This window comes from Oryza sativa, chromosome 8 (genome assembly GCF_034140825.1).
Source record: "Oryza sativa Japonica Group chromosome 8, ASM3414082v1".
Taxonomy (NCBI): Eukaryota; Viridiplantae; Streptophyta; class Magnoliopsida; order Poales; family Poaceae; genus Oryza; species Oryza sativa.
Window position 1 is genome coordinate 10,022,206 of NC_089042.1, and position 72,089 is coordinate 10,094,294.

Here is a 72,089-nt window from a genome sequence, read left to right on the forward strand (position 1 = left end):
AGTTGGCGATCAAATTGGTTTCTGTTATATGAAATTTTGTTTTTTTCTCTATTTCTGTATTTAGCAAAGTGTGGTGTACGTGTTCGCCATTTACTTATGGTTTTCCTGGTGCTATGTCTATTTGTGACAGGAGTGAGGCGATGGATCATGCGCATGCGCTCCAGAAATATGGCAGTAAATTTGATTTTTTTTATGAGCAAAGTCCTCCTCCCATGAATAACGTCGTAAAGAGTTCATTCTATTTCGTTGAGAGGCAAGATTAATTATGTTCTGCTGGCTGCGCAGTACCTAGCTGTGATGCACCCGGCACGGTAGAAAAGCTTGTGCCGATATGCCAGGAAGAACATATAGATTCCAAGCAAATGAATGAATATGTACCCAAATAATAAAATCTTGCAATTGTTCCAACGTATGCAGCAGGGTCTTTTTTATTTTGTCATTCAGGGTGTACGGGAGTATGATCAGTGGAGTATTTAATTTGTAACAGCTGCTTGTTGCATGATCAGTATAATAAAATCGAGTTGATTTCCTTGCTAGTGTAATCTTTGGGTTGCTTGATGGATCATGCTGTTATATTAATTATTATCGAAAGTTTGAAATTAAGAACTTTTTTTTACAGAGCACATCACTACTAGGAAAAGCATTATCACAAGCGGCCGAAAAGGGTCTTCACAGGCGGGGCGGCCGTCCGCCTGTAAGCCAACGACTGTAAAGATCGCCGATCTTCGCAGGCGGGGCGGCCGTCCGCCTGTGAAGATAATTTGCGCAGGCGGACGTTGGCTAGTCAGGTCCGCGTGCGAAAATAGGAATTGGCCGCCTGCCAAAAAAAAAAACTTCCGTCTGCGAAGATAGGTAGAAAATATTAAAATTTAATAATAATTTTCCCGTAAATTACTTTTAAATTATTTAATAGAAATTCTTGCAGGTAGATTATTATGTACATATATTGGAAGATTATCAAGCATTTGGTACTGATAAATGTACATATATTACATTACTCAAAAGTGTTGCCAAAATATATATATATTACAATATTTTTTTACATTGTCACTTCAAATACGCCATCTAGTTAATACATTATGGCATAGCAATGTTCCACTCCCGAAGATCCTTGAATTCGTCACTTGTGGCTAGGGCACCCTCTGGGTCAAAGAAATCTCCTTTCACATGACAGCACTCATTGTAGATAAAGTGACACAGATCACGCTGGACATTTTTGATGTCTGTATCGTCAAAGCTTGTTCGACATTCTAATCTTGGCAACTACATGCATTGAAGATAAACAATATATTAGTATCATAAATATATGAAGTTGTCTAACCCATAGTATAGAGACTTACATTCTCCGCGTTAGTCCTGTACCTCCCATTAACTCTAAGGAATTCGCAAGCGTAATACCCGCAAAGAACCATTCCTCGCGGTTGCTTGTGACACTTCAGGACATATCATAAAAGATAGTTAAAATTTGCAATTAGTGAAACAATTGGTATACATTAAGTGAGTGGAGTATTACCGGCCAATAGGTACGTACTAGCAGCTTCTCCCTTGTTCGGGTCTGTTCTCCACCCTTGAACTTGTAGTACTGGTACGCACTGTATGGATGTCATACCGTTTCACATTAAGGAGGAGATTTAATTATAATACATTCATAGTATACATGCAAGTGTCAGAATCACTTACTGTAAGATTGTTAGAAATTCTTTGTATGACTGGTGACGGTAATCGAGAGGGTCCAAGACTACCACGGTTCCGTCTTTAGGGTGGATGAGTAAACAGATATAATGATTGCTACATATTAACAACAGCATAGTTAGTTAGTACCAGCTAAAATAAGACATATGTGCAGAAGATAAATGTACCCGACTTACTTAAAATTATAAGCGGCCATGACGACTCTCTTATTTTGAAAGTGCAAGAAGGCTCGTCCGATGTACTATGCGACAATAATCAATTTCTCCTTGTGCAAGCCCTTCTTGTATTCAGCTATCTCTTTTGGAGTCTTGCCCTTCAGCTGGTCTGACCCTGGTGCTAGCCTCACGATATGTTGTGTTTGGCAGATCCGAGTTGGATCCAAGAAGCAGATAGATTCTTTTGTCTTCTTAGCATCCATGTATTGCATCCTATAGAAGAAGTTTGTTAGTAACAATCACATGGATTTGTATTATACATATTTTTCATATAATTAATTAAAACTCATACTCACATGCACCAAACACCGACGTAGTTGACGTCCATCTTATCCCGACGATATATGGCGTGGAGATCTGAGAAATCTAGCCATACGTTACCTTCTTCGCCGAAACAATCAGCCGGTGATCGAGCTGTTATATTGCCCAAACCTTTCTTGCTGGCCTCCATGTAGAAGGTATGTAACCTTTTCATCTCCCATGGTCCTTCGTTCAGTGCCTATTCCGGCAAGAGTGCTTTCCCATGTTCGTACTTTTCCGGGCAATCATCGGTTGAGAAGTATGTTGGCCCGGCTAGTTCAACGGCCTTTTGGGGGTCATCATCTCTGAGCTTGGCACGTTCCTTACCCCCTCTGAAGACGGTTACCATGAACTTCTCTTTGTTCTCATCTTTGGACTTGGAGTCGTGGCTCCTAAGCACTCTAGGCACCTCAGAATTGGTAGTGGCCTTCTCAGGGACCGTGGTCTCTTGCACATCGGGGTCTTTTGCAGGAGAAGGGTCTTCAAATATTTTTGGCTCTGTACCGTCCCATTCCAATCCTGGTACTTCTTCTATTTCTGACCCGACTGATGCCGCAAATTGCACCTCTAGTTCTGCCACTGTAATCTCTATGGGCACTTCTGGCACTGGAGTCTCCAGGGCTGCCTCCGGCACTGCAATCTCCGGTGGCACTTCCGGCACTGGATTTTCCTTTTGCATCTCGGGTTCCTCCGCCTTATCAGTCACCTTCCTCTTAGGAGGTCTCGGAGGTTTTCCCAACCCCGGTTTTGGCACCACAGGTTTTTGCTTGGCGTCAGTGCCCAATCCAAAGGATATGTCATTCTTGTGCCAGAGAATTACAAGATCGACCGCATCCCCAAGTACGGATACACCATCTACAGTCGGGAAGTCAATGTCGTAGGACTCAAACCCTTCGTGGACCACTTGCGGCTGCACCTGGGCATACGCATTGGGTATGAACTCTTCGTTGTATGTTCTCCCAGGGATAGCAATGGCTGTAGCGGCCTCAAGAGTTTTCCCGGAGCGTCCAATGGGAACGTGCAATCTGCAGGGTGTATTCTCCTTGAGGTCATCGAAGGGGTAATCTGGCTCAGGTTCTTTGGTTTCGAGGGGAGGCAAAATCATGTGCTTGACGCAGAAATCCATCATTTGCCTCTCAAACTCCGCAACCCCTTCGTCTCTAAGTTTATCCTTGTACGCTTCAAGCTTCTTGTGGGGGTCATGTTTGAACCCTTCCTTCCAACTCATCTTGCTCGACACACCTCAAACCCTTCCCCCATGCTCAGGAGTACCCAGCGCCGTACTTAGCACATCTTTCTCCCTATTAGGCTTGAAAAATCCTTTCTTCTGTGAACTGGATAAATTCTCTATTTTATCGGCAACGCTCTGCAGCTCCGGATCTTTAAACGATACTTTTCATTCATCCGTGATCTTAGGAGTTCTAGCTCTTACCCAGTTCCTTGATCTGTATGTCCATTCCTCCATTGGTACTGGTTGACCCTTCTTCCTCATTTCCTCCTCCTCTTTTGTCCATTGCTCCACCTTTGGTGTGTATCCCGCGGAGCCTAAGCGATGAGGAAATTTGTTCTTCTGGGCCAACTCTGCATACTTTTGGCTCCTTTGAATGTCCTCCGGGGAGTTCTTCAACGTCAGAAAGTCGTCCCACTGATTTGGGGTTATGTTGGCATATGTCGAAAACGGTGTGCGTCCCTTCTTCACAAATTTCGTGTGCAAGGTGGTTTTCCAACCACGCCAAGACTTGGCCATTGTTTGCAGTGCGCAATTCCTCACAGCTGCCTCCGATCCATCCGGGAACTGGAAGATTTTCATCAACTCTTTCCATAGGACTTCCTTATCCCCATTCGATACATGATCCTAGTCCTTGACCGTGATGGGGATCTTTTCCCTTACTATTGTGCCACACTGTGAACTGAATTTCGCACGTGCCATCTTAGGGGCGAGCGGCTCTCCTTTTGGCGAAACATGGGTAACAACATGGAACCTTTCATCCTTTCTATTCATGCTTCTCTCGCCCTTCCTTTTCTTCGCCTTAGCTGACCGTTCGCTTTTCTTTGAGCCGGTTGTGTTAGCTGGTACCTCGTCAATTTGCGACGGAACTTTTTTCTTCGGCTGCCGTTTTGATCGCCGTGGCACCGTTTCCTATGAGAAGGTATTAATGAAAGTTTCGAATTAGCACGGGCCAATAGTTATCACGGTGAACAGTTTACATATTAAGTTTCCTTACCCCTTCTTTAGGGGGAATGTAGTCTTTGTCGCCTTCTTCACTGTCGCCCTTTTTCCTTCTCTTCGGGCTTGGGCTTGGACAAGGATCGCTTGGCGACGAGTATTCATTGTCTTCCTGAGCTACGTCGCTGCTGGAACTATCTTCTAGTGGGACCATTGGTTACGGAGCAACCACAACAGCAAGGGACTGCTCTTGCTCCCCTAAACCCTTCTCTTCAGTCCATTTAGTACTATCGGCCATTGTTTCAAACCTCTAACATAAAAGAAAAAGTTATCCTCCACATTTAATTAGTACAAACAAAATTAAATTGCGAAATGTAATTAATTATACTTACTATTATGCTAAATTAATTAGTACAAACAAATTTAAATTGCGAAATGTTATTAATTAGTAGTAAATTAATTACTACAAACAAAATTAAATTGCGAAATGTATTTAATTATACTTACTATTATGCTAAATTAATTAGTACAAACAAATTTAAATTGCGAAATGTTATTAATTAGTACTTACTATTGTGCTAAATTAATTAGTACAAACAAAATTAAATTGCGAAAGGTATTTAATTATACTTACTATTATGCTAAATTAATTAGTACAAACAAATTTAAATTGCGAAATGTTATTAATTAGTACTTACTATTATGCTAAATTAATTAGTACAAACAAATTTAAATTGCGAAATTAATTACTACTTACTATTATGCTAAATTAATTAGTACAAACAAAATTAAATTGCGAAATGTTATATATTAGTACTTACTATTATGCTAAATTAATAATGCTAAATTAGTACTTCTAAATTTAAACATATCCTCCACAATTTTTTTAAAAAAAATGTTAACATACCCTCCTTACATGTTATTTAAAAAATTTGACAAATTCACATATCTTGCAAAATTGAACATACCCTCCCAATTTCATTCACATATCACCCACATTCCCAAATTCATATTCACAATCACATATAACCCCTCATTCACATATCACCCACCCCTCATTCCTATTCACACCCACATGCACACACATATATATAACCTCACACCCACAAGCACACACATATAAAAAGGAACACCCACATGCACACACGTCCGTGTAGGACGAACGGCCGACGACAAGCTTCGGTCGTGGACGACGAAAGAAGGGCCGACGACAAGGTTCGGCCGTGGACGACGAACCGGCCGACGAAGCCGTTCGGCCGAGTACGTCTTCACCCGTGGACGACGAAAGGCCGTTGACGAAGCCGCTTGTGGATGACTGCGAGAGAGAGAGAGATGGCGGCGGCGGCTGTGGAGCGGCCGGTGGCGGTGGAGAGGTAGGCAGCGTGGTGGAGGAGCCGGGGGGGGAAGCGGCCGGTGGCGGCGGAGCGCTAGCACGCGAGCTTGCGCGCGCACAGTGGACAGCGGCGGCGGCGGCGGAGCGGTGGAGCGGCGGTCGAGCGGTGCAGCTGTGGCAGAAGCGCAGTCGGTGGAACTCGCCGGTGGAGCGGCCGGCAGCGGCGGGAGCGGCCGGGCGGTGGTGGAGCTGGATCGACGGCCGGCGGCGCGGTGGAGCGCGAGGCCGGCGCGAGCTCAAAGGCTGGCGGCGCGCGGAGGACGATGATCGGCAGCGGCGGAGGACGACGGTCGGAGGGTGAAGGTCACAGGCGGGCGGCGGCAGAGGACGGCGGAGGCGTGCGGCGGCAAAAAATTTTGGCAACCTGATGGCGCCAAAATTTCTAGGGTTCCCGCCTGGACTTAGAAATTTTGGCGCCGCGGGCTTACCCTTATATAGGGTAACGATCTTCGTAGGCGGGCGGTCAGCCTGCGAAGATAGTAAACCCTACTCGGCATAATAATCTTCGCAGGCGGACCGCCTGCCTGCGAAGATTTTTGCAGGACTAACTCTTTCTATTTCAGAATTATTTTGAAATCATTTTTGTGATTTGAAAATGTCGACTTTTCATACATAAATATTACTTAAATGTTTCAAACATTAATATTACTTATATGTGCACTTACCATTGTTCTAAAACTTTTTAAAATAAGTTTTCAAACAATGGTAAGTGAACATAACAATACGCTACTAAATTTTTAAACCTCTTTTAGAAAAACTTTTAAAAAATAAGAAACTGTAAATGTTACCCTACAAATGGTAATTGCACATAAAATTAGTACAAACTAATATGCAAAATGTTGCGTGCAATTATTCGTCAATTTGTGATATGATCACACATCACCTTACATACCACCATTACATAACTACTAACTTCTTAGATGCTTACATGCGACTCAACAATCATTACCCTTTAACATTTTTTCCCACACCGCCCGTGCGCATGTAAGGCTTCACGATCTTCTGAGTAGATGTCTCGACATTCTTAATCTTCTATACAAACTGACTATAAAGTGGCATACTATCGAATTGATTGTAATCTTCGACATCTTCAACCCCATCCACTCCCAATATCTTTTGTTTCCCGGATAGCACTATATCTTTCTTCAAATTTGATGGGTCTTTCACGTAAAACACTTGTGCCACACGATTGGCGAGTACCCAAGGGTCATCCTTGTGACCCACACTCGCCAGGTCAACAACAGTAAGACCGAACTTATCAACATTGACCCCGTTCGGGTATTTTACCCACTAGCACTTAAATATGGGGAATTGCATTGTGTGGCCATAGTCGATTTCCCATATTTCTTCAATAAACCTGAAGTATGATTGTTTTTCCCCGGTTTCATCAATTGCCTCCACACGGACACCGCTGTTTTGCGTACAGGTCTTATTATCACGGGCTCTTGTACTAAACGAGTATCCATTAATGTCATATCCCTGCCAAGAATTTACTGTAGTTGATGGACCACAAGCCAACCGCTTCATAGTTATTTCATCGGTAGTTTGTCCCTCAGGTAAGTCTAGGTCTCGCAACCAATCTATCAAGAGACACTTGTGTTCTTTCATTATCCACTCGATGATGTGACCCTTATTGTTAGCTCGTATTAGTTCGATATGTTGATCGATGTACGGCTCAACGATAGCAAACTATTGAAGCACGCTGAAGTGAGCTTCTTGGAATGATTTGTGATCATGGGTGATGAATCTCTTCTTTCCTATCATTCCCCTGCCACTCAATCTGCCCTCGTGTCGGGCCACAGGTACTCTAATTGCATATCCATCTTTGAGGTAATCGATACAGCACTCGACAACCTCTTCAGTACTATAACCCTCAACCATTGATCCCTCTGGATGTGCACGATTTCGGACGTAACTCTTCAAAACCGCCATGTAATGCTCGTATGAGCACATTTGATGGAGGTACAATAGGCCAAGCGCAACCATCTGCGGCACTATGTGAACAATGAGGTGCTCCATCATATCAAAAAATGACGGAGGGAAACACATCTCAAGTTGGCACTGTGTCTCATGTGCGAATGTACGGAGATTTTCTAACTCTTCGAGACTAATGACCTTCTATGACACTGCGTTGAAAAAGTAGCACAACCTTGTGATAGCAAACTTTAAATGCTCCGGTTTGATGGCTCTTATTGCAATTGCAAGAAACACGGTGAGCAAGACATGACAGTCGTGTGAATTATAACAAGATACCGACAAATCTTTCATTGAAACTAGTCGACTGATGTTTGATGAGAAACCTATGGGCACTCTGAGATCACGGAGTGAGTTGCAAAATGACTTCTTCTCCTCAGGTGTTAGTGTGAAACAGGCTGGTGGAAGATATATTTTGCCATTCTTTTCTCCTTCTTGAGGGTGTAACTCTTCCCTGATTCCCATCTCGAGTAGGTCCATCCTTGATTGCAGACCATCTTTAGTCTTCTTCAGCATGTCCAACAATGTTCCAACTATGTTGTCAAACACATTCTTCTCTTGATGCATGACGTCTATGGCATACCGAACCTCCAGATCTTTCCAGTACGGGAGGTACTTAAAAAATATGGGATGCTTCTTGAATGGAGGAGGGAGTTTATCATCTGGCTTCGAACTATCATCTTGCTTCTTACTATCCCCTTGTTTCGTATTCTTCTTGGGTTTCTTGCGCTTTGTCCCCTTTGATGGTTTCTTAGTCACTTTTCCAAACTCGCAAACAATTTTCTCTGTCATTGCACACACCTTTTCTCCCGAGGTTGGTTTGGGTGCAGGATCAGTCTCTTCAGTGCCATCGAACTCCGCCTTCATCTTGCGGTACTTGTGATTTGTGCGTAGGAACTGCCGGTGCCGCATGTACACAAGCTTGTTGGAACCTGGGAGATACCTATAGTACGTTCCATTCAAGTAGATCACACATCTTGTTTTACCTTTAATTTGACCTGAAACTGAAAACATTGCTGGATAATTGTTAATGGTCACGAAGATGATGGCCTTCACTGTGAAGTATTCCCTTAAGTACTCGTCCCACACTTTCAATCCCTCTTTCCATAAATCAGCCATATCTTCCAACAATGGTTCAAGAAATACGTCAATATCAATACCAGGCTAACGGGGTCCCTGTATGAGGATACAGAGTAGTACGTATTTTCGCTTTTGACAAAACCAGGTAGGAAAATTATACATGGTGAGAAGCACTGGCCAAGTACTATGTGAGCTGCTCATGTCTCCAAAAGGATTAACTCCATCAGTACTCAGGGCAAATCTAATGTTCCGTGGGTCTTTAGCAAACTTTCTGTACTGAGCATCAAAGTTTATCCATTGACGAGCATCTGTCGGGTGTCGAATCATCCCATCCTTCTTGCGCCCTTCTTCATGCCAGCGCATTAGTTCCGCATCTCGTGGGTTTGAGTATATCCGTTTAATGCGGTCTTTGACAGGAAGGTACCACATCACAAGCTGCGGGATTTTTCTCTGCCATCCCTCAGTTGTGTCAGACGGTTCTAGGCCAGTATTGCTATTCGATTTGTACCGGCTAGCACCACATGTTGGACATTCATCTAAAGAAGCATACTCTTTCCTGTACAGTACGCAGTGATTTACGCACGCATGAATATTTTCCACACCAAGTGAAAGGGGGTATATGAGTTTCTTTGCTTGATATGTGCTGAATGGTAGTGAGTTAGGCCTTGGGAGCATTTTCTGCAGAAGTTCTAACAAACTATCGAAACTGGTATTAGACCATCCATGTCTCGCCTTTAACCTCATAAGTTCAAGAACTGACCGTAGTGTTGTAAACTCACTGTCACAGTCCTTCGACTCATCGTACAAAACTTCCTTTCCTGCCTTCTGTAAAGCTTCAAAGTTATTTAACCCTCTAGCCGACCCCATCAGCACCTCGGGTTCTGCATGACGTAACATTTCCTCTAGGTCGTTTTTGTCCTCAACAGAACCATCGTCATGCACCATGTCTTCAACTTGTGTCGGAACTACATTTTTAGGCCCGTCCACTTGTTCTTCGCCATGACGTGTCCATATTTCGTACTCGTCCATAAATCCACGAGTTACTAAGTGCTCCTTCACTTTAAAAGCATCGTCGTAGTCCCAGGCTATTTCATTCTTACAGTCAGCATATGGACAAATTATCTTCTTCATATTGTTCTTCTCAGCGTGTACCTTGGCAATACTAATAAATTTAGACACTTCGTTTCTATATGGAGACAAAAACCTCGGCCAATGATATATCCATTCCCGACATTCCATATCTCTAAAAAAATACACATAAAATATTTGCACAATTAATACCAAATTTGTAGGGTTTATTGATAAGTTAATACCAAATTTGTAGGGTTTATTGAAAAAACTTATCGCTATTCAAAACTAATTAACTAAAGGTTAAGTGTAAATTAATTAAAAATTAAAGTTTATTTCAATTTTTTTACACAGACATGCCAAATTAGTACATTAGGAAAATCTAACAAAATCATATCATTGGCATATTACAAAATACTATAACTATTTTTTGATTGTACCAAATAAATAGACATTAAAAATTTTATTCTCTCTCTATATATGACAAGATATAGATCTAGATCTAGAACTAGGAGATGGATGTGATAGCAAAAATAAAAAAAGAATGAGAATTTATGTTACCACGTTAAACCACTATAACAAGAGGCATCAAGTATTACACATACATCTAACATCAACATATCAAAAGAAATAAAATTTAAAAACATGGAGCTCTTCCTTCACAATTTTGCATGCATAAATCTATCACAAATTAAGGTCTAAAAGCTTAAAAAATTACATACCTAGTGTGGAAATGAGTAGATCTAAGCACCGTAGAAAAATCCACCGTAGAAAAATTCAAATTTGAATTCAAATATTTTCTATATATAGTATTTCTATACATCTAAAAGTTTATACACTAAAGTTGATAGACCCAAAGTTTATAAATCAAAAGTTTACATACCCGATTCAAATTTAAATTTGAATTCAAATTTTTTATATATAGTATTTCTATACATAAATTTTTCTAACTTTTGTTTTTTTTTAAAAATTTATGTGGTGTACTGTAATAGGAAAAAAAGAAGGGGAGGAGGAAGGAGGGAGAATAGGGAGGAGTATAGGGGGAGGGGGGCGAACTGATCGCCCAACGTGATCTCTGGCGATCGATCGCCCATTAGAAGGGCCCACCCCCACCCTCCCTCACGCCACGTTTTTCTCTTTTTTTTCCCATCCGTCCGTACACCCTCTGCGTTTTTTTTCTTTTCTTTTTCCAACTTTTTTTCCCCAACCGTCCGTACACCCTCCGCTCCTTTTTTTTTTGTTTTTTTCTTTTCTTTTTCCAACCGTATGTACTCCCTCCGCTCTCCTTTTTTCTTTTTTTTCCTTATGAACATATGCTATTTTCCTTCCCTCACGGAACCATTAGTAAAAAAAATTACTAACATATTACTTTACCCAACCAACCTTTATTTAGTAAATAAATTATTGGCTTTTAGCCACGTTGGATCCTCTGTCAGTACATCAGTTACTCGCGAATATATCATTAGATTAATTCCTTACTATTAGTAGATTAGTTCCTTACTATTAGTAATGATATTAGTAGATTAGTTCCTTATTATTATTAATGATTTTACTATGTAGTTAAATAAACCCTCCTACTGTCACCGTTAATAATATCTTTACTTTTTAGTTATTTTCAGTAGCTCGGTGCCTTATCTGTGGTAGTAGTATTTTTACTGCCAAGTGTTTTTGTATTTTTAATGCTATGTACCGATCTATTAGTATTTTTTTACAAACATTTATTAGCGCATAGTAAATGTTTTACTTGATGGCAATATACGAGAAGAGTATTTTTTTTCAAATTATATATCCTACACAGCATGAATACAATATTAGGCTGGTTCGAGACCAATAAAAATTACAGATGGGAAATAGACATACACATATTCATCTTGATAAAAAAAACAAGAAAATTGCAACCAATGACTACTCCCTCCGTCGCCATATGTTGCACCCTAGGATCAGATTAGATCAATCCTAAAACTACGAATATAGAGGAGGTTGCGACATATTGAGATGAAGGGGGTACATCCCAACTCGCGTAATACCACCACCAGCGCCGGTGCCGAAGACTCACGGTCGACGTCAAAATCCCACTGCCAGCTACATCCATGGCGGAGTTGGTCGCATTGGCCTGCTCCACCGAGGATCCAACCTTCTCCACCCTGGAACCCGCCAACATATGAGAGAACCTGATGATGATAATTCAGATGGTAGCAGATTTCTAAGAATACTGCACACACAAATCTGCAAATGACATATTTCTAATTGACATTTAGAACATGATTTGTCTATGAACCCTATAATTTTCATAACATTTCAGATCTTTTGACACAACTGTAAGTATCAAAATGTCCAGCCGACCAAACTAAAAATTTATGAGAAGGGCATGCACTTGCAAACTGAGAGAACATGACACTCAGAGCTATGAATATAATTTCTCCGAACGAAAATCCTCTCCATGTTTCATTCAGCAATAACCACTACAAATCAACATGTGAGTTGAGAGCAGCCACTGGACAGATTAAAAAATTATCACTTCTGCGCATCTCTGTGTGAACCAAAAAAATTCAGAGAACTATTAGCCTATCAAGTAGTACTCTTCCTAGCTAGGAAATTTCAGAAGCTAATAGCCTAATAAAATATCAAGTAGAAAAATCTAAGAATCTACTAGCACATCAAATAGAAAATTTCAGAAACTATTGGCTTATCAATTAAATGTTGTCCGAAGACTGATGAGCCCATAGCCCAAAAGCCAAGCACTAGTCATATTCCCCATACCAGTCATGCCAGAATCAAATCTGTAAACTAGGAAACGCTGAAATTGTTTGTACTGCTAGAACAAGTATGCCAGCTGGAGGTTTCATGAAGCAACTCTTTGGTGCTGTTCTTTGGAACTAGAGCAAAAGGCATGCTTCAAATTAGTGCTTTATTAGTAGCTATTGTGTTGGTGGGGACTAAACCAACATATTTTTATGGTGGAGATCAATGCATAGCCATCTGGTAAAATATGAGCATCTTAAAATTGACAGATAATCTTAAAATATAGTTCACCATCAATATGAGTTGTTGAGAGGATTGATTTCATCCTAAACTACAGTTCACCTTTAATATGAGTTGTTGAGAGGATTGATTTCATCCTAAAATACAGTTCACCTTCAATATGAGTTGTTGAGAGGATTGATGTCATCATTAATCTGAGCAGCATCTTTGAAATTAACAGGAGCTGGACTGCTAGGCTACTACTTACTGAGTTACTGTGAACTACCGTCATTTGCAAAACCACTGGTATTAGCATTTAATTTGATGAAGAGAGGAGCTCTGCTAATTACCTTAAATGCTATATGAGACTTGCTGATGTTCTTGATCTTGACAGCACTCCGGACTTGCTTCCCAGGCTCATCTGTACCAATCAGTAGAAGGCAAAGCCAGAGACAAGCAAGGAGTATGTACTGTATCCATCAACTGCGTTGATTCGATCTATTCCGTTTGCGAGCAACATACTAATCATAGGCAATTCTTGTTTCCAGTTTTGCAGGTTTTTGAGAAAGCCAATTTTCTTCGTGGAGATAGAAGAACAAGTGCACAAAGCGGAGACCATTCTTAACCAGGAATCAGTATGCGAAGAGCAACAAGGACAGCGCCTTGGACTATTATGAGCCAAACAAATCAATCAAGAACAATTGCAATCGCGCAGCAAAGCGAACTCCAATTAATCCAACCAAAACTGAAAAGGATTTCAAAGGAGGAGTAATCTCTAGACAGAGCAACCGCCATGAGAGGAGAAAAACCAGAGCAAGAAGAGAGGAAAGCAGCAGCAGCAACAGCAGGCGGGGGAGCAGGGACCGGATCACCGCAGGCGCCGCCGCCGGACGACGTGCCAGCCCCATCCCCTCCTGTTCCTCATCCACCGGCGCGGGGAGGCAGAGAAGATGGCCCCGCCACCGCCATCCCGACTCGCCGCCTGGCTCTCACGGCGAGAAGATGAAGGCCGTTGGGGAGGACGACCACCAGCGCTGGAAGAAGCTGAGGTGGCTCTCCTCGACGCCCGCACCGGTGAAGTCCGCTGCTGCCGGTCCCGACCACGATCTGTGGCCATGGAACCTCCCAGGTGTTGATCCGCGGCGACGGCGTAGGGGGACGGTGGATCTATTGTGGAAGAAGCAGCAGATGAGGATGACCGGCGTGGGAGGCGGCGCCATGGCTGGAGCCGTGTGCTCCTGGTCCACCTACCGCCGACCCTGACGAAAATGGTGGGGATGAGGTCGGCCGACGGCGCAAAGGACGACGGCCATCAGCGAGCGCCGCGCACGGAGGACGGCCCGGGCGTCTCACCTCGCAGCCTGGATGCATCGCCCGCCTCCCGGATGTGTAGTCGACGTTGGGGGAGGAATGACGGCAACGACCCCACCGTCATCCTCACGACAAATCCAGCGGGCGCCACCGCCGCCGACGAGAATCGATTCAGGACGCTACTCTCCTCCCCCCGCCGCCGGTGGATCCGTGCGGGGCCAGGCGAGGGACGCTCGCCGCCGGTGGATCCGTGAGGGGCCAGGCGAGGGACGCCCGCCGCCAATGGATCCGGGCGGAGGACGACCGTCATCGCCGGATTCGAGCGGGGGACAGCCCCGCCGAGACCGTCGCCGCATCCATCCCCGAGCACGAGCCACAGCCGCCGCCGCCCGCCGCCCGCCGCTCTCCTCCCGCCGTCGCTGCCACCCACAAACCGCCGCCGTACCCCCGAGGTTCGCCGATCCGAAAAAAGAGGGATTAGAGATAATGATACAGTTGCTACAGGCTATATATATAAAATATGTGTTGCAGTAAATAGGGGTGGGTTTAGTTAGTACGTACAGGAGGGCATGTTTGGCACAGCTCTAGCTCCCAACTCCAACTTACTTAGAGCTGGAGCTGTGTGAAACTGCCACGGACCTATACCCCCAACCCACCTCCTCACCTCCCTCCCGTAAACCTCCCATCGAGCCAGGTGGTGGCGGCGGGCGAACAGGCGCTCCGGCGGCGGCTCGACGGCGCGCGCAGGCAGCAAACCGGCGGCTGCGCGGCGGGGAAGCAGGGCCCGACGGCGGCTCGGTGGCGCGTGCAGGAAGTAGGCTGGCGACTGCTCGCGGCGGGGCAGCAGGGCCCGACGGCGGCTCGGCGGCGCGCGACCGGGCAGCAGGATGATGGCGGCTCTGCGGCGCGCGGCTGGGCAGCAGACTGCGGTGCTCCGGCGGCGCGTGCGGGCAGCATACCGGCGGCTACGCGGCAGCGTGCGGCGGGGCAGCATGGCCCGACAGCAGCTCGGCGGCGCGTGGCTGAGCAACTGGCTCCGGCGCTCCGACGGCGGCTTGGCGGCGCGCACGGGCAGCAGGCCGGCGGCGGGGTGGCTAGACGGCGCACGGCAGGCGTCGAGGAGCCAATCCCCTCGATTCTTTTTACTTTTTTTTTCAACTAGGAAGGTAGCCCGCGCATACGCGCGGGCATGCACCGTACGTAGGATAAATTTGAGAAATTTATAAAGGCGGTATACCAGCGAATTAATATCTGCAATGTTTTAAAATTATGTTTTTTTCCCATGAATTTTCTTCGTTAGAATTGCATGACGAATTTAATTGTTATTTATAAAATTATCTATTGGAGATTAGGATTGGTATCTTACGGTATAAAAAATGGTACCTAAGACATATGACTCTTGAGGTTCCACAGGGAAAGAGAGAAAACTTAAGTTATAAAAGACATTACATATACAACCATATATAATTAATGGCTCTACCCATTTTTTAGAAAAAAATGATAATTAATTTATTATTTGACGGCAAACATTGATTGGTCATAGCTATGGATAATTCCTCATAGGAAATTGTGATTCCATAGTGAAAGAGAAAAAACTTAAGTTATAAAAGACATTACATACACAAACCATATATAATTAATGGCTCTACTGATTTATATAGAAAAATTGGTAATTAATTTATTAAACATAATATATGACCCTCGAGTTTAGACCATTATTTGTAACCATTGGATATGTAGAAGATCTAACATATTGTGTGGAGTCCAACTAAGCAAATTATTCGTCTTCCCTCACCATGGATGGTAGACATGTTAATTCGTGTCTCCGGCAGCATGCTCACATCATCATACTTAGAAGAAAAAAAAGTGCCCTTCATGTATATACATGTAACTACCTCATGCCCCTCTTTTCATTAAAGAAAAAAAGTTCTATACCCATGCATGCACACCGGGATGCACCGGTTAGCCCTCCAATTTGTTCACTCCATGGACGGTATGTTCCTTTGTTCTAGTGATTAGATAATTTAATAAGTACAAATAAGTATTTGAAATCAATTTTTATTAGTAAAATATCCATAAGGACTGATCTGTAGACACCCTCTGTTCTTCTTCTTTTCTTGGTGTATTAGTTGGATTTAAGCAACGTGATATAGGTATTTTGGGATATAAGTTAATGTCCAACTTCCAAAGGATTAAGGTTTCCCAACCCTCAGCACCGAACACAGCATAAGATCGTACATTTATCCTTAAAAGAAGATCATATATTTTATCAGGACATTGGAATTAAGTAAATAGCATCCACATATATGTCGAGAGATATAATTAAGTTGGTTGTGAGTCAATAGGTCCATTGATGCTATAATTAAGGTTAAGGTTAGCGGTTTATAAGTTATTTTGATTTTATTAAAAAACTAAGTTGGATATTTTGATTTGTAATGAGAACTTTTAGAATTTTTTGCGTATGGATGTGGGTCCAAAATATAATAATTTTATTAGCAATTAAATATGGTTGGTATAGATATTAAACTATTGATTTAATTAAAAAAACACAATGGAATTAAATATGGTTGGTATAGATATTAAACTATTGATTTAATTAAAAAAAACACAATGGTTCAAACAGATCATAAATTGAATATATAATTTAAAATTTACAGCTATTGAAGATTCTTTATTTATTTATAAAACATACCAAGATCAATATGTATGAGATATATTATCTATACCTATATTTGCAAGTGTATGCAATCTTTGAAAGTATGATAAAATTAACTTACTAATATAGAAGATATTATATACCCTTAAGCCTTAACTTAATTACCATCGAAAAAAGGGAGGCGAGCAAGGAAAAAATCACACAGACTCTTATCATGCGTATGGATGGAAGCATGTATATGTGTTGGGCGGACTCGTACCGCCAGATTGATCTTAAGTTTTTTACTAAAGATAAATCTAATGGTATCTGATGGTAAAAAAAATATTAGGTCCATCAGATTAAATAAAACCAATGGTTAGATCTTCTCCTTTTTCCATAGATTTTCTAGGAATTAATTAGAGCGTTAGGTGTCATCTTTGCACTGTTTCTTGGAATCTCACGTGGCAGTTTAGGAGCTTTTTAGGATGTTTAATGGACTTTTATATAATAGATAGATATATCTACGTGGGTTTGTGAAATTTACTCCATAATATATATTTCCATTTTTAATATTTTGTTTTTATTTGGTTGCATTGCAAAGAAAAATAGTATATATTCAAAGTTAGGAAAGCGTTTTTCTTATATATAGATTTGATAGGTTCACCGGTTTAAACCATCTATATACCTAAATCTAATGGTTTTAATGTTTGTTTATATTTGGTTTTCATGCAAAGCACAATGTTCTATGGTAAAATTTAGGGAAGTGTTTCTTTTATATATAGATTAATGGGTTCACCGGTTTAAATAATCGTTAAAATATTTTTTTAGGGACAATGGTTAAAATAGTTGGTTCACCGATCGATTTAAGTGAAAAGCAAAGGTTAGATGTTTTATTATAATATTTTTTCATGTTAAAATTTTCATCTAGAAATAGGAAGAGAAGGATTGGAAGAGGGGAGAAAGCATGGCATTGTATTACGTACATACATACGTACTGAGGAGAGAAGGGGTGGGTTGTGGGATATTTTTTTTATAAAGATAAATATAATAGTTGAAAATAGTGAGTCTAGCAATTTATTAAACAAATAGCGGATCCACCGATTTATTAGAACGCCACGTAGCGGTTTAGAAACGTTTTGTAGGATGCCACATGGTAATTTAGGAGCGTTCGTAGGAAGTTTAATGAACTTTTAGTATATAATAGAAGATTTTTCTTTCTAACTAATAAAGCGTAAAAAATATGAGAAGGAAGAGTTAATCTAGGAAGAGGGTGGTGTAATAATAATAATAATACATGAGGTATATTATTATTATTTTCATATATAGTAGGTAGTTGTATATATATGAGATATAAGTACGTACGCTGGGTGGGGTTAGGTTTGGGTGGTTAACTTTTTCTATAAGATAAATTTAATGGTTGTAAATAATGGGTCCATCAAATATAATGAAATCAACGGTTATATATTGGAGTGGCATGTGGCGGCTTAAGAGCGTTTCTAGGATGCCACGTGGCGACTTAGGAGTGTTCATAGAAAGTTTTATGGACTTTTAGTTAATATACAGATCTAATAACGACGTAAAATAATGTGTCCATCGATTCTAGTGAAAACCAATGGTTGGACGTTTCTCTAATTTAAGAGTGGCACACAACGGTTAGAAACATTTATATGATATTTAATGGATTTTAACGCGTTTGATGTCTATTTGTGGGGGTATTCTTTTCTATAAAGATAGGTTCAATTTTAATTAGGATTGGAAAAAGAAAAGAAAGGAACAAACGAAAAAAAAAGTACTAAACAGATGGAGCAGTACGTGCGTACTGCACAGAGGTGGTGGGGCCGGTGGGAGGTTTTTGGTTTTTAAAATAGATCTAACGATGTAAAATAATGGGTCCACCGATTTAAATGAAAATCGATGGTCAGATTTCTCTATTATATTAGAGTGCCACGTGGCAATATGAGAGCGTTTTGAGGGAGCCACGTGGCAGCTTGAGAGCGTTTATAGGGAGTTTAATGGATTTTTAGTATATAATAGATAGATAGATAGATAGATAGATGACTGTCCTCACACCACCCAACCACCCACCATTTGTATGGATAATATTTTTACTCCTCTACCAACTCTCCCACCCACGTACATCCTGCCCATCTTTGTATAAGTAATTTTTTTACTGATGCATGTCTATTTATATTAGTTGCTAGTGCTGATCCACAATTCCCAATTCTCTCTCTCATTCCTCATCCTAATTTTTCGGATCTAGCAATTCGCATCCACAGCAGCGGTGAGAGGAGCAACACCAGTGACATCGACGGTCTCCGGTGAGCAGGCAACGACGGCCGACGGAAGCCTCCAATACACAAGCGGCGGGATCCAGGCACTAGGCGAGGACTTGCTGGCGTGGAGCAGGTAGTGCCCACGGGATCTGATCGGCGGTGGCCTCCGGCTACTTCGCTTTCCGCCTAAACCGCCGGTGCCCAATGTCTAGGGTGGCGGCGCTCCAAGCTCACGGCCAGAGAGGAGCCTTGCTTTGTCCGGGGCCAACATGCAGGAGCACTGTCGTCGGTGAACCCCTCCGACCGGGATCAATCCATCGTCGCCGACGCTACCCCCCACCAGGAGCCTTGATCCTGCTTGGGTGTTTCTATGCCACCAACTACTGGCGGCCAGGATGGGAATATGGAATTGGGGCTGCGGCTGAATTTGTCTCGAGTACCTCGCAGGCCCTTCTGCTGCCCTCTCTGCATCCTCTTTGCATGTCAAGATGGTAGGGAAGCAGATCTTGCTCGATGCAGGGAAGGAGCAATTCGGCATGGATCCAGTGGTCAGAGACGAGGATTGAGGAGGTCATCGCTAGCTTCTTACTGGTTTAGATGCAGAATGTTGCTGGGGAGAAGCATAGAGGAGGATGTCTCCTCCACGCTCCATGACCACCATGACCTCGGCAACTCCGCGCACCGGGTGCCTGGGTCCTGTGTTGTGTATTGTGTTTATCCATGATTATTCTTTTTACTCTACCATGGTCCCAAGTCTCATTTGCAACTTTTTTACTCCGGGTGTTCAATTTATATATGTATGCATTAAGTGAGTAAAATATATTATCCACCGATCAATGAAAAATAATGGGGAGTGAAATTTCTTTCTAATCTTTATTGAGTCCCTAACTTGTAGGGAGTAAATTTTTAACTACGTGTACATAGAGGGGAGTAAAATTTTTATTACGTGAGTAAAATTTTAACTACGTGTACATATAGGGAAGTAAAAATTTTTATTACGTGAGTGAAATTTTAATTACGTGTACATATAGGGGAGTAAAATTTTTATCACCTGAGTAAAATTTTAACTAGTGTAGATATATATATATATGGTGCACTCATGCACACACACAATCAGGTCCCTCCAATCTAGATCCAAAGCCTAGCATTCAGCTGAGGTAATTTTGCCAAAAAGCGCCCACCTCTTCCCTGAAATTTTGCAAAAAAACCCCTGACGATTGGGTTTCCAGCCTCCTCATCTAACAGATCGTGTATCCTCCTCCGAGCGCACTAAGCTGCGACTCTTGCGATTCCCTCTGTTGAACTTGTTCGTTCTCCTGTGTTTCCTCTTGCCATAGGTGAAAACGTTGCTTGGGAGGGAGCTTCATGTCCTTCCTCTGAGCTAATCCTTGAACAAGACCTTATGTCTTCTCCTACATGATTTTTCGTGCAAACCTACACGTGTACGGGATACTGGATATTGTGTTAGCTGCCAATGTCATTTTTGAAACCTATTTTAATTAGTTTAAAATTAACCCGTTTATTGGACTATGGATGGGATACTAACATTTCTTTTCTTAGATATGGAATTAGTAAATAGTTTGGGAACAGATGACATGGATGCCCACTCAGATGATGAGATAGCTATCCCTTTAAGTGATGACGATGAAAGGTTTAATACACCAAAAAAGAAACCAAGCATTCCTCTCAATGTAAGTTTGATTTGTGTCTATCAATCTAGCCTAAATTTTAATGTGCTTATTGCATACACCTGGTTTTTCAGTGTTCCTCATTTACTCCTGATTGTGATGAGGAGATAACGCCTGCAGTTGGGATGAAATTTGAAGACATCGAAGCTGTTGAGAAATTCTACAAATCCTATGTGCATACAGTAGGTTTTTCAGTTCGTATTGGGCAGCAAAAGAAGTTGAATGAGGTGGTTCAGTGCAAGTGTTTCATGTGTTCAAGGCAAGGATGGAAGTCCAAGAAAGGAAATGAAATTTCTGATCCTTCCAAAAAAAGACGTAAGTTAAAGGAAACTAGATGTGGATGTGATGCACATATTTTTGTTAAGTTGTGTAGTGATAACAAGTACCATATAGCTTCATTGGTTGAGCACCATAGCCATGGACTTGTGTCACCTGACAAGCTGCACTTGATGCGATCAAACCGTGAAGTTAGTGAGAGGGCAAAGAATACACTTTTCACATCCCATAGAGCAAGTGTAGGAACCTCCCAGGCATATAGGCTCCTTCATGTGAGTGATGGCGGGTTTGAGAATGTTGGATGCACGAAGAGAGATTTACAAAATTACTACCGTGATCTAAGGACAAAAATGAAAAATGCGGATGCTGAAATGTTGTGGCCCAGTTGTGTAGACAAAAGGAGATCAATTCTGCATTTTTCTATGATTTTGAAGTGGATGAAAGCGGTAGGTTGGTTCGTGTATTTTGGGCAGATGCTACAAGTAGGAAGAACTACAATCACTTTGGTGATATCGTATCCTTTGATTCTACATACACCACTAACCAATATGATATATTTTTGCACCATTTACTGGAGTTAACCATCATATGTTGTGTTCTATGGTGCTGCATTTTTAGCAAATGAGAAGATTGAGTCATACATTTGGTTGTTTAAGACGTTTTTGCATGCAATGGGAGGGAAAGCACCTACACTCATCATAACTGATGAAGATGCTAGCATGAAAGCTGCTATTAATCAAGTCCTTCGAAACACGGTTCACAGGCTGTGTATGTGGCATATCATGAAAAAAATATCAGATAAGATTGGGCCTCTATGGAGAGAAAATAGTAAGTTAAGAGCAAGAATGAAGTCATGTGTTTGGCAGTCGGAAACAGCTATGGAGTTTGAATCATAATGGCATTCTATAATTTCCAAATTTAATTTAGAGGGTAATGAGTGGTTGTCAAAAAGCTATGATATCCGTGAATCATGGATACCGGCCTACTTCATGGACATATCTCTAGCGGGCATTCTGAGATCCACTTCAAGATCAAAGAGTTTAAATTCATTTTTTAACCGTTTCATTCATCGTAAGCTTGCCTTTGTACAGTTTTGGCTTAGATTTGTTACATCTTTAGAATGCCAACGCCAAGAAGAGTTGAAGGCAGATAACATAATTATCCGCACAACATACAAACCTGTAACACCTTAGGCAATAGAGAAACAAACTAGCATTTTATTCACACATGAAGTTTTTGAGAAACTCCGAGAAAAGATTGTAGCAGCTAGAGACATTGTTGTGTTAAAGACATGGTACAATATGAGGGGATAAAAACAATAACCATAAGTGATGGCTCTCAAAAGCTTAGGGTGGTGCAATGTGACACATCGACAATGATAGCGAACTATTCATGCAAGCTATTTGAGTCCGATGGAATTCCATGCTGTCATATTATTCAAGTGTTGAGAGGTGAAGGTCAAAATGAGCTACCAAATGCCTACATATGAAGAGATGGGAGAAAAGATTCAAAAGGTAGCTATATAAATAATATTCAATGTTTTCTTTTCTTATTTCAATTGTCTAACTACCTTTTTATTGCAGGGAGAATGTTTACAATGATTATGGCAACCTTCTGGAAGAAATAGCTATTGACTCCTCAGAAATGGCCGTGAGAAAGAAAATTTCAGCTGCATGCAACAAGTTTGAAGATCTCATTCAAAAGGCTAAGCACTCAGCTGAAGCCATAGATTTCTTAACATCAAGTGTGTTAAGCCTTGAGGCACCTTTGGACCAAATGGTCGCTGGTGGCAGGCAAACTAGACAGGAAGAATTTGAGTCATTTCTTGGTTGCAACATTCCTACTGAAGTTGACATACTTCCAACGACCGATACTCATTCAAGAGGAAGAATCAAGAGAATAAGAAGTAAGGAAAATAAAAATCAAGGAAGTAACACAAGTAAGTACCAAGGTGGCAAGGAACGAATACCACGCTTGTGCAAGATTTGCAAGGAAATGGTTTTTCATGACAGCCGCAATTGTCCAAATAAAACTAGTATCAGGTATTGATATTATTATATTCTTCTTATTCAAGGGAATGGTAGGAGCTATGCAATGTTCTTGGCTTCCATGGCCTAACTTGATTTACTATTTCTTTTAGAGATACTACTTGGTCAGGTGCTGAAGAATAGTTGAATGAAGATGGTAGCAAGAGAATATGGGAGGCATCTGCAGTAGCAGGAAAACGATTTAGTTGATCAGGACAACTTGCTTGATTTTAATGTAGCTCCTTATATATGTACAAGTGTATTTCTCATTACTGACATGCTTTAGCAAGCACTGAAAATTTTCACTATGCATGTTCACATAATTAAACCTGGTATTGATAATTTTCACTTAGAGACTTCGATGGAAAAACCAGCAACAATTTTTACATTCATGCCAGCAGGCCATCATAACCTTTTACATTCAGATTACAAGGATTTGAGAGATATTACATTCAATTTAATCTAGATGAACATTTCTACCATGTAAGAAGAAAGAAAAATGTGCAGTCTGCTCAAAATTCAGAATGGCAAACATTCTGAATTTTTCTGAAAATATGTGCAAATCAGATGTGCGTCCGATTTGTTGTTATTGCTTGGTACTGCCAATTGTTGCTTGGTAACACCACTAAGCAGTAGCAATCATTCTCATCAGAATTATTCTTCTTGCTTCCTCACACCACCTAACAGTAGCAATGCTTCCTCAAATTGATAGCTTTCAGAATGGTTAGGAACAGGGGCATCGCCACATACTGCAATCACTCAACACCGGAGAGAAAGCTAGTGCGCGTGTGTGCACTAGGATGGGTACTGTAACCAAGAGCAAGTACGGAGTTGCTTCCATATCCGCTGTTGATGCCACCTTCAGTACTAGTGAGAGGGAGAGGGGGCATTAAATATTAGGGTTTACAGAGAACTTGAACAAGAGAAAAATGGAATATGGGAATGTGAGAGAGCAAACCTGCAGCTTAGTTCCTCAATAATGTAGCCCAGATGATCGTTTTGAATCAGTCTTCAAGCTTTGCTTCGTCACCGCCATCGCCGAGGAGCTTCGCGTCGTCGCTGCCGCCGTAACAGGGATGAAGATTCGAGGGTGGAGATTGAGGGTTTCTTTTGGCACCTGTACACGCCCCTCGCAACGTCCTTAGTATGCAGTTAAAATTTAACTCACCGACGACCAATATCGATCCCATCCTTGCGCCCCCTCCCCCTACTCTCATAGTCCAAGTAAATTTTTTACTTGATGTTATCCAACTTCTTAGTAGTTCTTTATATAGTTAAAATATAACTCTGTATGCATATTGAGTTATTTTTTAACTCTGTACGCAATGAATTATTAATTATGAGCCCTCAGTAATTTTTTTACTGCTATAAGAACCCTGCTCCCACCAACCCTCAGCTGTACCTAGGTAGTAATATTTTTACTTGATTTAAGTGTGAGTATTTATACCGTAGGAAATCCTATCCAACCATTCCTTCCACCATCAATTACTCCATTTTTTTCGGATCTACGATCGCCTCAATCATGATTACAGCAATGGCGACCGACTACGAGAGGAAAGGACGACGACCTATTCACCGCCCGATTTGTGGCGGCCACCAACGGCGACGAAGACGCTGAGGAGATGCAGAGGTACAGGATTGCAAGGATGGCAACGAAGGAAGCCGAAGGGGCAGCGGGCGGTGTTGCTACCATGGTCCAGCCATGGGTGACGGGCTGCGGCGTGGTTTTCGGGCCATCGCCGCGGCCACCATGCACATCCGCCTCCTCCTCATTAACCTGCAAAGGAACCTAGACGACGGCGAATGCGTCGTGAGGAAGGACCCATCCATCGGCTGTGACGGGTGGTGGCGGCCTCCGGCGAGTAGTGGCGTGACGGATGTGAGATCCTGCTCCCTCACTTTTTTTACTTGGATTACCCTGTGTTTTTTATGCTAGATGAGATATGTTGACGATGGCGATGCAGTTTTCCTGAGATTGTAAGATTGTGTACATACAACTGATTAATGATTCTTCTCTGCCAACAGAAGAGCATAGCAGGCTGCCAAGATTAACTTGCGACTCCAGTCCGGCAATCCCGACCCAGTTATGAAGTTAATTATATACATAAGGTACATATCAAATCCATTTGATGCTCTGCCCTGATCTTGGATTCATGCCTTTGCATTCTAATTGTTTGATCAACTGAAGTGTATTATGTAAGCATTCAGTGAGTAGATTAGACATATCGTACCTAGAATAATACAAATCACGAGTTGTTATTAGCTCGTTGGCTATTCACATTTGTGATGCACGTCGTTTCATCGGTGCTATGTGTGACCACCTGGCTATTCTCATTTGTGATGCACGTCGTTTCATCGGTGCTATGTGTGATCACCTGGCTATTCACATTTGTGATGCACGTCGTTTCATCGGTGCTATGTGTGACCACCTGGCTATTCTCATTTGTGATGCACGCGGAGTGTTGGTAATTCTTACGGTTACGGATAAAATCCACAAGCGCACATATATACTGATGTAGCACTTTCCTTACAGAGTATTCCAAAGGGTATCGAATCCAAGGGAACATGTGCGGTCAGATCTTCCTCCGGTTCATCCAAGGACACCAAGCAAAGGATAGGCCAGGATAGAGAGGATTTACTATTGAGAAACAATGTCTAGGAAAAACTTAAGTTTAATCCTAATGCAATACTTCAGACACTGGCAACCCGTTGTTCCCAGATGTCGCTCTACTACATACCTGGACAGGGAGGACATAAGTGATCTCGAGGGCTGTCACCACCTCTACGCCTACCTCAAACGTAATGTGGGATATGCAGCAATTACTGGATAACAATTACCTAAACACCACGTTTAAGCAATTATTATCTACTTTAGTAACTGGGACTTGGGTGAAATCACCAGGAGAATGGATACCCTTGATATGCAGACGGGAGAGATCCAATACAACCTCGAGGAACACATAGCACATATGCAAGAATGGCAATAGACTGCTGATGCTCAGTTCACCAACATCAACAACCTAATACAGCAATAGCACGCAACCTTCAAGCTGTTGATGCGAAAACACAAGACCTGGGAGATCTGCTTAACTCCAGTGCAGGTCCAAAAGCTTGCCTTTAGATTCGTGAGCGTGCCAGTTGATTTGATCCTGCAATCAACAAGAAATAAAGACAAAGAAACGCGGTTAAATCCATAAATGATAGCCGATCGGCTAATTGCCGATGACATATCATTTATCTTTGAGCCGATGCAATATATGTATCGATCAGCTGTTATAAACATGCAAGAAAGAACTAAATCTCTACTCGATCGGCTGTAGATATTAACGATATACAATCCTTATGTCGATATATACTTAAATCAAGTGATTGGGATAGATCGGTCACCATGCCGAGACAGTATAAATCACTTAAATCGAAATATATATACTAACAACAAGATTATATATGTTCATAGCATAGTCGATCAGATAGATCCAGCATGTATCGGCTAATATTCCAATACAACTCTATATTATGATATTAAAATAGGCAAAATATACCAAACATAAAACTTAATATATCTGAAAGCAATAGCATCTTAACATAAAGGACAGATCTAGCGCATCGATTAAGCACATGAAATATAAAGCTAAATCAGGTAAGATCAGCTGAAACCCAATATTACCCTAATCGACAACCAAAAACAGGCTAGAGACTATCGTTCTAATCACGACTTAATAGATCAAACTCAAATGATGCAGCATTAAGTATGAAAAGAAGAACAGTATCTAGACAATCAAGCCGTTGGATGCTTCATAGAGTGGTAGATACCCTATATAATCCAGGTCAACATTGGTATTTAACCTGATCGGTTGCCTCCTAGTGGTAGATGTTAGCCGATTGGAGGTTAGATAATAATGTTGTCGGAGATTATATAGGATATACAATAACTCGACGAATTACATAAACAAGATTAGAGTATCATAAAGATGGAAGCACTAATCCTGAGAACGCAAGCCGCCATAACAAGTTTTACCTCTAGTTGAAGATCGAAACCGATGTAGCTCAACCCGAAAGCAAGAACTCGTCGAAATAAAACGAAAGTAAAAGGGTGGTGATACGCCGAGATTGTATTGAACGTCTGTTGTTGATTTACATGGGGTTCAGGGTCTATTTATACCCGAGATTACAAAATATGTCCATGTCGGACATGACTCTTATCTCTAACAAACTCTAAGATACCATAAGTCTTTACGACAGACTTTTGCCCAAACCTATCTCTAAGGAAATTACATAAAATATCCTAATTAATAGATACAATTGCCTTTCCAGGACTTAATCCGTGTGTGGCAATCCATATGAAGCACATTAACCCAACCCAACAATGTGTACCGAGTCGTATTGTCGGAATCGGCTCAATCGGCTAACCTTGTCCGACTCGAACTCTGCCGGTTAAGGTTGCAGCCGATTCAGACTTAGCCGATTATTGCTCTGTTTCTGAAACGATCTTGATCTTAGATTCTGCTTCGATCTAATCTTCATCTCCGATACTCAGATTATCAAATTTGGTCGTTAACACAAGCATACCTCCGCTTTCAGAGGTTTAATCCTTATCTAGGACCCTGAGCGAGTTTCCAATTGCATGTTTGCTTTCACATTGCATATTTCCCTTTCCAATTGCATGTTTGCTTTCCAATTGCATTCTATAAATCTGAAAACGTCATAAAAATTTACAAAATAGAAAATACCAAAAAGATAGGTTAGATTTTGTCATACTAGGTAAGACAAACTAGTTCTCTGTTGAAATGATGAATAGTTGCTCTGTTTTATATCTCTCATATATTGGTTCATAGGTAAGTGCTCTCTCGAAAATTAAATATGAGTATCCAACAATTATCTGGGAACCTGAGGTAAATTAGCTGCATTTGCTAATCTAAGTCTAAGCTGTTGCGAGGTATGAGATAGTAAATAAGAGTTGTTATGATCCTAGTCTTAGTTTTATTTAAATTCCGGATGCTTTGTTTTTCAAAATGATAAACTTGGATGTTCCTCATTTGATATAAATTCCTACCAGAGCCACAAAAAAAGTGCCATCATGATTGAACCATATACATTTTGGTTACGTGCCATTCCATTGAACTTTATCAAATCCTTGTGACTTGTGTAGATACTTCTCATGCTCTATGATCAAGATCATACACCCACATATATGCACATGCTAAACTCCATATTACCACCAAAATAAATTATCCATACTTTTATGTGCTTTCTTCTCCTTAAAAGAAAATCCTTTCTAAAAAAAAAGAGGAGGAGGGAAAGGCATGGTTATGAAATAATAATAATAATAATAATAATAATAATAATAATAATAATAATAATAATAATAATAATAATAATAATAATAATAAAGAAGTTATGCTCCCTCAAGCATGAGCATGATATTATAAAAAAGAGAGAGAGAGAGAAAAATAGCCATGCCCTCCCCTTATTGATAAAAGAAGGATTTTCGGGAGAAGGAAGTAAGCACAAAGGAGAAGCGTTTTCTTTATTTCTCTTCACATTTCATTTCCACCATATATCACACACACTTTGCACGATCTTGATCTTGAGTATGATTAGTCATCTATTTTAGTCTGAGTTTTTGATTTAGTAATAAATGTGAATGCAAGTATGCCATGTTTTGATCCCTACCAAGCTCCACATATCAAACCTTAGAGTAGGAATCAAAAAGGAAATTTAGTGAGGAATTCATATTGATACACTTAGAGAGACTGAGTGAGTCATTTGAGAAACTTGCCTTTTTTTGCAAAATCATTTGAAAACTTTCGGAATAAAAGTTGAATAAAGATTCACCCAAGGCAAGTAGAAGCAGTGTCTCGTAGGAATCAGGGATAAGGATAGGCCATCGTGCCAAAGATTATTTAATTTGAGTGAGAGTACATATACCTTGCACCTATACCTTTGAGATATACAGCATAGTAGCAACTCCTGATCAACAACCAAGTCTTTATTTCCTTTTGTCCTTTACTCGGGACAAGCAAAGGTTCAAGCTTGGGGGGTTTTGTTGACGGTCGTTAGTGATCAGTTTCGACCATCCATATTACCAAAATAGAGGAGAACTAGTTATGCTTGCAATGCATATTCATGTTAGAATAATAATATTCCACTAGTATTTGGTTCACTAACCTTTTGCAGAGAATAACTATAAAGTGGAGGAGAATCAACATCAAATCATACGATAAATCAATCGGACGATGTCAAAAATCAGACTTATCAATGAATGGGCCAAGAACTCAGAAGTAACATGACTAATTGGGCAAAAGTTCAAAAGTCTGCGGAGAGGAGAAGTCCAGGAGGCCACCAGCCAAATTATAGGTTGGTTGGGCCAGCCCCTGGTTCGGCAGGGGTGTGTGTTGAAATGGAGAAAGTGAGGGGTTTATATAGCCTCATCGCGGTTGGATGCAGGGTTTCTTCTGGACGGTGTAGATTGGCTCCAAATGACGGTTGGAGGGTATTTCCAACCATTCCAACTGTCACAACTGTCATTGGGAGGCTATATAAACCCCTCACTTTCTCCATTTCAACACACACTCCAAGCAAAGCTCTCTCATATTCTCTCAAGTTTAGTTTAGTGTTCTTAAGCTAGTGGAGTAGGAATAGAATAGGAATCGGAGTCTGGAAGTCTTCAGAATAGTACGGGTATGTCTCTAGTAGCTTTCCTTTCCTATTTTGTAAGCTTTGTACTTTATTTAGAATACACTTCTTTATACATTTCTAGTATTGAAATACTTTCCGAGTATATGAATACATTTAGTAATTATATTTTTCAATTATTTCCCATTAGTTACTCTTAGAAATTGTTCGCCTTGTAAAATCGAAAGAAAATATGTATTCCCTCGAACAATTCCATATATCTGATAAGGACCTTCCTAAATAGGTGATCACTTACTTAGCCCTCTAGATCTAGTACATAACAAGAAAATCATCTTCCACACTAAGTCTCTAACTTGAAACGATTTTGCTTTCACTCTCTTATTGTAGGCTTTAGGTACTCTCCGTTATCTTTCTCTATCTGCTCTAGAACCTTTAATATTTATTGCTCACATTATCGAGATTATCTCGTATTAATGTCTTATACTCTTGGATCGATAAATCATCTTGCTTGATGTATCTAAGAGAGAGCCAAGATTTCCTTAACCGGTAAAATGATTTCTTGTCCATAGACTAAGTCAAAAGGAGTCACTTTAGTAGCACCATGTTTAGATCTCCTATGAGCCCATAATGTCTCGGAGAGCATCTCATGCCATCTCTTTGGGTGTTTCTCAATCTTTTTCTTAACTAATTTTCCCCGTCCTCCCTGACCTCGACAGCCTTTGGTGGCTGGCGACAGCGAGAGATGGAGAGAGAGGATAGGGAGAGGTAGAGAGAAAGGATAGGGAGAGATGTAACTGTGGGTCCCACTGTTTTTGTTTCTAAAAAAATATTGACGGGACTGCCACGCGTGTGCAACATAGGACCAAAACCACTCTGGATTAAGTCGGGGAGTTATTTATCATGTTTCAATAGTTGAAGGTGTAGAATGACTGGTTTCGAGTTTAGAGGTGTAATTCAATCGACTGCGTTAGTTGGGGGTGATAATTCTTTTTTTTGTTATTATTAATAGTAAATTTATATGGTTTGGTTGCATAACAAGGCAGTAGGAAGGGGAGTTTTCGTGCAATATATACTTTCATAGTACAACATTTTTTGCGGTACTATAATAACAACATAAGACCTTTTAGATAAATACTAAATAACACAAGTGGGAAACAAAAAGGACGATGGACCATTTGCATATATTGCAACCTACCTACCAGATGCGCTATATACGTAGGGGGTTCCTTGCGCGCGTGTAACCGCCAGCAGTTTAGCTGGCGCGCACGCAAGCTTGGCCTCTTCCCGGCACCTTTTTTTTACTTTTTTCACATTTTTTTCTCCTCCAACGCGCTTTTCTTTTTTCTTTTTTTTGTTTCTTTCTGATTCTTTTTCAAACTTTCACATACCTTTTTACAAATGTAGATTTGAAAGTTCTTAATTTTGACTTGAAAGTTTTCAAATTTTAGTTGAAGTTATCAAATTTTGAGTTGAAAATTTTTAAATTTGACTTGAAAGTTTTCAAATTTGGTTTGAAAGTTTTAAATTTAAGTTGAAAGTTTTTAAAATTTGACTTCAAAAAATTAAAATTTTGAGTTGAAAGTTTTTAAATTTTGTACTGTAAGTTTTCAAATTTGAGTTGAAAATTTTTAAATTTTGAGCTGAAAGTTTTCAAATCTAGGTTGAAAGTTTTCAATTCTGGGTTGAAAACTTTTAAAAATAACTTACAAATTTTAAATTTTAAATTCAAAGTTTTTAAATTTAAATTGAAAGTTTTAAATAAGAGTTAAAAGTTTTTAAATTTGAGTAGAAAGTTTTCAAACTCTAACCGAAATAATAATTACGGTCTAGCTACTCGCCCTAGCTACTCGGAAAAAAAAATCAGCGCGCTAATCGCCCTACTCGCCATGCTCTGCGAGCGATGTGGATCGCGCGCGTCCGCGTGGGCCTGGTGGGCCGGAGTGCGCGCCGCGGGCGCGTACGCGCGAATTAGCAAATCCGATGTACGTACGTACCTACAGTGGATGCAAACACAAAAATTAGTGGCATATGTCAATTTCTGATGAATGATCTGTGTTTGCGTCCACTGTGTGTGTTATTTAGTCTTTATCAGAAATTGACATATGCCACTTTCTTTTTTCTGTTTGAACCTCCATCGATTTCGAGAGCATCATCACCAACCCATACGGTACGTACGTACGTACGTACACACACATACATACATACAGACACACATATATATATATATATATACATATATATATATATATATATACATATACATATACATATACATATACATATACATATACACTATATGGCATCTTAAGGTGCTACCTATTAAACAACACCTGACAAAATGATCAGACCCACCAACCGCGTAGACCCCCAACCCCCATCCTGAACCCACCCACGTTGACCTAATAGTTAATTGTTGACTACTGCATGTCCGCCTAATTGCTAACTATATGTGCTGACAATTTTCAATAGTAATTATTTAACTCAGTTTAACATTTTTAGTCCAACCAGAGTATTTTTTTTCAATACGTGTCAGACGACATCTTTTTTTGTACTCTACATGGTGTTAGTTTACTAGGTATGTTTTAACTCAAGTTAGCATAACCATCCGCTGACTATTACGTGCCACAGATTTTATAATTTTATTTGTTTGTTTATGTCATAAAAATATTTTTTCTTATTATATTTTTGTTCTCACTATCCAAAGTAATTTTATCACTATCGCAAACCGCCACGTAGTCCTGCCAACGTCATCCCACATCCATGATAGTAATATTTTTACATACCAATATACTGAACATATAACCCTATTGGCACCCTAATCTAACCTGTTCCCATTCACTCTTCAATCTCCATCCTTTTTTTCCGGATCTTGGGGGTAGCCGGCAGCATCATCGGCCACCGGGGCAACAACCTCTCCCTACACCGGCGACGTGGTTTGCTCCGAGGGAGTGAGCCTAGGCGGCAGCTCGTGGACAGAGACGGCGCACCACTAGATCTGACTCCTTTCCCGTGTTGCAACAGAATCAGGGGCACAGAGGAAGCCTGTCCTGGTCGTCGGCGTCAAATCACCTTCCGCCGACGCAGCCCTGCGCGGTCGTCGGCGAGCACATCCGCGCGTTGCCCCTGATTCTATTGTGTAATTTTTGCACGCCGTTTGTGGTCGTCGTCCACCTTCAGTGAATACTGATGGATACTGCTACGTGCCTTCTTTTTAAGCTGTAAAATGAATCTTCGTCCTTTTTACAGATGTGTATTTTTTCCCTCACATTATAGATGTGTAATTTTTTGCCTCACATAATGACGCGGCACGGTACGGCTGCGGCGCGGTGGTGACGGGCGACTATGGGCGGGAGACGCAGCGGTTCCGCCTCCACCACCGAGCGGCGGCGTGCACGGCGTCGGCGGATCCGGCACGGCATGGCTACGAGCACGGCGGTGATCGGCGATTGCAGGTGGGAGGCGAGGAGACGGCACGCCGGTACATCCGGTCGCCGCTCCTCGCCCCACGCGCCCGGATCCGGCTGCAGTGGGCCATATCTGGCACGGATGCGGGCGGCGCAACGGCGGATCCAGCGTGGATCCTGCACTGGTGATGGCAGGCGCGGCTGTGATGGGCGAGTACGAGCGGTAGGCAAGGCGGCAGCGGATCCAGCCGCTGCTCCATGCCTACGCGCACGGCATGACCTCCGCGGCGGCCACCTCCACAACGCGCCGCCGTCGATGTCTGGAGCAAGCGCGAACAAAAAATTAACTTATACTTATAGACTGTGAGGATGTATATGGAGTAAAAATTTTTTTGTCATACCAAGTTAATTTATTGCTCAATAAGGATACCAAGTTAATTTTTTACATAGTCCCCCCATGTTTTTAAGCTTATTAAGATGCATCCCGTGTTAAAAAAAGGTTTCTAATGAATATGTAAAAACTTATACGTATTGGGATGTATTTTTTTTATAACAACAAATTACGAAAAATGCAAACAATCCTCTCTGCTAACAAGTATGCAAAAGCTAACTCACCCAAAAAATGACTTGTTTGTGGGAGACGGGTATTGTAAAAAAAATACCTGAATTTGATCATCAAATATTATAAGTTCAAAAACTAATAGTAAACTTTTAACTCCTAAACCATGTCAGCGTAACCCACAACCAACTGTATACGGGAGTAAAAATTGTACTGACTTTGGAGAAATTTATTGAACACTTAATATATAGGGAGTGAAAATTTTACTGAAGCATAATTTTGCTGGGAATTAATTTACTGATCATGCAACAGCGATGAAAAAGGGAATTTGGGAGCACAAGTGGGGCCCATGGTGCCACGTGTAGATTAGAAAGTTGAATCTCTCGTGCTAGAGCGAACGGGGTAAAAAAAACAATAGAAACGGAAACAACGCTCGGTGAGTAATATTTTGACCGAGATGACCGTTGCGGGAGCGAAGGTGAACAGATAAACCGGACGCGGGGACTACCGTGAGTCGCTCTACGTAGCTTCCTGGCGCGCTGCATCTGTTAGTGGCGTCCCGTAGCGTGACCGTGTGTGTGTCTATCTATATATATACGTACGTACGTACATGTACATATACATATACATATACATATACATATACATATACATATATATATACATATATATATATATATATATATATATATATATATATACACACACATAGATAGATAGATAGACAGACACACACACACACAGACTGTTAGCAGTCCATTGCAAGCACACTGTACACCTTGGTCGATCTGTTGGCGGTCAGGGTCGTACTAGATCGATTCTCCTTTCGTTTTGCACAATAACAACTGTGTGTTCAAGTGTCGCAGAAAGGATAAGTATACCTGCGATTTAATTGAAACGATTTCTGAAGAGGAAGAAAACGCCCGGAGGCTGCGAATTTTTTAAGGACCTAATGCAAGTAAGCATATTTAATTTCATCAATTTAGTTTTGGTTAATTCTTTTCAAATTGGAAATGGGGCTCTAAGTAATATGATTTTGGGAGGATACATGAGCGGCTTGGTAATATACCCTTCTGTGAAACATACGCATATCATACTACAGCTGTGAATGTTACGAGAGTATACTTATCCTTTAAACACTTCACTTCGAAGGGCAATTAATTGTGAATCGTGAAAGGGCATGTAAGCTAGTGGTTGTAGTAAACTGATCATCTAAGAACCTTAGTTCAAATCTCCATAAGAGCGAATTTCAGATTGGTTTATTTGAGGGCTAAGTTTCTAATATAAAATAGCTACATATATCCGGTTGATGTAGACACCGAGTAAAAAAAATATCCTTCTCTAAAAAAATCAATTTTGAATCAAATGGAATTTAAACCAAGATGTTACGTTGTCTTTTTCTATGTTGTGTAAGGAGCCGCTACCTTGCGGTGGCGGTGTGCTTTTTTCTTTCCTTGTTACGATATTTCAGAATTGTGATCTTATATTTTTTTCTACGATATTAATATGAAACTTCGCACTATTCAGCATGGGTTGTTTTGAAAAAAAAATGACCTTGTAAAACGTGGTTCTCTATGTGCCAGGCTCTCCATATTTATAGGCTAGATGAATCCGCATCTGCCACATACTTGTAGGCACAAAATACACTACTACAGAAAGGCACATATAGGTGGGCACTATATGTGTAGGCCGGAACAACTAAAGCCAACATTTATAGTGCTTTTCTGACCTTCGCGAGCTGGAAATATATAAAACGATATTTCAGGATTGTGATCTTATATTTTTCTACTATATTAATATGAAACTTCGCACTATTCGGCATGGGTTGTTTTGAAAAAATTGACCTTGTAAAAACGTGGTTCTCTATGTGCCAGGCTCTCCATATTTATAGGCGATGAATCCACATCAGCCACATGCTTGTAGACACAAAATACACTACTACTCGACCGGAACAACTAAAGCCAACACTTATAGTGCTTTTCTCACCTTCATGAGCTGGAAATATATAAAACGATATTTCAGGATTGTGATCTTATATTTTTTCTATTATATTAATATGAAACTTTGCACTATTCAGCATGGGTTGTTTTGAAAAAAAATGACCTTGTAAATACGTGGTTCTCTATGTGCCAGGCTCTCCATATTTATAGGCTAGATGAATCCGCATCAGCCACATGCTTGTAGACACAAATGGCCTGTTTGGTACAGCTCGAACTCTTAAATTTTGCTCCAGGAGTTGGGTCTGGAGTGGAGTTGTGGAGCTGCTTAAACCCAGCTCCACAACTCTAGTTCATTTTGTGAGAGAGCTCCACCCAACTCCACTCCTAGTTTTTGTGGAGCTGAAACTGTTTGGCTGAGCTCCAGCTCCAGGAGGGGTGGAGCTGAAGCTGGTGCTGTGCCAAAGAGGCCCAAAATACACTACTACAGAAAAGACACATATAGGTCGGCACTATATGTGTCGGCCGGAACAACTAAAATCAACACTTATAGTGCTTTTCTCACCTTCACGAGCTGGAAATATATAAAACCGACACCTTTAAGCAATTGTAGGTGTCGGCTCTATAGAAAACTTCAGACATTTACTATATGTACCGGTCTTTTTAAAAACCAAAACCTTTAATATATTATAGGTGTTAGTTTCTTAAAAAACAAGCACCTATACCAAACCGAGCCGACCTGGCAAGCCGAGTGCCAGGCTAGTCCTATCCACTATGCCCGCACGGCCTTATGCACTCGTGCACTCGCGTCTCTCTCTCTCTCTCTCTCGGTGGCCTAGCGGAGCCGGAAGCACTGACGGTCGCACCTTCCCCTCCGCTAGATCTGGGGGGAGGGGAGGCAGCGGTAGGGGCGACGACGGCCTCCGATGGCGGCAGGTGCGGCGTTGTACCCTCCCCTCCACCAGATCAGGCGGGAGAGGAGGTGACAGTCTTCGGTGACAGTAGCGGCGTCGGCCGCGCCCTCCCCTCCGCTAGATTAGGCAGGAGAGGAGGCGGCAGCGGCCTTCAGCAGTGCCAGCGACTGGGGATAAGGTGGCTCGACCCTCCTCCTCTCCTCCCCTTCATCTGGCGATGGCAACGGAAGTGGCATCTAGCGACGACGGCAGGGATGGAGTAGGATATCGCCACCATGTGTTCAACATCATCCATCGAAGCGTCAACGTCGTGTTTTTGATGTTCTTGATGTTCATGTGTTCTTGTATGTTTTTCATGTCCATGTGTTGTTTGATCTGGTCGGGGTGAAAGGGAGCTACTCGACGCATCTGCTCGAATTGAGCCGGTTTTTTTATTTTGATTCTTTATTCCTCTCATCAGGGCCGCTAGATTTGTGTTATGATTCACGCTTCTATCCAACTGAAGAACACAAGACGAGTTTCCTCCATAAGAGCAGGTACAATAGCAGGCTATAAGCCAGCTCCAAACATATTTTAAGGAAATAAATGAGGAGAGAGAAGGGCAGCGGGCTACAGATTTGTAGCCAGCTGTAGCACGGACTCCAAGACACAGTGTGTATGATAGGTGTGACCATATATTAATAGTGTAGTATGTTACTATTGTATGAATGAGCTATTAAATTGGCTATAGATGAATTGGAGCTAGTAGTTGGCTATACTATTGAACTTGCTCTAAGAGCCCTGCATGTAGCAGTGTGATTGGGGTAGCTAAATTTACTTTTTACGTCGGGAACAGATGTAGCTAGCACCTAGCAGCTTAGCACTAGCCTCTGGCCACCGCCTCCACCGTCCACTGTTGGGAGGGCAATGGGAAAGGCGGGAGGAGGATTTTTCCCCTGCCAGATCTCGTTACTTGAAGAGCAAGTTTAATAGTATAGGCAACAACTAGATCCAATTCATCTATAGCCAATCTAATAACTCATTCATACAATAGTTACATACTACACTATTAATACTTGGTCCCACTTATCATACACACAGTGCGTCTTGGAGCTTGTGCTACAGCTGGCTACAAATCTATAGCCCGCTTGCTCTTCTCTCTTCTTATTTATCTGTTAAAATATGTTTGCAGCTGGCTTATAGCCTGTTATTGTACCTGCCCTCCGCGTGCCGCCGGCGCTTTGCCAACCCCAGCACCTCCCTCCCCCGACAGCACCCCTCGCTGGCCGTCATTGAGTAAACCATATTGGGCGTACGTCGTCCTGCTCGAGATGAGGCATTAGCCGATGGATCTCAAAAGGCAACGCGGTTGGCATGCAATAGATCGGGCATGACATGCTCCGGACAGCGCATGGGTAGGGGTGGCGTCGTCCCCGGCGATGGTGGTGCGGATCCCGGCACACCCCCCCCCCCCCCCCCCCAAGATCTAGTCTGCTAGTGTCAGCGGAGCGAGACTCTTGTTCTAACACACACCTTGCCGCTGCTCTCTCTGCTTCAACATTCGTGACAACGTGTGACAATCGGTGGCGGCGGCCGGAGGCCCTTGTAATTTATTTATCGGTATATAGATGTGGAGATGAGACCAGACTTGTAATTCTTTTACTCTTGATTCAAATTTAAAGAGACAACGTAAAATGTAAAAAAAAATTTAATCATATCTGTGGCAAATCGAAGCTCCATCGATTTTTTAATAAGGAAAGAACGGGAGTAACTATTTTACCAACGAAGCATAACAGGACTAGTGCTATCACCAAAGATGCATGATTTTGCTTCTACAGTTCTTTTACCAACGAAGCATAACAGGAGTAATGGTTTTCACCGGACCGAGTAATAATCCTTTTACTCTCACCCGCAACAGGTGCTTTCACCAGACCGAGTAATTATCCTTTTACTCTCACCCGCAACAGGTGAAAGAACAAGTATACACATATTCACGCAAATAGGTCAGTTAACGAGTCCCAATTTATATATGAGAAGGGATGCGGGGTACCATCGTGGAGCCAGGCTATAGGAGTGGGAGGTATCGCGTGATGCGCTTGCTCAAATACGGTTGGTCGGAAACTAGTTGTATCATATTTATTTTTAAAATATTTTTTTCTGAAATCGGGGTCGGAATCGGACACCTAGATATGAAAACAGAATCGAATATTATTGGATACATATACGAAGCGAAACGAATATACAGTGACGAATATTAATCAGAACATAAAAACCCCTCAAACTAAGCATCACAGATCAACGAAGAAATATAACTTCATTATTTTTCTAATAGAACATATCGACATTTCCAGCTGTAGTTTGATCTCATCTGTGGTATTCTGTGTCAAATCATCATCATCTATTGGTATTGTTTCAATGGCAGTTGCATCAGGCACTTGTGGGTTGGCAGCAGCTCCTTGCGTCGGCTGAGTTGGTGTTGTCACCTCTACGCTCGCACTGCGTAAGCTGAAGCTGCTGCTACTTGCATGAGAGGAATTCATCACAAATCTACCACATAACACATATAAACAAAACAAAAATAAATCAGTGAGGAGCTCCACAAATCAATAGGGGTGAGTCGGTCGGGTAAAGTGCACTGGTGGAGAAATCATCTTTGGTCGGTCGGCCGAAATCTACAATAGTCCCGGTTCCACTAAAAACCGGGACTAAAGATGATCTTTAGTCCCGGTTGATGGCTACAGTGGGCATATTTGATACCAACCGGGACTAAAGATAAACCTGTCAGGCTCCCTGAGTAAAGATCCTAACTTTACTCCCGGTTGTGTCAGGCTCCCTGGGATCTTTACTCCCGGTTGGTAACTAAAGATCCTAACTTTACTCTCGGTTGGTGTTATCAACCGGAACTAAAGATCTAGAAAATTTTTAGTCTCAGTTGGTATACCAACTGGGACTAAAATTCAACGCTTAATATATAATCCTTCTTCCCTATCCTCTCCTCCACAACCGCCTCGCACTTATCCTCTTAGATCGATCTCCCTCTCCTCCCTTTCAGATCGATCTCCCTTTCCTCCTCCCCCTCCGCCTCCTTCCCTTCCTCCTCCCATCCCTGGCCCTCTCCTCCCCGTCCTCCCTTCCCATCCGCTCAGATCGATCTCCCTCTCCTCCTACCCTCCTCCCTCTCAGATCTATCTCCCTCCTCCTCCCCCTCCGCCTCCTCCCCTTCCCCTCCCATCCCATCCCCGGCCCTCTCCTCCCCCTCCTCCCTTCCCACGCAGCAGGTGGCCGGCTGGGCCGCGCACGGGCCCAGTGGCGAGCGGCGGCAGGCGGCAGCCGCTGCCGGCATCTTTTTTTTTACAATTTATGATTCACTAAGATGTATAATTTTGTGATTTGTTGCATGATTTGAGATGTATAATCTGTGATGTATTTGGTTTGTGTGTAATTTTTTTAAGATTTGTGATGTATTTGTTGTATGTATAAGTAACTTAAGATTTGTGATGTGAATATTTTGGGATGTTACTTTGATCTGAGGTTTGATTTGGAATATGTATCCCACTTGATTTGGGGATATGTATCCCACTTGATTTGGGAGAAAATACAGGGGATTAAACTCTAGCTAAAAAATAATGAAGAAAAAAGAGACCTAATGGGACTGCCGCTACCCTCTCTTTAGTCCCGGTTGGTGTTACCAACCCCGTTTATTTCAACTGGGACTAAAGATGGATTCATAGTCCCGGTTACTAAAGGGGGTTACCAACCGAGAGTATAAATGGTTTCTCCACCAGTGGTGGAGCTGCGGAAGTTGATGAACCTGCTTAGGCCGAGACGACGAAGAGATGACGGTAGTGGGGCTTCAAGGCGACGGCTGTGGCATGAGAAATGAGTAGGCAACGACGGTGGCGAGATGGGGGCACAGCAGCAGCATGCTTCCTCTCCCCTCCCGACGTGCCGGAGCTGCACGCTTTATTATTAGTTCACGCCGGCGACGTGCTCGACCATGTATCACATGCAGGGAGTAGATGGAGCACCTACCGGGTGAGGAACTCGCTGACGGGCTTGCTAGAGAGGATGGGCGAGGTGTCGCCGTTGGCGATGCAGAGGATGTCGGGGAGGAACGGCGCCAGGCGGCGGAACGCCTCGTCTGCTGGGTGCGCGGCCGGCAGCAGCGGTGGCTAAGGGGCACGCCGGCCGTCGCTAGAGCAGAGGGAGCCGATGCAGCGATGCGTATGCACGGCGGCATGGCGGCTGGCGGCTGTGTGTGATGTGGGTGGAGACTGGAGAGTAGCTACGGTTACATCATGTTGTTGGGCTGGGCTGCCTTCTTGCCTCCTTAGGTTGGGCTAGATGGTCTAGGCCTGATGTATAACTCGGATATTCAAGACAATATCGGATGGTTTCCGACCGAATTCCGATTCCGACGGATATCACCTCTACTGTATTCGTTTTCTTTGTCGAAAAAAATAATCCGAATTCGAAAATTTCCGGATATTTCTGACCGAAGTTGTCCGAATCCGAAAATAAGTCTGGTTAGATGGAAACTATGTAAATCACTTTCAACCCTAACTACAATTCCAAGCACTACTGCACGCGTATTTCGCTGAATCAGAACTTATACATAAGAAGGGTACTTTTATATCCTGACGCTAGCTGAACTATTTTAGTTTCCCCAAGGACAATGTGTGTTGTTCTGTAAGCTTTAGCTGTGTGAACTGCAGCAAATTAGTTTGCCTACGTACTACGGTCAGCAAGCTTTTATCAATGTAAAATCTAATCCGTTCGTGCTTACAGTGCGATGCCTGCCAAAGCCATCGAATTAAAGCCATCACGTGCACATGTATGCATATATACTTTAAAATTTTGAGTAAAACATTACAAAAATTACAGATTTAACATGAAGTATCATAAAACTATAAAACTATAGATTCAATACTACTTTATCATGCATAGACTACAGATTTAAGGTGGAATATTGCAAACTACCGATTTAGCATCAAAGTTATGACAAAACTATAGGTTTTATACCAATTTAATCACGTAACTTGGACATTTATAAATCAAACGTGCTAAGGATTTAATTCAAAATATATAGTTTTGTGATAAATTTATTATTAAATATTTACTTTTATGATACTTAGCCTCGTATAGTTTTGTGATATGTTTATTGTTACATCCATAGTTCTGTGATACATCACTTTAGATCTGTAGTTTCATGATAATTTAGCAAAAATAACTATAATTTTGTGACATTTACTTCAAAAATTTTATCTCTAAGCTTTTGGCCCGAGAGTCCAATGGAAGTCTCCTAACTTATATAGTACTAGTCTATTTTTAGTATTTGATTACTTATATATTTCAAACCATAGCTATTTTTAAGATCCGTTTTTTAAGTCCACTCAAAATATATGACGCAATGAGTACAATATCTAATATATTTAAATGCTAGAAGTAACTGAGCTCTACAACAAACACTAGTATAGATCCTTCTATCTGTGACGGGCTCTAATATACTTAGAAATAGTGGGCCGTCACAAGGAAGTCATCTCAATCGGGCCGAAAAGTGCCCGATTGAGATATGGTCGCACAGATATGTTAGATGGGTATAAAACTTAAGCCCGTCACGGATGACACCTATCAGTGACGGGCCACAACTTTAGGCCCGATTGAGATAACATTCCATATCTCAAACGAGCCTCGAGTTGTGGCCCGTCACAAATGACCATCATCTGTGACGTGCACCAACTTGAGGCCCGTTTGAGATAACAACTAGGCCCATCACAGATGACTCATCAGTGATGGGCTATATACTTAATCTCTATCGGGCATTAACTAAAGCCCGTCATCGATGACTATTTTTCCATTTTTCATATGAAATGTTTATATTTGTAAGTTGACTATAGCAAAAATAATTTTACGGGTAGTAAATGATTTCAAATGGAAAAAATGTCAACAACAAAGTTGTATAACTTATCAATATTTACAACTTTTAGTTTGGTCATTTTTCAATATAACATTTTTTTTGAACAGTTTGAATTTGAATTTAAAAATATGACAACTTCAAACAACATTTCAAATACTAAATGATTTCAATTGAAAAAGTCATCAACAACAAAGTTGAATAACTCATCAAGATCTAAAACTTTTATTTTTGTTATTTCTTCATCTGACGAAATGTTAGTAATATTATTCAAAAATTTTACATATATGTGTTATAGTTTATAAAACCAGATAAGAGATATGTCAATTTTGTGAACAATGTTACTATCACTTTGTCGTATGAAGAAATGACCAAAATAAAAGTTTTAGATCTTGATGAGTTATTCAACTTTGTTGTTGATGACTTTTTCAGTTGATATCATTTAGTATTTGAAAATGTTGTTTGAAGTTGTCATATTTTCAAATTCAAAATCAAACGGTTCAAAAAATGTTATATAGAAAAATGACAAAATAAAGTTATAGATTTTGATGAGTTATACAACTTTGTTGTTGATGACTTTTTCAGTTGAAGTCGTTCACTGATCTAAAATTTCTATTTGAACTTTTCAAACTTTGAATTTCAAATTTCAAATTGTTTAAATAGAGTCAGATGGAGAAATGACCAAAATAAAAATTTTGCATCTCGATGAGTTCTACAACTTTGGTTTTGGTGACTTTTCCATTTGAAATCATTTAATAACCCCAATTTGACATCCTAGCCTAGGGCATAATAGGATTAATAGAATACTCATACCAACATGTCACAATTATTTTTCCGGAAGCCAGTCTCTAAAGAACTTTGACGTTAAGTGTGCTTGGTCTGGAACAATTTCGGGATGGGTGACCGACCGAGAAGTTTGATCTGTGACGGGCGCTGGTTGTAGCCCGATTGAGATAGGTCATCTGTGACGGGCTATAGTTTGACTGGTCGTCTAGGTCAAAGCTATCGGTGACGGGCTTTACTTAGGGCCCGATTGAGATAGAATCATCCGTGACAGCCGTTTGCCCGATTGAGATAGCTCTTCACATCAGTGACTTCTAGCCTGTGACGGACGCCATGCCCGATTGAGATGGGGCTTACCGCCCGATTGAGATGAGGGTATCCGTTCTAGTGAAATGTAACTTTTAATAGCATTAGAAGTAATTACATATATATGTTAAAAGAAAGATCTTCGTAGGTAAAGTGTAGATTCACAAGTAAATATACGATCCTTTCATTCGAGGTACACAATATATATAGAGAGAGATTATTGTTTTTGGATAAAAGCAATTTATTTCATCTAGGAAGTAACTCTTTAGGAAATAGAAGTAACTATTCACATAATTACGAGTAACTCATCACACTATTAGAAGTTAGGGACAATTGCTCATTTGGTCCTGTTCTGAAGTCTAACTACTAATTTGACCCTACTTTTTAAACTTTGCTCATTTGACCCTACTTTCCAAAATCGAAATTGCCGTCTGACCCTCTTTCCACTCCACCGTTAGGGTTTTTTAAAGGAATCAGAAAAAAAATCATTTTATAATATAAACTGACTAAAATACCCCAGAGCAGTGAACACCAAATCAATCCCCAAATTTCTCACCCCACGGTCAAATTTTTCATCCCGGCGCAGCTAGGGTTCGGCGGAGGCGGCGCACGGTGAGGGCGGCAGCGGCGGCTTGTGATGGGAGCTATGGTCCAGCGGCGTCGACGCTCGGTGGGGGCTGCGGTGGTGGCGCACAGAGAGGGTTTCGGCTGTGGCGGTGGCGGCGGGAGCTGCGGTGGTGGCACGCGGCGGGGCTGCAACGGCGGGCGCCGCGCGGTAGGGACTGCGGAGATAGCGCTTGGCGCGAGCTGCGGAGGCGGCGCACACAGAGGGCTTCGGCGGCGACGGCGCGTGAGAGCTGCGGTGGCGGCATACGGGTGCTACAGCGGCGGCATGTGAGAGAGGCGGACGAAAGGGCTTCGGCAACGACAGTCCGCGAGTGCAGCAATGGCGGCATGCAGGAGTTGCAGCGACGCGTAGGTGCGGCACCGACGACGACGCGCGAGTGCTCCCGCGGCGGCGCGTAGGAGCAGCTCAGCTGCAGCAGCGACGGCATGCGGGAGATGGCCATCGAGCATTCGAGCTCCATCTGGTTAGCCTCCGGGTTTTTTTTTTAAGCCTGTGGGGATACCTTAACTACGTGTTTGTATTTTTCTTGGATATGTACAGTTTGAGATTGATGTTGTAAAAAATTTATCAAATCTGTGAAGTGTAAGTTAAATTTGTCAAAAATATATCAAATTTATGTCAAAATTATCGAAATTTGTCAAACGTATGTTAAATTTATCAAACCCATATCAAAATTTCTCAAATATAACACCGCCTTGTCAAACCTGGATAAATAAACAAAAATAATAAAAGTAGGGTCAAATGAGCAAGGGCATAAACAGTATCTTTGTCATGAGCTAACGCCGTTAGGTTGCCTTCACAGAATAGGGTCAAGCCTGATCTTCATTTTTGAAAAAGAGGGTCAAATGAGCAAACTTAAAAAAATAGGACCAAATTAGAAATTAGGCATCAAAATAGGGTCAAAAACGCAATTGCCCCTAGAAGTTACTACACTCTTAGAGGGAAGTAACTGTGGAAAAAAAATTAGAACTAACTTTTCGCGATGTTAGAAGTTCCTCACTGTTTGAAGGAAAGTCATTTTGAGAAAAGTCGAAGCAACTCTTTGCTGTATTTTAAGTAATTATATTGTTAGAGGAAAGTAATTCTTCATGGTATTACACGTAACTAGAGGAAGTAATTCTTTATGTTTTTTGAAGTAACAACACCACAAGAGGAGTGAAAAACAAAAATAAATTTTAAATAATCTGAATATATTCAATATTGAACTCGTTTTGTTAATTTTTTAAGTAGAGTATGATGGTTCAATTTGATCTTAAAACTAATATACGGTTTAAAAGATATACGTCATTTCTTATCACAAAGCTGCACGTGATGGCCGGAGAAGGCGGTGTTCCTATTTTGGGAAAGTATGTTGGCTCGCTACTTAGGTTTAAACTGCTACCGTGCTTTGTCCTACTCCCTCCGTCCCAAAAAAAAGGTAAACCGTGGGTTCCGTGTCAACGTTTGACTATCCGTCTTATATGAAATTTTTTTTATAGTTAGTATTATCATTGTTGTTAGATGATAAAATATGATTAATACTTTATACGTGACTTGTCTTTTTAAACTTTTTCATATTTTTTTTAAATAAGACGGACGGTCAAATGTTGGACACGGAAACCAGGGTTTGTCTTTTTTTGGGATGGAGGGAGTAGACTCATAGTCATGTCCTTCTATCGATGGGTCATCCCTTGGCTGTGTTTTTTTAAGGAGTTGTGAATCCCTTCCCTCCACACGTAAAACGAAATGATAGATTAACACATGACTAATTAAATATTAGCTTAAAAAAACTTAAATATATATTAATATTAATTTTTAAAACAACTTTTTATAGAAATTTTTTTGAAAAAACACATAGTTTAGGAGTTTGGAAAATGTGTGTACGAAAAATAAAATAGGTGAGTTGGAAATCAGGACAAAGAATGCCTTAAAAGTACTTAAAAGGCGGCATGTTGATTTGGCTATATGCCATTAATTAGTGCCATCTGAGACAGTGGTAGCCCTGTAGATCCACCCTATCCACAAATCCAAATATATGCTCCTAATTTCACATCCACCAACTTAGCACAGTTGGAGGTTAGTAGGTACAATTTTGCCATCATTATTTATACTCCTACCGAACGTTCATAAATCTATGTTCTTGTTTAGAAAAATATTTAGTCGAAATTTCAAAATTTTCAAGCAGCTGAAAGTTTTACCGATTCATACAAGTATACCACATGCCTTTAAATGCGTCTAAGTAATTAACACCTTTCTTATTATGAAAAATGCGCATTAGAAGTTTTAAATGGAGATATTTAAAGGAGTGCCGTATATATCACTAATATACATCCTTCCATCTGTGACGGCCCCTAACAAGACTGGAATTTGCGGGCCGTCACAAGGAAGTAATCTTAATCGTGCCGAAGTTTCGCTTGATTGAGATATGGTCGCACAACCATGGTAGGTCGGCATAAAACTAAAACCCGTCACGGATGACACTTATTTGTGACGGGTCATAGTTGAGGCCCGACTGAGATGAGGGTTCCATATCTCAATCGGGCCCTAAAAGAAGCCCGTCACAGATGACTGTCATCAACTAGAGGCCCGATTGAGATAAGTTTAATGCCCGTCACAGATGACACTCTTCTTTGACGGGCTTTTATTAAGGCCCGATAGAGATTACTTGTATACCCGTCACGGTTGATTGTTTTAGGGCCGTTACAGATATTTGTTGCACAGTATAAATACCCCCACCACCTAGTGTAACTGTATCCCATTGTTCACTATTTTGGTGGGAGGCTGTAGGGGGCGATTTTTTTGTCTTTTTTCCAAGGAAAACAGAAAAATCCCAAAAGTGATCAAAATGGAGCAATCAAGTGAGTAATGTTAATCATTAATTGAGCAATTTTATCACGTCTTACTTTAGCAATACTGATCTTATAAGATGTGCCTCTATTTTTTATATTTTGTAGCAATTGATCGAAGTTGGATGTATGCGAAAAATTTGAAACGTCATTCTACGGAGTACAGAAAGGGCGTAATAAATTTTATGAACGCCGCGGAGGAGGATAGGAAAAGAAGAAACAGTGATTACATGTGTTGTCTATGTGCAGATTGCAAGAATGAGAATATGTTTGATAGCAGAGAGGATGTACACGGTCATCTGATACAACAAGGATTCATTAAGGGCTATACATGTTGGGTGAAGCATGGAGAGCAAGAATCAGGAAGTGGAGCAGCAGCAGACAGAAGTGGTGCGCATAATTAGGAAGATGAAGATGAGCATGACATGTTTATACCTTCTCCATTGGGCGGTGAAATGGTTGATGTGGATCACGATCTGCTGCAAGACATGTTACGTGACGTTGAGGACCCAGCCCAGAATGAGAGAGATTCTATGAAGTTCAGCAGGTTGGTCAGTGATTCCGAGACGCCTCTGTACGCTGGATGCAAAGCAAAACACACTAAGTTGTCAGTTACCTTGGACCTAATGAAGCTGAAGGCAAGTAGTGGATGGACAGACAAGAGTTTTATAGATCTTTTAGGAATTTTGAAGGCTATGCTTCCTACTGAGGACACATTGCTCGGGACGACATACGAAGCAAAGCAGGTTCTGTGTTCATTGGGGTTGGAGGTCCGTAGAATTCACGCTTGTCCAAACGACTGCATATTGTACCACAAGCAATATGCGGACTTGGATGCTTGTCCTGTCTACAAGGCTTCTCGATACAAGCGAAAGAAAAGTGCTGACAAAGGAAAGAAGTCAAAGAGGGGTGGTCCGGGAAAGGTTGTGTGGTATCTACCTATCATTGATCTTTTCAAGAGAATCTTTGCCAATCCGAACGAAGCGAAGTTAGTACGTTGGCATGCCACGGAGAGAAGGAATGATGGTATGCTTAGACACCCAGCGGATTCGATTGAATGGAGGAATATCGATCGAAAACACAAAGACTTTGCTGCCGACCCTAGAAACATGAGGATATGTCTGTGTACGGATGGCATGAATCCTTTCGGTGACATGAGTAGTACTCACAGCACTTGGCCAGTTCTTATTGCGAATTATAACGTCCCGCCATGGTTATGCTTTAAACGGAAATATATTATGTTGTGCTTGTTAATCCAAGGTCCGAGGCAACCCGGCAATGATATCGATGTATTCCTGGAGCCTGTTATCGACGATCTTGAGATTCTTTAGAAAGAAGGTGTGGAAACTTGGGATGCATATGGTCAAGAGAACTTCAAGCTAAGAGTTCTATTGTTCTGCACCATTAATGACTACCGTGCACTCGGTAATCTTTCCGGACAAACTATAAAAGGAAAGAAGGCATGCTCCGATTGCAAGGAACATACACGAAGCCGGTGGCTGAAGAAATCACAAAAGATGGTATACATGGGTCATCGGAGGTGACTCCCGCTACATCACGCATTTAGAAGAAAGAAGAAAATTTTTAACGGTAAGAGAGAACTTCAGCCTACTCCCAAAGATTTGTCTGGAGATGAGGTTCACAATATGGTTAAGGACATAAGCAATGACTTTGGGAAGAAAAGAAAACGTAGCAAGACAAAGGAGAAGGGTATGTGGAAGAAAAAATCCATATTTTGACGGCTACCTTACTGGAAAGATCTTAATGTCCGTCATTGCATTGATCTCATGCATGTAGAAAAGAATGTGTGTGAGAGTTTGGTTGACCTGATGTTGAATATTCCCGGGAAGACAAAGGACGGGTTGAACGCGCAGTGAACTCCAGCCCATACGAGATGCAAAGACAGGTAGAGTGTACCTCCCTCCAGCCTGCCACACATTGTCGAAGGATGAAAAAATCGCAATGTTATCATGCTTGAAGGATATTAAAGTTCCATCGGGCTATTCAGCGAGGATAAGTAAGTATGTTAAATTGGATGATCTAAAACTTGTTGGAATGAAGTCTCACGATTGCCGCGTGCTAATCACACAAATCTTGCCAGTTGCTATCAGAGGCATTCTACCACCGAAAGTGCATCACACGATCCAACGTCTGTGCGCCTTCTTCTATACAATCGTACAGAAGGTTATAGATCCAGAAGATCTAGATGTGTTGCAGATCGATATTGTGAATACCCTCTATCACCTGGAGATGTTTTTCTCACTGTCTTTCTTTGATATAATGATTCATCTCCCTGTTCATCTGGTGAAGCAAACAAAACTATGTGGTCCGGCTTTTCAAAGGGAAATGTGGCCGTTTGAAAGGTACATGGGAGTTCTGAAGTCGTACGTTCGTAACAGAGCTAAACCCGAGGGGAGCATCATTGAAGGTTACACGACCGAGGAGGCTATTGAGTTTTGCGTCAATTACATGTCCGATGCCAATCGTATCGGAGTTCCTGCGTCTCGTCACGAAGGAAGGTTGTCAGGTGTTGGCACAATCAGAAGGAAAAGAATTAGGCCCGATCAAGCGTCTTACACGCAGGCTCATTACGCTATGCTCCAACATATGGCATGTCACGCCCGGAAATTCACTAGTAATTTCCGAACTAATTTGTGCATAAAATCCTCGTCCAGGAATCAGCCGAGGTACACAAACTGACAATTTAATATACAAATCCATCTTAATAATAACGTTACATACTTACAAAGAAAAGAAAACAACAGCGGAATTAACGGTCTAGCGATGGCTTCAGCTCCACTCCCACAGGCAACTCAACTGGGGTATAAGCCAAACGTCTTCTCCTTCTGGATCCTTTATCTTCAACTGAGGTTTGATTGATTATTGCAAGAATGAGCATATGACATACTCAACAAGCCACACAGCAAATATGCAAGTGCACAAGGATACCAAAGGATGGCATAATATAGGCTCATTTGCAAAAAGCAGCATTTAGCAAAACATTTAAGATAATTAAAACAGTAGAGTAATTAATCATCAATTTTAATCAACACTGAACAGCACACCCATGCTGCACAGGCCCAACCATCCTGAACAACCATACCCGGCTGTACAGATCTAACTCCAAACCAGGAGCTAAGCAAATTATTACCAGTTATAACATCCATAATTATTGTGAAAGGTGTGAGACTAATCACGAAAAACATTGCTCAACCCGCCCATAACCGCGGGCACGGCTATTCGAATAGTTTTACTCTGGCCAGAGGTGTACCACTGTACCCACAAGACACAACCCCACATCATGTCACCATGTGCCTCAATACCACCACGGTACCTCGGAAAGGAGTTGTGACAATACCCCTTGCACAACATAACCCATTACAGCGCACCTTTCCTGGATCATAATCACCCCCTTATAAACAAGGCATGGACTCCCCAGCGACCCCCGTGGACTTCTCGCCACTTCTCAGTCTGGCGCACTATAATGAATCACGCTACACAAAAGATAAAGCCGTTGCCCACGCTGGCTTGTGGTTGGCACGATAAATGTTTCACAACAGTAGCTCGCGAACCGGTCCTTAATTGTCATGAGCACGACTCTCAAAACCATGTGCTCACAACCTACCATTATCAAGTTTTAGTTGGCAAGTAATTAATTAACCAATCACGATTCACCATCGTGAACTATCATTAAGCCATCCTTAAATAATAGTGAGTCATAAGTTATCCCAATAGTGTGCTAATGTTTCTAAGCATGGCTAAGCAATCATAACTAATATCTAGCTGAACCAATATATAAAGTCCAACTAGTCAAGTTATAATAACCCAAGGTATCAAGGAATAAAGTAATCAATGCAAATTGGCCATAACAAAGGAATAAGTTCACACCACCCGGTGACATTCGAAAATAAATGCACAGTTGAAATAAATAGAGAATTTAAATATAGGATCAACATGCTCAAAGGATTGTGTTTAGGATCTATGTGACTTGCCTTGCAATAATCGGTCTTCAATTAATCTTCTGAACACTCCTGACGCACTCACGAACCTTCGCAACGACGGAAACGACAAGCTAACACGCAAAACAAAGAAAAAGACTAATAAAAACCAAATAAACAGTACATATAAAGTAAACAAACATGTAGATCATGATTTTAGATGAATTTAGCAACTTGAACCACTCAAAACCGAGTTACGATGATTTAGTTATGAATTTCCGAAGATTTAATCTATTAGAAAAACAGGAAAAAGAAAAACGATGATGACGTCATGATGACCTCATCAATGGCCGGACCAAGATGGCGACCTCGCCGGAGATTGGATGGTCGGCTGCGACTTTGGAGGACATGTACACGTAGAGGACGACGAGACGAACCCAATGGTACTCACCCTCGAACCAAACGACGAACGACGACGGCCGGCGACGAGGTCTAGCGGCGGCGCGGCTTTGGTCGGCGGTGGCGACGGGACTCCGGTGACCGGCGACAGCGGGGAGAGAGCGGCCGGGCTTCTCCACACCTCGTCGCACCTTACGGCGGTGACGGCGACCGGCGGCGACGACGGAGCCGGCGGCGCGACGCGGATGGAGTTCGGCCGGCGACGACGGCGGGGCGGAGCACGTGGCGGCGGCGCTACGAGGCACGGGAGACCACGGGATAGGGGGCAAACGAAAGAGGAGGACTAGGGGGTCCTATTTATAGCCTTGGATTGAAGAGATCGGACTCCTCCCGCAAGAAATCGATCCGGGAAAACAAAAACTCGGTTTTGGAGATAAACTCAAAAACGAGTTCGATTCGGATAAAATACTCAACGGTTTGCTCCTATTCTTGGGGGTAAAGATAGAGGAGGATAAGAGGAATATTTCCCCTCAACTAATTTGGAAAAAGGAGCAACGGGGAGGCGAGATTTGGAAGGAGGAGGCGGCACTGTGCACGGCACGGCTGGCTCGGGCTCTGCCTGAGCTGGAAGATGAACAGTAGCTCAGGGAGGGAAAATAGACTTTTCCGGCTAGGCTGAGAGGAGAGGAGGCGGCTCAGGTTGGGCCGGCGGAAGAGAGAGGAAGGAAAGGAAGGAATGGGCTGAAAATGGCCCAAGCTGAGGAGGAGGATTTTATTACTTTCCCAATTAAAATAATCACTTAAATGATCTTTGAATTATTAAAAATACTTCCAATGCTCAAATAATTTCAAGAAAAATCCTGAAAATACTTGGACACTCAAAGTACTTAACAAAATTACAATTAGACCATTTAGTGATTAATTTAATATGTGAGTAATTACTGAAATGCTCTTTGTATGATTAAAATTAGGAATTGAGCTCCGAAAAATCCGAGAATATTCCAGAGAGTATAATTAACCATGGAGAATTTAATAAAAAATTAAATCCATCCATGCTTTATATTTAGGAAATTTTATTTCCCACATTTAACTTCACTTGTAAATTAATGAACATTTAATATAAATTCTAATAATAATTTATTAAATAATTTATAAATCCTGAAACAAAAATCAGGATGTGACATGGCAGAAGTTGGCCCAGACTTGAGGAGCACTTAGCGAAAATCCGAGATGAGAACTTGGGGCGATCTGATGCATGGATTAACAGAGAACATAATTCTCGGTTCAACGAATGGTTCAAGAATCGTGTGACAATGCCCACGGATGTCCCAAATGAGACAGTACAGTTGTTGGGGATGGGACCGTCTTGGACCGTAGACATATGGCAAGGATACGATATAAATGGATACACATTTTACACCGTCAAACAAGATGACAAAAGCACAGTGCAAAACAGCGGCGTCTGTATAGATGCATTCAAGGATCAACTTGGGTCAAACACATACTACGGCCGCATTGAGGAGACCTAGGAGCTAAACTACGTCAAGTTCAAGGTTCCTTTATTCCGCTGCCGTTGGGTGAATCTACGCACTGGTATCAAAGCCGACAAGAAAGGTTTCACTTTAGTAGATCTATCAAGGGTGGGATACGCCGATGAATCATTTGTACTTGCGAAACAGGTCGAGCAGATATTCTACATAAAAGACACTGAAAGAGCATTTATGCCCCTAGTGGGTTTTGGTTTATTGATGACAAACGATTAAGGAACTAATGCACTTATTGAGTGTATAAGCAAGTGATTAGTCCAATGAAGAAGCTAGGAAAATGGACTTATAGATGGATGAGAATTAAAGAGAAGATATTGAAGATGCGGTATGAAGTGACTACCTATGGCAAGACGGTGAAGCGCAAGCGACGCTCAGCTACGATGGACCATGAGGTGGTGAAGGGCAAGCAAGGGGCTTGGTGCTGACGAACCGAAACCGGTGGTGAAGGGCGAGTGAGGACTGTGTCGTGATGAACCGTGCGAGGCCATTTGAAGCCATGGATTATCCGCATCAATCATTTGAGAAATGGAACATGAAATGTCAAAGATCAAGAATATGAGATCTTCCCGATGATCAAATAACCTTGACGTTGGTAACCCTCCAAGTGAAGAAACAATATGGTGTGAAGGTACTCCTATTGGTATAACTTTGTCTTTTAAATTTGAGTTTAGGATGCCGTACTATTAAGAGGGATACCACATGCATATAATTGTTTGAATACTAGTGCTCAAAATGCTTCATCTTTGTGTAAGTTGAAAACTAAGCCAAAATTTTAATCCCGAGTTGTTTCACTTGTCACAACACTTACACCGGGTTTCTTTGCAAGTTTTTCAACATCTCTTGAAGGTTTTGGTCCATGTTTTATGTTGGGTTTGATAGCCCACGAAACTAGCTTTCCATAGAGTCCAAGATCTTCGAAATCAGAGTTCGGAGTAAAAAGTTATTGCATTTTTACTTGAGCAACATCACACTATCCGATTTAAAATCAGACTATCCGATGTATCGAGCTATCCGATTTTTCACAGAACTTCACTCTCTGTCTTTGTTTGAAAAATCCTTTCGAGTGAGTTTTTCTAAGTGTCGGAGTATCCGATGTTAGATCAGATAGTCCGATGATACAGAGACTCCGAAATTTCATGGAACTTGAGTCTCTGTTTGAGGACAAAGTTTTTGCTTCTAAAATATCGGATACTCCGATTTAACATCAGATAGTCCGATGTCTCGGAAAGTCCAAAATTTCATGGAACTTCGTTCTTTGTTTCTCGTTACCTTGGAGGTTTAAAATATCGTACTATCCGATCTTGTATCAGACTATCCGACGTGGGCTGAAAGATTCCCCTCCAACGGTCACATTTTGGGGATCTATATAAACCCCCCACCAACCATTTTCTAGGGTTGCCCAAACTGATTTCATTCCAATCTTGCTTTGGGTTGAGCTTTGTGCTAAGTGCTTTGGATTTTTGAGCTCTCTCCTTCTCTATCTCAAATCCCCCTTGTTCTTTGTGACTTGGATCTTTGTGTGTGGATTTGGAGTTTGGGAGCCTAGTGTGTGTTTCTCTAGATCTTGAGCACTAGGATTTGTCCAAGAGTTGTGTGGTGTTTATTACTCTTGGAGGTTGAGGAGTCCTAGATGGCTAGGTGTCGTTCTTGGGACACCGATCTATGTGTGGTTGTCCAAGAGAAGTTTGTCAAGGCCGGATCTCGCCTCCGCAAGGAAATGGAAGGAGGAGTGCATTTGTGCAACCTCACGAGGATAGGGTTGAAAAAGACCCGGCTCTTTGCGAGCCCCTCAACGGAGACTAGCATTCCCTCAAGAATTTGAACTCCGGGAAATACATCGGCATATAAATCTCGGTGATATCCTCACTCTCCTTACCTTCTTGTTCCATTGCTTTGTGCTATGCTAATATTGTTGTTGGTCGAGCTCACCTCTTTGCTTGTGGATTGAATCTAGAGCTCTTAGGTTGTTCTCTTGTTTGTATTGTTGTTGTGCAGGTCAGATAGTCTGATCTCAATTCAGACTATCTGATCACATAGGACTATCTGACCTGATATCAGAGAATCCTACCCTGTTTTGTTTTAGCTTCCGCATTTATTTTTAAAAACCGCCTATTCACCCCCCCTCTAGGCGACATCAAGGTCCTTTCAATTGGTATCAGAGCCAAGTCTCTCTATTTAGGGCTTTACCGCCTAGAGAGTAAAGATTCCGACTAGTGGTTTGGTGGATATGGTTCCCTTACTCCTTTTAGATGGTTCAAATTATGATTCTTGGAGTACTCACATACTTGACATATTTAGGACCACGGGTCTTCAAATAGAGCGAGTTGTAGATGTGAGCATTTCTCCTCCTAATGGTATAGAGCTATCATTTGAAGAGGAAGAGAAATGCATACATCTCAATGCTCAAGCTACTAATGTTTTATTTAATGTTTTGAGTGAAGATGTATTTAAAACCATCATGCCGCTTGAAGATGCTCATCTCATTTGGACCACGCTTAAGGAGAGATGCAACAAGTCCAAATGTGATGATGATATAGTCTTTATGGAAGAACCACTTGAGGAGTGTTCAACTTCATCACCAAATTGCGAAGAACCTCAAGTGACTACTTTCGATGATCAAGATAATCATCCAGCGTCCACCTTATCATCAACACATGACTACGTTGAAGGTGATGAATTGGTGAGTAAGGTTGACGATCGTCCAATATTCCCAATGGATTCAAACAACACCGATAATGAAATTGTCATATTGCATTGTGTTGTTAACTCATGCATCTCACCTAGCACCAAGTATGTGTGTGAGGATGATATGGATAAATGCTCTACTTCCTATAGTACTTGTGGAACTAACCTTTTAAAGGAAGAAGTAAATGAGTTCCAATGGACAAGTGAAGAATCCACCTCACAAAGATGCTCATCTTCTATTTCCGAAAATTATGCTTGCTTTATGGGTGAAGATGGTGACTCCGAGTTTGATCACTTGAGCAAGAAGGATATAACAATGGTGATCAAGCTCATGGAAGCCATTCAAAAGCAACAAGCATGCACTATTAAGAAGAATGAAGAAATCATGAGTCTAACCGAAGAACATAAGAAACTTAAGGATTTTCATTCTTCATTGATTATGAGGTATGAAAAATTGGAAAATGAATTTGCCTTGTGTAGCATCTTTGGAGAAGCAAAATCAAGAGCTTAAATCTCAACTTGACGAGATCACTAACAAGTATGTGGATTTACAAGAAAGACATGATGAATTTTTGTGTTCGCATGAGTATCTTGTGGATTCTCATGCCATGCTAGAGGTATCTCATGAGGTGATAATTGCAACGGTAAAATCCTATGAGCCTCATGTTCAAGTTGATCTCACTTGTACTAACCCTTGTTGCTCCCAAGCAAATATTTCCCCGAGCACTATATGTGACTTGGATTGTGTAGGTAAAAGGGAGAAGCAAATAGATCATGGACTTGTGTGCATTGCTCAACCATCTCAAGATAACCGTGAGAGCATGGTGAAGAAGCTTGAGGAGGGATCAACCGTGGCTTGCACCAAGATCCATCAAAGGGATAGCAAGTCCATCAATGCTTATACCAAGGGACGAAGTCAAAAGACGATCAAGAGTTCCATTACTTGCTTCAAGTGCAAAAAGGTGGGACATCATATTAGAGATTGCCCTTCGAAGAAAGGAAATAAGTTGAGCAAGAAGGAGGACATTCCTCACATCAAGTGCTTCAAGTGCACCGAAGCGGGACACTTTGCCTTAAGGTGTCCTTGCACATTGGATGAACAATGCAAAACATCAAGTGAGAGGCAAACCGGCAACAAGCAAACCAACAAGCAATATAGAAGCAACATGGGTAACATATTGGTAAAAATTGTCCCATGGGTAACATTCCTAAGTCAAGTCTCTCATTTGATCATAATTTACTTAGGAATGCCAAAAAAGACATTTGTGCTACTAGGGTGATTTGTTCGCCACATACTAGCACAAAGGCCATTTGGTTGCCTAAGCCTCTTGTGACTAACCTCTATGGACCCAATATTGTTGGGGACCAAAATGTGCTAAAGTGAGAAATAGGTACTTGGAGATGCATTGGAGGTTTGACTCAATTGTGGAAAATCAAGTTCACACAATACGCAAAATTGGAGTCAAATATGAGGATAGTTGTTCTACATCAAGAACCAATGTCATCTCGGTAACAAGTATCTACATTGAATTATCTATGTCCTAACCTTATGTAGGTTTTTCTTGTGCATATTGTATCTTCTTGAACATTGCTTGGTTGATGCATAAGTTGAATTTGAGTAATTCGTTATCACATTTAGGGGGAGTGCTATAACCTCTCATCATTCGCATCCTCTAAATGTGCTTGGCTCAAATTGATGCTATGATAGTCTTTAAAATGCTATTTGGTCCTATTGTAGCATCAAGTGAGTTTTGCCACTAGAACCATATATCTTGATATATATTGGTTCATGGAGGTATGTCAAGCTCATACATATGTATTACAATCCAAAATCTTCTCATTTGCTATTTCTTGACTTTTGGATAAAGGTTTTTGAATAGTGAGCTTTTATGTATCCTTTTGCTAAATCTTGTGATTTAACCCAAAATGTTTGATTCTTTGATTTCAAGTGACAGATACTTTAGGGTGAAATTGTGCAAACCACATTCATGTATCTCTTGCTCTCAAAACTTGAAAAATCTCAAAAGTTGCATTCTTTGTTTTCAAAAGAGCATATTTAGTCAAAAGTCAAAAATCATATGTAAAAGGCCAAAATTTGTGAAAATCTTTTCAAAAGTATTTCAACATGTGTTTGAAATGTTTTCCAAAGCTTTTGGAGTAAAATTTCTTATTTTCAAACGAAAACAACTCTTTCTAGTCTAAACAGGATCTTTAGTAATCTTGTTTTTGCTAAAAGTGGGATTTTACCCTAAATTAAAATCTATTGAGTTTTTGAAAAAGTTGCCAATACAAAACTTTTAAGGTTGGTCATTTCAAACACATTTTTAGTTCAAAGATTTTTCAAAAGACCAACAATTCAAATGTTGCAGCCTTGTGAAGTTCATCAAAAATCTTGACTTTACCTCTTTTGGCCAAAACTTGCATATGGTGGGTTGAACTATTTGAGCCAAAATTCTTTATGAATATGGGCTCGAATTAGTATCTCTAATCCATCTAAGGTTGTCCAAATGTCAAATCTTATAAAAATCTTATTTGGATGTGATTTGGCACTTTGGTTGAGATTTATTGACATGAATGGCATACAAAACTATTTTTTACATTTCTCTTGATAGAAAAATCTTTTTTGAGAGATTCTTTTTGGAAAAGTTTCTAATAGGTGAAAAGATCATTTCTGCAAGGTTTCACATCATTCCGACTTAATTTGGAAAGAATTTGACTTTTCTCACTTTGCTCAAGTTGCTGAATTTTTCAGCAAATTCATGGTTTTTGGCTGATTTATGATTTTTATATCTCACAATGTGTTGCCAATTGGAAGGAGTTTCTATAATGACTTTTGATCCTCTATGGTTGTACTTCACTTTTAAATTTTCTTGGATTTTTCTAAAGTCATTTGAATATTGTTATGGTGCTCTTTCCAAGCTCACTTTGAGTTCCAAAACCTGAAAATCCTGAAACTATCAGTTTTCTAAATCTTTGTGATTTTTGTGTCTTCCATTTGTTTGAGAATTGGGTAAAACTTTCAAAATGAAAGATATTCAATGGTCTATGACCTATCTACAAGATTTATTGCAGACTCTTTTCAGACCAGGGACCTCGATAAGACCGCTTGATTGGCCATCGAGATCTTCTATCTTTTTGCCATTGAGCCCGGAAGCTTTAGTCTCACAGGGCTGAAAGCTTCGGTATGCTTAAAGGTTGATCCGTTGATCTCCCCTTCTTTGCAGGAACCTTGGTAACATGAATAACCTTTCATATGGTAGATTGACATGCTTCTATTCAAATATCTTTCGGTAATCTACATGCTCTATTTATGATGTGTGTTATGTTTTGGCACAAGTGTTTTCTTGAGAATCCTCTATGTGCCTTTCTCCAAAATATAGGCTACACTCCCCATTTGTTTTCATTAAACGAGTGCATTCTACAAGTAATTCAAGAACTTGGATGCACACTTTTAGGGGGAGTATATCCTATGTTTTGTGTTTTTGAGACTAAATTGTTATCAAGTGTTTTTTTTTGTGATTAGTCTCATAGGAGATTAAAAACATCTTTGAAGACAGTTTGGAAGGTGAGACCATAAGAAGTCTATGATGACCAAGGTAGACTAATTGATCAACCTCAATCAACTCAAGTCAACCTACCGCAATTGACTATGAAGAACATGAAGACATGCTTCCGGCACAAGTGGATGGGATTCATGCCAAGGGCAACTCAAGAGCAAAGTTACACCATGCAAGCTCAAGTCCCATCAGTGTACCATCCAAGAATTCATCACATCATTCAACGAGATCATCCCTACAACATCCTCAATGACATACAAAAGGGAAGTAACTATTCGTTCTCAATTTGCAAAATTTGTGAATGTTACTCTCTCTTGTTGTCTTTGGACTATTAGAAGAAAGATGGTGCACATGCTAAACCGGATCGGGTCATGGCCTTATAAGAAGAGCACAAGCACTATCAGGACGTAGACTGTGATCAAGGCGTTAAAACATGTTCGTGATAGGAAAGCTTAAGTTCTTTCTCGGGGTTGGAATCAAGCAAATCAAGGAAGAGATTTCATCAAGCCCATCAAGGTGTGTCACGTCCCGTTTTTCGTGTCTTCTAATTTGCTTAATTTTGAAGATTAGCATTCGTGTTTATTCGCCTAAAATAGCTTAATGAAAATTTCATTAAAAAGGTTTAATTTGACTAAATAAATTAATTACATCGCTCTTTTATTTTATCGTTTGTTAATTGGAGTTATTTGATTTGATTTTTTTTTACTTTCGGAAGTGGAGCTCAATTCCTGAAATTTCCTAAAGTTTCCAATCCAGAAAAATTCCAAACACTCCAAAAAACTAAATTTCGAATTTGCCTCAAAAGCCCTTATTTTCCTTCCTTTCTCCTCTCTTATTTTTCTTTTTCTCTCCCTGTTCTGCTCTGTATGGCTCTCTATCGATCTATCTCAACCTCTCTCGTTCTATCTCTATGTTTGTCCCCATATAATCTCTCTTGATTATCTAAAAAAAATAAACTTGATGAAGCTTGATCCATTTTTTCCAATTCCCTCAGCCACCTTCAATTATCCAATCAAAATCTCGTTCTCTCCTCCCACTGATCAAATATCTTCCTCTCCCATGAATCAAACTTTTCCCCTCCCTAATCAATTTCTTTCTTTAACACCAAAAATTAAATCGCCATTATGAGCTGAATTCATTTTTTTTCCAAACACCCAATGACTTGTCATCTCCTAGCTACTCACCTTCCTCCTCCCTCAAACGGCCACGTTCCTGCTCAACCTTGAAGCAGTGCCATCTCTTCCAATTCCTCCCTCCCATTAATCAATTCCTATACTTAATGCCAAAAACTGAATCTCTATGATAATTTGGATCCGTTTTTCTAATTACCTTGGGCTCTCCATCTCCCGATCATCATCTACCCTTCTTCTTCCTCTGGCCAGCAGCAGGCCAAAAGCCCCCCTGTCCCTCATATTCCCGCCTGCAGCGCCGCCAGAACAGAAGTGCATTCTCCATGAAGGCTATGCCGCCTCCTCCAACTCCCTTCACTGATCCTTTCCTCTCCTTCATCAATTTTCGTCACCAACACTAAAAATTGAATCAACTTGTTGATCTAAATCCGTTTTTGCAATTCCCGGTGACTTCTCATCTCCAGGACACTATAACCTTTCCCCGCCATCTCTCTCCATCTTCCTCCACCGGGGCATCGTCAACTACGTCGTCTTGCTGCTGCCGCTGCTCACCACAGTGTGGTCTCCAGAGATCACAAACTGCTGCAGGGGAACCAAAATCGTCTTCATCATCGTCTCGTTCTTGCTCGCCACCCAAGCGTGCCACCGTCGTGGTTGGTAAGCACATCCCTATTCATAGCCTGATGCCTCTCTTTTTCCCCTGATGCTGTCAAACATCGAGTGGTTGCGCGACTCGTCGCCATCCTAACGTCCCATTTGCAGTGCCGCCACTGTCGCCGGGAGTTCTAACTGATGTGCCATCTTCTCCGTGCGTCTCGTTGCCAAGACATCGCTGCGACCACATCTCCATTATCGAGGTTGGTAAGCGCCTGCACCACATCCACTCCATTAGTAGTTTTATCCTTCCCGTTCATCGCCTAGTGTCATGCGTGGATCATTGTGGATCCATTATTGAGATCACCACGCACCATGTGCAAATGCCGTTGCAGAGGAACATAAGAGCTCCACCTTGTTCTCCCTGTCCTATTTTTGAGACTATCGTGGCTGTCCGGAAGATGAGACTTGGCATGTCCTCATCTCTGGCACCATCTTCTGTCAAACTACAGTCGTACCTCGGTGCCTCCATCCCTCATGCCCAGCGTCTCCACTTCTAACTCCTTAGACAGTCTCGCCATCGACCAGCCGCCAAGGTGCTGTTGCCTCTGCTCCATGCAAGCATGACGCCATCACCAGCCCAAACCGCACATGCTTTTTCTATCGCCAAACCAAGTCTTAGCCTCATTGTTTCGGTTTCTCCACGGAAGCAACACCAGCTCATCCAATCCCCTCTCTTCCTTCAAAATTTCTCCATCAACACTAAAAATTAAATCCTTTCCAATGGTTGGAGTTGTTGTCCCAATTTCTGCAGTCACCTCTCCATCTCTTAGCTGTTCATCTCTCATCTGCTCCCCTACAAATAGCAGCCTTGTGTTCTTCGAACAGACACCAAGATGCCGCTGCATTAGAGCTCTACCACTTAGCCTACTTATGTCGCTCATAGGAAGCTCAAGCAGCACTGCTACAATCATCGACTTGATCACAAGCTGCTGCCCTTGGAGATCGAGCTGGCATCATCGTTGTCTCGTTGTGAGCGGTGCTACCGCTGTTGGGAGCTCAAGCCGATGTAGTTGTCTCCTCTGTGCTCATTGTCGGAACAAATCTTCTCCCGGCATTTCCTTTGTTCTTTTTTTTTCATACACCACTGCTGTCCTTGGTGAGTCTCGGTGCCACATCCTCTTCCTTCCCCTATGTCAACTAGCACCATTGCTCTCTTTCTCGAGCCCGATGTTTCTCTTCTTCCAGGTGCCATCGAATTACTAGTGACCATGTCGTCGTCATCATATCGTCCACTCCGGAGGGCCAACGCAGCTGTTGTCCTCTCGCTGCCTTAGGTTGGCAACCACGTCACACCGTCACTTCTGTCATTGTCTAGGAGTCTGGCATGGCATGTTCGTTGTCTCACACCCATCGATCAGTAGACTCAATCCTTCGGCCATAAAATTTATTCCAATAAAATTCAAAAATGCCGGAGAATATTTCTTATTCTTTTCCTTTGAATTTTCTTCCAATTTAATATTTTGTCAGTCATATCTCGGTCCTCGACAAGCATCACCGCTCCATTTCACGATCATGGCATCGTCCTCTTACCCACTATGCCCTTGCTTCTCTCCTTTTTCGATCCGGTGTTTCTCCTATGATATCCATGTTGTGTGGCACTATGTCGCACAAGTCCTGGACAAGCCGGTCCCCTAAAACCCAAAACCAATCCAAGTCATCGATTTTCACAAATAAATCTCAGCCTCCATATAATCAGTCCACAACTCTCATCCTTGTAACCAATTAACTGTTGATCATCCCAATGACAGGTGGACCACCCCGTCAGTCCACCAAAAATAATTCCTTTGTTTCCTTAACTTCAGAGAATATTTTATAAATATTTCTCTTTCTTTATTCACGGTTTCCGAATAATTCAATCTTCCGAAGGTCACATCTCTTCCATCCAAACTCCGATTCGGCCCATTCTTTTTCCTAAATTCTTCTAAAATTGAGCTCTACCTCCTGATTTAATTGGTTATTTCATTTGTTGTTATTTTGCTGCCTTTTCTTTTTTTTATTTGTTTTCTCCTTTTTGCAATCGTGTAGACGCCGTTGCCGAGGAGGTTGCTGTTGCAGGTGAAGGTTCAGTCTGAAGATCCCGTGGGTAAAGGCAAGTGTACCCTTGAACATGTTGATCCTAACTTGCAAAATTATCTTGTTTTAAATTATATGCATGATTTGTTTCACAAATTATCGTGTGGGTAGTTATGACCTACTTGTTAATTATTCCATGCCTTGAATTATTGTTGATTATCCTTAATTATTTGTCACCTAGACTGTATGAGAGTCAAACATGGGGTATTGGCTCAGGGCAGTAGATTTGCTTACCCTGCTCACACTTATACAAATTAAAATATAATATTGACTAATGATCTACTTATCACTGTTTTTTTTATATAAACTGTGTGGTTGTGTGCTATCTTCTTGGTGGCATGTGTTGCACCGTGTAGTAATGATCTGGTGGAAAATGTTTTAGACCGGGGCGATGGTGGATCTGTGTGAACCTAGGAGGTAAGCCATCTGTGTGCGTGCTTACCGTTGACCTGTGTGGTCGATTGAGCTGTGTGCTCCTAAGCTGTGTGCTCCATTTTTGCTGTGTGCTTGAGGTACTTAGTTTAGGCAAGTCGCCCTGGTCAGTTAAGGACTTCACTTCGTGCGCCATCTGAGCCTTACCGTGCAACCACATGTCCTTATGGGAAGGACCTAGCTTAGTACACTACTTAGCTCTGGCACTGGCGGCCCAGGTGGCTAGATGATAGGTTTTTGGATTGTACCATAGGACCTTTCACTTGTGTGGTGAAAGGAGGACCACCCAAGGGGGAAGCCGGTGTTAGGGCGAGGTAGAGGAAACGCTTTGTTACTCTTTGGTGTTTAGCGGCACTGAACTGTATCTTGTGGGTAAAGTTGTACAACCTTTGCAGAGTGTCAATCCATTCGAATAGCCACATCCTCGGTTATGGATATGCTCGGTGATTTCACATGAGGGGTAGATTTGTGAAAGTTTTACTTTTGGGAAAGAGCTATGTGCAGGATAAATTAATGAATATAGCTGTGTGGTCCTGTGTGCAGTATCCTTTTTGAATTGGTTGGTTGGTTAAAAATATCGTAATTGCAAATGTTGTTTAAATTAAATTTACATCTATTTATTGTATTTAAATTCGCAAATGCCTTTATACAAATGAACCATAACCTTGCTTTGAAGCCTTGTATCATATATTGCATATTCCCGTACACTTGTGAGTACTTTATGTACTCACCCTTGTTGTCTCACAAAATTTCAGAGAAGGCCAGTTGTTTCCAGAAGTTCTGTTGCTGAGGATGTCGAATAGGTTGCGTGCCCCAGTCGATTGCCTGTGGTGTGTCATTGGTGCCTCTCGCTTCTTTTTCCGCTGCTTATCTTTGTTTGGCCCTGTGTGGCAAAGAAATTGTAAAATATGGTCATAAGACCAATGTAAAAATTATATTTGTTTCCTATTTATTAATGTAATCGTGATGTGGTTGTGATATTATCTTTTGTTACTGTGTGTGCAAGCGTTGATTTGGGACTAGCACATTATACATAGAGGGATCCTAGTTGGGGTCCCGACAAGGTGCCAAATTCAAATTGGCTTCAAGATATTAATTTTATCGAATGGGCATCTCAAAAATAAAAAAATGACAAGAAAGGTAACTCGATGATCCATATCTTGTTATTTAAATTGGTATGATTTGGAACACTTGCCTTGTCTGTGCATCTAGGCCAAGTTTCATTCCTTGCTAATTAGCCTAATTTGCAAAATGTTGTGACGACATGCTTGTTTTGTCAATAAGAGAGTATTAGTCACAAAGTTGTTCTAAGTGAATCAATGTGCTTGGAGACCTCGTTCTATGTGAATTTTTGGTCTTAGCACAAACTATGAGATTCATACATGCGAAACTCATTTGTGAAATGTTTTGTGAAAATCTTGGGTAAGATTTTTTTTAAAAAAAAACTCTTGAATCTCACTCGAATTTGTGACAAAGTGGTTTGGCAAGTTCAAATCTCGATGATCCTCTTCATTGTATATCATGTCCTCTCCTTACCATGCTTAAGTGCCAAAGTAGGAGAGAATGACTAAAGGGGAGACTTCTTCTATGCTTTAAACCCTTTGCATGTGAGCTTTCTATGCGCAAAATTTGTATCAATGCTTATTGATTTACTTGTGATCTTTATGTAAAATTGATCTTCATTTCCTAACCACAAGTGATGAAATATAAAATTGAAAGGTAAGAACTCGATGATCCCTCATCAAGAATCCCTTTGCTTTTCTTTCCCTACTTATGCCCTTTTTGGTGTTAGATGTCAAAGGGGGAGAAGTATACTAAAGGGGTTAAAGAAAAGATTAATCAAAGGGTGAGATATTTGTGAGAACTTATCAAAATGCATGCTTTAAAGATGCCAAAGAGTAAATGAGAAAGGGGGAGAGAATATTTTTTTTGAAAGAACCACGGTAGGGGAAGCCCCCACCGTTAAGATTTTATATTAATAAAGGAGAAAAAATTACAACAAATTTAACCACTGTAACAATGTATATCTCTCAGAATTTTTGACTCTATGAACTAAAAGGGAGAGATCATTCCTAAAGAGAACTCTCCAAGAGGGAACAGAGGAAACAATGTTTTCAAAAATTAAACTATTCCTCTGCTTCCAAATGGTCCAAGCAGCATAAAGCACCTTCTCAACAAAATGGGTAGAGTTATATGAATTTCTGGCCATGACCAACATTTCACCAAAGCTTAAAGAAAGATTCCAAACCACACCAAATTGCGCCCAACATTGAGTGCTAAAAGGACACTGGAAAAATAAGTGGAGAGTTGTTTCCCTTGATCCTGTTGAACAAAGTACACAGAGCAAGGAAGCATTTTGAGGGGAGCAATGCCTTCTGTCTAACATGTCATAAGTATTTAACCGATTAATCAAGAGTAGCCAACCAAACACCTTGACTTTCATAGTACAACTGCTCTTCCAAATCCATTTAATATAAACAGGCACATGGACATGAGAAAAATTCATGGCATAAATTTTCTGTGAGGAAAAGATACCGTTGCCCCAAACATATGTCCAACGATCACTCTCATCATTAAGATGCTCCAAGGTATCTGCAGCTGACATTGCCAAATATTCCTGAAAAGCTTGCTCTGATAGTGGCAAGGCAAAGAGCTGAGGTAGATCAGAAGTAAAGAACATCAGAACTAAGAGATTTGAATTCCTGGCAAAAGAATATATTCTGAGATAAACCAAGGCCCTGACTTTATTGTTCCACAAATCTTCCCAAAACAAACAAGATTTTCCATCTTGCACAGTACAGGCCGAGATGCCTCTAAAAATATCCACAAATTGCAAAATATCCCTCCACCAAAAAGATCCTTTAGGAGTAACAACATGAGGAGGTTCTGCAGTGTAGTAAGTATTCCAAATCAAACTGACCCAGGGAACAGGATATCTATTATAGAACTTATGCAGATTCTTCAAGAGAAGGGCATTAGGGGTGTGAATGTTTGAAAGTGTTTATCAATGGGTGTGAATGTTTATTATTTGATCACCATGCCTCATGCAATTGAGATTATCTTTTGTTACTTGAAATTGTTTACAAACTTGATTACTCATGCTTTCTCAATCGGTACCGGAATCAATTGCATAGAATAAAGTTTTTGCAATTGGCATCGAGAATTTCATTTGATACATTTTGAATCGGTGCCAAGATTTGAGTTGTGTGTGTTGTTATAATTTTGGTATCTCCTTCACACACAATACACCCCATGGATGCAAAGAGTTAGGGGGAGCTCTCACATTTTCAAAAATATGTGCCTATGTGTTCACTTTATAAACTTGTATGCACCGATTTAGGGGAGCTCAAACTAACCTTTGGATTCAAAATCATTTATTATCAATCTTCTGTAAGCTTTAAACGTGTTGTCATAAATCACCAAAAGGGGGAGATTGAAAGAACATTTATGCCCCTAGTGGGTTTTGGTTTATTGATGACAAACGATTAAAGGACTAATGCACTTGAAGATGAAGAAGCTAGGAAAATGGACTTATAGATGGATGAGAATTAAAGAGAAGATATTGAAGATGCGGTATGAAGTGACTACCTATGTCAAGATGGTGAAGCGCAAGCGACACTCAACTGCGATGGACCATGCGGTGGTGAAGGGCAAGTGAGGGGCTTGGCGCCGACGAACCGAAACCGGTGGTGAAGGGCGAGTGAGGATTGTGTCGTGATGAACCGTGCGAGGCCATTTGAAGCCATGGATTATCCGCATCAATCATTTGAGAAAAAGAAGATAAAATGTCAAAGATCAAGAAGATGAGATCTTCCCGATGATCAAATGACCTTGACGTTGGTAACCCTCCAAGTGAAGAAACAATATGGTGTGAAGGTACTCCTATTGGTATAACTTTGCCTTTTAAATTTGAGTTTAGGATGCCGTACTATTAAGAGGGATACCACATGCATATAATTGGTTGAATACTAGTGCTCAAAATGCTTCATTTTTATGTGAGTTGAAAAACCTAAGCCAAAATTTCAATCCCGAGTTGTTTCACTTGTCACAACACTTACACTGGGTTTCTTTGCAAGTTTTTCAACATCTCTTGAAGGTTTTGGACCATGTTTTATGTTGGGTTTGATAGCCCATGAAACTAGCTTTCCATAGAGTACAAGATCTTCGAAATCGGAGTTCGGAGTAAAAAGTTATTGCATTTTTACTTGAGCAACATCACACTATCCGATTTGAAATCAGACTATCCGATGTATCGGACTATCCGATTTTTAACACAACTTCACTCTCTGTCTTTGTTTGAAAAATCCTTTCGAGTGAGTTTTTCTAAGTGTCGGAGTATTCGATGTTGGATCAGATAGTTCGATGATACAGAGACTCCGAAAATTCATGAAACATCAGTCTCTGTTTGACGACGAAGTTTTTGCTTCTAAAATATCGGATACTCCGATTTAACATCAGATAGTCCGATGTCTCGGAAAGTCCGAAATTTCATGGAACTTCGTTCTCTGTTTCTCGTTGCCTTGGAGGTTTAAAATATCGAACTATCTGATCTTGTATCATTTGAGAAAGATTCCCCTCCAACGGTCACATTTTGGGGGATCTATATAAACCCCCACCAACCCTTTTCTAGGGTTGCCCAAACTGATTTCATTCCAATCTTGCTTTGGGTTGAGCTTTGTGCTAAGTGCTTTGGATTTTTGAGCTCTCTCCCTCCCTATCTCAAATCCCCCTTGTTCTTTGTGACTTGGGTCTTTGTGTGTGGATTTGGAGTTTGGGAGCCTAGTGTGTGTTTCTCTTAATCTTGAGCACTAGGATTTGTCCAAGAGTTGTGCGGTGTTTATTACTCTTGGAGGTTGAGGACTCCTAAGCGGCTAAGTGTCGTTCTTGGGCCACCGATCTACGTGTGGTTGTCCAAGAGAAGTTTGAGAAGGCTGGATCTCGCCTCCGCAAGGAAGTTGATACCCTTAGTGGAAGGAGGAGTGTATTTGTGCAACCTCACGAGGATAGGGTTGAAAAAGACCCAGCTTTTTGCGAGCCCTTCAACGGAGACTAGAATTCCCTCAAGTATTTGAACTCCGGGAAATACATCAGCACATAAACCTCGGTGATATCCTCACTCTCCTTACCTTCTTGTTCCATTGCTTTGTACTACGCTAATATTGTTGTTGGTCGAGCTCACCTCTTTGCTTGTGGATTGAATCTAAAGCTCTTAGGTTGTTCTCTTGTTTGTATTGTTGTTGTGCAGGTCAGATAGTCTGATCTCAGTTCAGACTATCCGATCACTTAGGACTATCCGACCTAATATCAGACAATCCAACCCTGTTTTGTTTTAGCTTTCGCATTTATTTTTAAAAACCGCCTATTCATCCCCCCCCTCTAGGCAACATCAAGGTCCTTTCATACCCTTCAAACAAGAAGATGCACATCGTGAGGGATGGAAAGCACCGAATTGTAGGAGTTGACAACGTCGTCGATGAAGAAGAATACAACCAGAATCTTCATGTAAGACCTTACATTGACCTTGACGATGATCCCCAAGAGCCTGTGTCATATGCTCGTTCAGATCATACGGAAGGCATAACCTTGTGATCGATATGATGCATTTGTACTTATCTATTGTAATGAATGAAGTATGTTGTTTTATTACAATGACTTGATATGTGTAGTCATTTATATGTCTAATTTTGTTTTATTACAAATGTTGTTTAAATATGTCATACATTCAAATTGGAAATGTTGTGTAGTCATTTAAATATGTTGTGTAGTCATTTATATGGCTAATTTAAATGTTGTTTACATTATTGTACAGCAGCTATGTATTTTGCATTCACAAATATAAAGACTTGATGGGAAAAATGGAAAAATAGTCATCGGTGACAGGCCTTAGTTTAAGGCCGATAGAGATTAATCTATCTCAATCGGGCATTGTCGTAGGGCCCGTCACAGATGAGTCATCGGTGACGGGCTCCATACTAATGCCCGATTGAGATGAAAATCAGGCCCGTCATGGATGACTCAGTTGTGACGGGCCCTACAGTAATGCCCGATTGAGATAGATTAATCTCTATCGGGCTATAACCAAGGCCCATCACCGATGACTATTTTTTCTATTTTTTCATTTGAAGTATTTGTATTTGTAAGTGCAAAATATATAGCTGTTGTGTAATAATTCATTTTATTAGTCATGATACATTTTCAGATAAATGATTTCAAATGGAAATATGGTCAACAACAAAGTTGTAGAGCCTTTCAAGATGTACAAGTTTTATTTTGGTCATTTTTCTATATAACTTTTTTCCCAACAATTTGAAATTGAATTTGAATATATGATAAATCTAAACAGCATTTGTAAATACAAAATGATTTCAAATGGAAATATGGTCAACAACAAAGTTGATCCTCTCATCAAGATGTACAACTTTTATTTTGGTCATTTTTCTATATAACTTTGTTCCCAACAGCCTGAAATTAAATTTGAATATATGACAAATTTGAACAACATTTGTAAATTCTAAATGATTTCAAATGGAAAAGCCATAAACAACAAAGTTGTATAACTTATCAAGATCTACAACTTTTATTTTGGTCACTTCTTCATCCGACAAAGTGATAGTTATATTATTCACAAAAATCATATTTCTCTCATCTGGTTTATAAACATCAACACAGATAAGTTAATTTTGTAAACATTGGTACTATCACTTTGTCGGATGAAGAAGTGACCAAAATAAAAGTTGTAGATCTTGATAAGTTGTACAACTTTGCTGTTTATGGCTTTTCCATTTGAAATCATTTAGTATTTACAAATGTTGTTTAAATTTGTCATATATTCAAATTCAATTTTAGGTTGTTGTGAACAAAGTTATATAGAAAAATGACCAAAATAAAAGTTGTAGATCTTGATGAGAGGATCAACTTTGTTGTTGTTGACTTTTTCATTTGAAATCATTTACTATTTACAAATGCTGTTTAAATTTGTCATATTGTCAAAATTAATTTCAAGCTGTTGGGAACAAAGTTATATAGACAAAAGACCAAAATAAAAGTTGTAGATCTTGATAACCTTTACAATTTTGTTGTTGCCCATATTTCGATTTGAAATCATTTACTATCCGAAAATGTATTATGACTAATAAAATGAATTATTATATAGCAGCTATATATTTTGCACTCACAAATATAAAGACTTGATTGGAAAAATGGAAAAATAGTCATCGGTGACGGACCTTAGTTTAAGCCCGATAGAGATTAAGCTATCTCTACCGGGCATTATCTTAGGGCCCGTCACAGATGAGTCATCCGTGACAGGCCTAAATGTCATCTCAATCGGGCATTAGTATGGAGCCCGTCACCCATGAGTCATCTGTGACGGGCCCTACGACAATGCCCGATTGAGATGACTCATCACTCTACTATAACTAGGGTTTCATAGATCGGATCGAAAATTTTTCTAAGTCCCGCACAGTTTTCCGCCTCCTTAGAACCCTAGCGCCGCCGCCAACTCCTCCTTTGCCGCCGTCGTCCTTCCTCGCAGCCACAGCCACCGAGCCCGCCACCGCCACCACCGAGCCTACCGTCGCCGCCACCGAGCCCGCCGCCTCCACCGAGCCCGCCGCCGCCGCCACCGAGCCTCTACACTGACCGGCGTCGGCCTTCCTCCTCGTCGCCGCCTGCCTCCTCACCGACGCAAATAGCTGACCCCCATCGAGCCCGGCGACGTCCTTCCTCATCGTCGTTGCCTACTCCTCACCGACGCCCGACGCCGACCTCCCGACCAGCGTCTACACCGACCGCTGCTGCCCTTCACCGAGCCCGGCGCCGCCGCCGCGAACTCCTCCTTCGACGAGCCCGCGCGCCGCCGCCGCCACCGAGCTCGCCGCCTCCACCGACCGGCGACGCCCTCCAGCGAGCCCGCCGCCTCCACCACCGAGCCCCCCCCCCTCCCCCCGGCCGTCCTCAGGTGAGTCCTCCATCACGGCGCCCTCTACTACCTGTGGTGAATGATGAAATGTGGATGTTAGGATGATGAAATGTGGATGTTGGGATGAATTTAGAGATAGATGATTTTTTTGATTGATGACATGTTGATGAATAGATGGAATGTGGTGCATTAATGAATTTAGTGACAGATGCATGATATGTGGATGAATAGATGATATATGAGGTGAATTTATGATTTTCGGATTTGATGATATGTTTCATTTATTTATAAGTGACATTCAATTCATTGTAATTGATTTTAGCACTGAATTGTGTATTTTCATTATTTTGAAAAAAAGTAGACGATGTCTCAGCAAGGCGAACCAATGTCAACGACAGCTAGTGGGTCCTCAAGGGCACGTACTACTAGGACAGGGAACAAAATCCCTAAGGAACGGTTCCGCATAACAGTGGTGAACCAAGTAGGGTTGCCGACAGGTCCAAGGAAAATATTGAGCCGATTTAGGTCTATCTGCGGTGTCATAGGGGGGCAGAAATTCAGTATTCTGCAGGATGACATCAAGCAAGTGCCGGCCGCAGAGAAGGACAGTGCTTGGCTAGCGTTCAAGAAGAGCTTCAATTATCCTGCAGAGCACAAGTACCTTATTAGGCAGGCTGCTTTTAAGGTCAGGGGCAATTCTTGTAAGAACTTCAAGAGTAAGCTAGTCGGCGAGTTCGTCTTCAACCCGGCGAATCCCGATCCAACAGAGAAATTTCCTTGGATCATGGAACAGGTCTGGGAGGAA

At 41.3% G+C, this 72,089-nt stretch overlaps 1 protein-coding gene, 3 long non-coding RNA genes and 1 pseudogene across 4 annotated transcripts; 2 read left to right on the forward strand and 3 right to left on the reverse strand.

Annotated features, from left to right (window-relative positions):
* Positions 1–7,456: 7,456 nt before the first annotated feature.
* LOC107281917 (uncharacterized) lies at positions 7,457–9,952 on the reverse strand. Its single transcript, XM_015793754.1, has 3 exons — positions 9,007–9,952; positions 8,068–8,862; positions 7,457–7,761 (listed from the first exon to the last, which is right to left on the reverse strand). The coding sequence occupies exons 1-3, from the start codon at positions 9,950–9,952 to the stop codon at positions 7,457–7,459; spliced, it is 2,046 nt and encodes a 681-aa protein (XP_015649240.1).
* Positions 9,953–11,633: 1,681 nt separating this feature from the next.
* On the reverse strand, positions 11,634–14,007 carry LOC9268905 (uncharacterized). The gene is made up of 2 exons (XR_001548502.3): positions 13,201–14,007; positions 11,634–12,060 (listed from the first exon to the last, which is right to left on the reverse strand). It is a non-coding gene; the product is annotated as an uncharacterized lncRNA (long non-coding RNA).
* A 6,657-nt stretch (positions 14,008–20,664) lies between these two features.
* Positions 20,665–23,151, forward strand: LOC136351529 (protein FAR1-RELATED SEQUENCE 5-like; annotated as a pseudogene).
* A 1,356-nt stretch (positions 23,152–24,507) lies between these two features.
* On the forward strand, positions 24,508–25,417 carry LOC136351503 (uncharacterized). Its single transcript, XR_010734711.1, has 2 exons — positions 24,508–24,939; positions 25,086–25,417. It is a non-coding gene; the product is annotated as an uncharacterized lncRNA (long non-coding RNA).
* Positions 25,418–49,499: 24,082 nt separating this feature from the next.
* Positions 49,500–51,958, reverse strand: LOC136351331 (uncharacterized). Its single transcript, XR_010734342.1, has 2 exons — positions 51,335–51,958; positions 49,500–51,017 (listed from the first exon to the last, which is right to left on the reverse strand). It is a non-coding gene; the product is annotated as an uncharacterized lncRNA (long non-coding RNA).
* Between the last annotated feature and the right edge of the window lie 20,131 nt (positions 51,959–72,089).

Excerpts from the sequence above, each read along its gene's own strand:
- LOC107281917 (XM_015793754.1), bottom strand. The coding sequence starts at position 9,952 with ATGAAGAAGATAATTTGTCCATATGCTGACTGTAAGAATGAAATAGCC. Across the intron at positions 8,863-9,006 it reads AGACATGAGCAGCTCACATA|ATATGGCTGATTTATGGAAA; the intron begins GTACTTGGCCAG and ends CATTGTTGGAAG. Across the intron at positions 7,762-8,067 it reads TGATCTCAGAGTGCCCATAG|TGCCGCAGATGGTTGCGCTT; the intron begins GTTTCTCATCAA and ends TTGTTCACATAG.